We start from the raw sequence: 72,089 nt of genomic DNA, 5'->3' as shown, positions 1-72,089 counted from the left end.
TCAAAAATTACTTCCTTTTATCCAAAACTATATCGCGATTTAGTATTTTTCGTATATGTACATTAGTACGAATTTCCAAAACTTCCTCTCTATCTCCACTCTAAACGTCAACTGCTATACTAATACCGAATTTCACAATTTCAGCTCTACCCCTTTAGACAATAACAATATGGACCAAATTCTGTGCCATTTAGTAATACACTTATTGTACGTATATCCACAACCACATCTATATCTCAACCCTACACACCAAAAGCGGCAATAATACAAAATTTCCGAATTCCACCTCTATTCATAATACCATTAATACTTTTCATACGAAAGCACGAATTTCAATAACTATCCTCAACAGTAATTGCGAGTTTCAGGATTCCACCTCTATCCGTCCACCCAAATCTAAATTGTACCAAATTTAGTACCATTTATTACTTTTCGTACCCATAAGTACGAATTTCCAAAACTTCCTCAATCCCATACTCCAACAGTAACCTTAATTCGAAATTTCAGGATTCCAGCTCTATTCGTTCACCCAAATATAAATTGTACCAAATTTAGTACCATTTAGTACTTTCCGTACACATAAGTACGAAGTTCCAAAATTACCTCAATGCTACACTCCATAAGTAATCTTAATTATAAATTACAGGATTCCAGCTCTATCTGTTTACCCAAATCCAAAATGTACCAAACTTAGTACCATTTAGTACTTTCCGTACCCATAAGTACGAGTTTTCGAAACTACCTCAATCCTACACTCTATAAGTAATATTAATTCCAAATTTCGGGATTCCAGCTCTACCCGTCCACCTAAATTTAAATTGTACCAAATTTAGTACTTTCCGTACCCATAAGTACGAATTTCCAAGACTATGTCAATCTTACAGTCCAACAGTAATCTTAATTCCGAATTTCAGGATCCCAGCTCTATTCGTTCCCCAAAATCCAAATTGTACTAAATTTAGTACTTATCGTACCCATAAGTACGAATTTCCAAAACTTCCTCAATCCTACACTCCAACAGTAACCTTAATTGGAAATTTCAGTATTCCAACTCTATCCGTTCACCCAAATATAAATTGTACCAAATTTAGTATCATTTAGTACTTTCCGTACCCATAAGTACGAATTTCCAAAACTACATCAATCCTACACTCCATAAGTAATCTTAATTATAAATTTCAGGATTCCAGCTCTATCTATTCACCCAAATCCAAAATGTACCAAACTTAGTACCATTTAGTACTTTCCGTTCCCATAAGTAAGAATTTCCAAAACTACCTCAATCCTTCACTCCATCTGTAATCTTAATTCCAAATTTCAGGTTTCCATGTCTATCTAAATCCAAATTGTACCAAATTTGGTACCATTTAGTACTTTTCGTAGACATACGTATGCATTTCCAAAACTACGCCCATATCTCAATCGTACACTTCAACGGTAATCTAAATTCCAAATTTCAGGTTTTCAGCTCTATCCGTCCAGCTAAATTTAAATTGTACAGTCAAAATTTCAACTTTCTAGCTTCAGCGGTTTCGTCTGGGCGATGATATGTCAGTCACTCACTCACTCACTAAGCTCTTTTATATACATATATAGATTTCTATTTCGATGTACATTAGGGACATATATTTTTTGAGAAAAAAAATATATCATTCGGAAAAAACCATTTCCCAGAAAGACTTCTTCATATCAATGTTATGTAACCTCCTCCAAGTTCGAACGATAAGCCGCGCAGTAAATCCCCGCTTGTAGAGGCGATACAACGTTTGTTAATATGTGAGGTATTTTGTTAAAATTTAAAAAATAAAGCCCTAATAAACATGTGCTTCTTTGATTTCTAAAACAAAACATTGAAACAGCTTCTCCTTTTTCTATGAATTTTCCAGCGACCCCAAACTTTTCTGCAAGAATTCTACTTTCTGCGAGAATTTATGCATTTAGTGGAATGATGTGGATACATAAAAATTGAAAATGTAACGAATTTTAATTCATGTTTTCCAAAATATTGAACCAAATGTGAAAAATTATTAGTTTTTTAAATTCCAATAATTTATAGACATTTCCTTGTTTTGTTTACAAATACAACTGGCAGTAACGTTACAAACAAAAACAAATTCCTTTGTGGTTGTACCCAGCAAACCAAATGTCGGATGTCCGACATATCGGAACAATTTCGGAAGCAAAATCGTTCAGATTTCGTATCGATTTCTATACGATTTTTCGTAGAGGAATTTGTTAAGATTTCGTTCCGATTTCGGAGAAAATGTCGGAAGTAAATTTGCCTCCGAATATGCTAATGTTTTTCTTCCGATTTCGTTACGAATTCGGATCGATATGTCGGAAACAAATTTCTCTTCCACAACAGCCACCTTTTGTATATATCTAACAAGCATCATTTTAGTTTGTTGTCGAAAAACAAAATGGTTGGTTATAAAATTCGCATATACATTTTTTAAATATTTTAAATATAAATGCAACATATAATAATTCAAGCTAGTGCTGATAGACTCAACATATTCGTACACAAAGTTTGCATTGTTCTACTATAACTACAAAATGATAACAACAGTGAAAATCATTAGATATCTTTGAAATTATAATCTTCCAATAAAAAACATAACAAAGAAAATTTATCAATAAAAAAAGAGGCATTAGAGAAAAATTTTTTCCTTCGATAATCACACGAAATTATTCCAAAATCGTTCAGAAATCTTTACGAAAGTTCGGAAGGTACCTCAGATTTTCATACGACATCATACCGAAATCGTTCAGAAATCTGTACGAAAATTCGGAGGAAAAAATTCGAATTTCGAATATCCCAAGGATTTTCTTCCGATTTCGTTGCGAATTCTGATCGAAATCGATCCGATTTCGCTCCGACATTTCGTTCCGAAATTATGTCAACCACTTCATACAACTTTCGTTAAGATATCGTTACGATTTCGGATCAGATATCGGACCTAACGTCCGAATTTTGTTCCGATTTCGTTACGATATCGGTACGATTGGTTTGCTGGGTAGTTCGAGTTGTATTTGTTGTAGTATTTACTTTACCTTAGTCTTATGCCAGACTATGAAAATTTTCATGTACGTGAAAATGAGTTTATAGGCAAGAGGTGTGAAGGGGGTGAAACTCAAATACCAAAATGTTCATATATGTGTGGATGTCAATGAAAATTTAGAAGAAAATGACAAAGAGTTTTCAATGAAAATGTTCATAGTCTGGCATAAGACTTATGGGTCTATCTTGTATTGCCACTAAACTTGAGTTGCGTTGTCAATTGTCTGCGCGTCTGAGACGAAATGTTGTACCATTAATTGGTCTGTTCCTTTACTTTTGAAAATGGTAAAACCGGCAAAAGTAGTAAAAGTTGTAAACTGCACCCATATGAATTGTATGGTCTCTGAAGTAAAGGAACGCATTTCGAGTAAAAAGTGGTAAAACTTGAAGATTCTTGCACTTAAAGGAACAAGGCTATAATGTTCGCATAATTCGCAGAACTTAAAAGCTTAAATCAAGGGTGTGCAACTTCGATAAACATGTTACCGATCAGTGTTTTTTCAAACTTGTGACCTCTATTCGCAAAAAAAAACATTTTAAAAATAGTTGCGCTTTGAATAACTCTTTTGTGTATTCTGGACAATATTTTAATATTTTGGCTGAGTTTTCGAGCAAATTTGGAAAACAACCCAAGATTGGAATATAACCTGCCCATTGAATCTTCGGATCGTCAAGTTTTACAAAAAATGATAAGTTCGGTGGAATTATGAAGAAAATGTACAGGACATTGCATCTATTAGAAGAAATTTGAGGGACAAGTCGAATCCATTGGAATTGCCATCTGCACTGTAAGCTGATGATCATGTGGAAAGATCTGCATAATCAGTAAATTATTTCAGGTTTAAGGCGTATTTTCGATTGCCAAAGCATGCCGTAGTTTACATTGTGGAAACGTTAAAGGATGACTTCAAAGTAAGTTACAGATCAAGAGCAATACCCCCACTTTTAAAGGTGTGCGCAGCGTTGCGATTCTTTGAGGACGGAAGTTTCCAAAAGTCCCATGGCAATGATTTCAACAATTGCATGGCTCAGTCTACATTGTCGAGAGTATTGAAGGAAGTTGTACACTTGATAGAGGACAAGTTGTGTGTTTCGAAGTTTACAGAGGAGGAAAAAAAGCAAAATAAAAACCATTTTTATTTAAAAACGAAATTCCCTGGTGTAATTAGGAGGATGTTCGTCATTTGTACTTAAACTGAACCTACTGTATTTGTCACCAAATTCATTTGAAAAAGATTTGCTGCTGTCCGCTCCAATGGCGATAAATTCACTTACTGGCGTTGAAGTTTCTTTTATTTTGAGGCATTTTCTTTTTCAACTTTGTTTTAAAGTGAATCCAGACTCTGCCACTCTTCAGGTGTTCGTGTTGGAGGTTCATGGCTGTTTAAACTGTCCGAAATGGGCCTCCACGCTTCATCCGCTGTGGCATTGGTTTCACCAAAACTCCCGAACTCCTTGGGCTAAGTTTCGATTTTCACTCAGTTTGTCAATTAATATTTCGAACTGTTGCTTTGTCGTTATTTTCACCATATTGATACACAAAATTAATGATGCAAAGAATCAATAATTGTTAACAAAATGTTTATTTTTCCTTCTATTTTACTTCTTGTTTCTTCGAAAATGTTCACTGCAACTGAAAATTGGTGGTTGCTGAAAAACAGCCGCTTCGTCAACTGAGATTCGCAACTTCAGTTGAGAGTTGCCATACGTGGATCAATTTTGACAACTGGCAACGCCACTCAACGATAATTGTTATCGATGATCGACCCCTTATATTTGTTCTACCATGCATGGAACACAAGAGTGTCTAAAATTATAAAAATTTGTTTAAAAAAATAAAGAAATACAAACTAAAGATACGAACATTGGTGTAAGTGGAGTTAGAGTTTTTTTTTGGAAATCTGAACTGGAGTTGGAGGAAAAATGAAAAACCATTTGGATGATGAAGCAATATCAGTTTCGGTGTCACAGAAAGCAGAGCAGAAGAAGTAAACTCAGTTAAGTGGAGTACACACTATCATTCAAAACTGACAGTCAACGTAGTTCTAGGACAATTTTCCGGCAAATAACAAATTTTATTTAGCTAAAAATGTTTGAACTACATTATATATAGCATTATTTAGCGATTACAAAAGAAAATTTTCAGTTAGGCTTTAATATTCACGAAATATACCTCGATGACTGTCAGTTTTGCTTGTCAATGTGTACTATATTTTGTCCCAATTTACATTAGGCGAATTTACTTGCGGCAATTGTCAGTTTGTTGGTGAGAGAGGGGGCTGAGAGGCAAAGGGTTACCATATGCCTCACCTCTCTCTCCATCAAACTGACAATTGCCGCAAGTAAACTCGCCTAATGTAAATTGGGACTTTATGATCAAATTTAATGGAGAGTTTTTATAATATGTATTAGTGTAATAAAGTTAATATTCTTGTTTACTCGAATAAGCAATGTATTTTATTTATTTTGGGATATTTGCAATGGCTTGCATTTTATAGCATCTTTAGACTGCATTCAATCCAAAACACTACATCAAAGGCTGTGATTTGGATCGAAAATGGAGTGCATCCTAGCTGTGTGCCGTGGAAGCAAAATGGAATGCATCCTAGCTGCGCGCTCTCTTGTAAAATTCATTGGAACGAGTACTCCATCGGCAATTGTTCTAGTGATTTAACTGCATCCGCGGATGCAAACTTTTTACTGGGTTCTTGCAGGTTCTGGAACAGAGCAATATTGTTAAATAACAGGTTATTATCGATCTTTTTCCGCAATACAATACAGTTTATTAAATGCGAATAGGAGCTTTACTCCTGTGTGAAAAAAAATTACACCAAAATTATTATAATTAGGTGTCAAGGAAAAACGCTATCCTAGAAAAGTGAAAACCTGTTATATTTAATTATAGAAACGGCAAAAATAAACAGAAATGTTGCTTATTTATGAATATTTAGTTGAATACAGTTGAAAAAGTCACGAAAATATAGGAATAATAGTAGATAAGTACAATTCAATTAAATTCCTTTCTTCAACATTTGAACCAAGGCATGGCAGAACTACCAGGTAGTGGTATCACACCAGCTGATCGAATATGAAAAGTCAAATCCCTTTATAAAAAAATATTTTTGTTGTAATTTCCCCAACAACATAAAGTAAAGTTTTGACATAACATATTCAAAATTTTACGATGTCACTACCTGGGTAATTGTGCCATGAACCAAGGCGAATTTAACAAGGTGATCCAATAGTTGACGTTAGATTGTAGTCTTCATTTGCTGTCAAATTTTTTTTTGCGCGAAATATCCACAAAAATTAGAAGAAAACGTTAAAATATTATTCGCGAAGCTTAAATAAAGATGTTGTACACAGATATTTTTTATAGAGGCGAAATATTTGTTATTTATTTTTGATTGAAATATGTTTTGACAGCAAATGAAGACATAGGTTGCTATTATTGTATCACCTTCTTTCTTACACCATGATTTGAACCAATTTCATAATGCTATCTTTCTTTTTGTAATGTTTTTATTTATAATATTTTTATATTTTACTTCATGAATTTAATCCTTCCTATTTTGGTTTCTTGTTCGTGACATGCCAAAGCGTTAGTAATGCCTTGCCAAATTGTTGGTTAAGACACCATTCCACTGGTTTATTGAAGTTGGCATCCAAAATGATTTGAATGGGCAAAGGCGGTTAAAAAGTGACATATCAACTGCACTCATGCTTGAATAGCATCTTTGGTACTTACGATATGTCACTTATAATCTTGAGTTGCCGCAAAGTTTGTAAGTACCTACATACATATGGTAATATTCAAAAATGTTTTACAATCGTTGAAGTTGAGGTTTACCATTTAATAAGTCGCAAACTATCAATATATTTTATATATTATGAATATATTTATATTAATTGAAGTGTTTTAGCCGGGGTCTCATAATAAATATATTATGTGGAAGCTGTGTTGGTGGTAACATAAAAAAATTGGTAAAATGTGTTGAAGTTAGCAAGTTTTTTTGTGTTTTTTCTTGATTTCTGGTCAAACCAGGGAAAATTCAGACCTGATCTCAAAAAAAGAATTGAAGAATACCCCTTGGGCAACATGGTCCTAATGTATGACTTCTCGATATATACAGTGCATCCCCCTTAAATCGATGCTGACATTTTGAAGTTTTGAAATCGGGGTTTTTGAATTTTTCTTATAATTAGAGGGCGCAACCAGATAATGACCTAAACTATTTATTTTATTGTAGAACGCGTTCTTTCATGTCGTTTGATGTATATCTCATGAGTGTGCTCCGTACAGCTCCCCAGTAATGGGAGTCCAAAGTCGAATTTTTGGTGCGTAAATTTTCTTTAAAAACCTATTTTTTGGCTTCAAAATTTACAACTGTGACTCAGGTACCCTTGAACCCCGCGTGATTTTAATTTTTTTCCGCGCCGGATTTAATGAGCCCTACCGCGATCGAATCCATCCACTAAAACCGCTTATATAGATACCCTGATAATAGGAAAATAAGCAAAATTTTATTTTGACTAATCCGCATACTAAACCACGATTTCCCTAAAAAATTTTATGTAAATGGAATCCTTTATACGCGATTATAATATTTGTCAAAGAGGTGTGTCATAAATTACAGAGATTCGGGAGTAGTATTCGTATTTAACCATAAATAGAATCAGGTAGCACATCCGCGGTTCTTGACGAATCTGTATAAAATGTGTCTTATTGACGTATTTTTAACAGGCGGTCACTGAAATCGGATGCGCCTTATAATCATATGAAGATCGCGTTATTTATACCCACATGAAGCATTTTGGTGTAGTAAGATGCAACTGGTGGCACACTTTGGTCACTGAATGAAACATGGAAAAATGCAAACGTATTGACAGAGATGCACTCGCTCTATGCGAAAAGCACATGCGCCTCAACTGATTTTAACGATTTCGCGCGTTATACGGTTTTTAACTTTTATGTTTTTTCTTTGATTGTAATATCTATATCACTCTTTATTTCCTAATTCTATTGCTTATCACACTAAGCAAATATACTTTCACGATGATAAACTATTTTCTTTGAAGAGGTTTTAGCAAAATAATTCTGGTTTTGTTTGGAAACTTAGCGAAATAGTAGAATAACTCCCAAAAAATGTTCTCAAATTTTTCGTATTAAACAAAAAAAAAAAAAAAAAAAATACTTGAAATAATGTTCCAACATCAAACTTTTGTGTTTTGTTGTAGTTGCAATATTCAATTTAAAATCCTAACCTATAAAATGTTGGTCTCACAATTTTCTGGACATTGTCTAGATTCTGTACGTATTTTTAATTTATTTTATTAGAGATTTTTATGGACTCTTAGTTAGAATAAATAAAATTTACTCCAAGATTCCTTCATTATTTTTTGATTTTCCGCGAAAATGAAAATAAATTTAGCAAATATTTAGGCGTCTACGGATAGATATTAAATGTTGTTACCGATTTATATATACATTTTGGTATTACACAAATAAATACAATTAATTATCATTACAAATGCAAAATATTTGTTTTCGTCGATTTTTTTTATAAAAATTATCCATATTTACAGTTTTTGGTTCAACTCACCTTGATTTCTGTAGTGAGAGAAAATTGCCTCACATTCTCATTTTTTTGAAATTTATGATAGCTACTTTTCTCACGAACGTTAGTTTTGTTTTCCCTTATGATGTTTATAATAACTTATTCAGCCCTATTCTGAACATTCCCATGGGAACTGTTTCCCATGGGAACGAAATTTCCCATTCCCATGTTTTCCATATTCTCAACGACGTGGGAACAACAAACGATGGGAGCTGAAATTTCGAAATTCGAAATCAGTTACACCAACTTATTATAGCATACTTTTGGGGGGCTGTAATTTTGTTTTGTAATACAAAATGCCTATTTGCTTTGAATTCGCGGTTTTTGAATTAGATTAGCAAATCACAACTCACTTAATTCAACAACCGTGCATTGATTTATGGATTTTTTAAGTGAATGGAGTCAACGATGTGTGGTGTTGTTCTAATAAGTACATTTTCTTCAGAATTTGCGAATTGGTGTAAGCATTTTTTTTAATTAGTAGGCAAACATAAGTTTTGTGTATAAAGTAATAGGAACTTTTTAAGTTTGCAACGAATTTAAAAATTGTATGTTGATTCTGAATAATTTTAGTTAGGGTTTTAACGCGTATATCGCTAGTTTTACTTATTCCTAATGATCTTTAGAACTCGTATTTTGCATATTTTTAAAAAAAAAAATCAAAAAGATAAATTCGGATATTTTTCTCGATTATTACATATTTCAGAAGACGTATCTAAAAAAAAAATAAATAAAATACGTTTTTAATTGAATCTAAAACTAAAACACATGCCCTTGCAATATTTCAAGCTTCTACGTTCAAAAATAACGATCCTATTCAAGAAAAGGTTTTCGGAAAACGAAATAGCATTGCAATAATTTAGCATATATGTATGTACGTTTGTGTGATCGTTGTAGTGTCGTTGAGGAGACGAACACGTTTTCAATAGAACATTAGTCGTCTGATTTAAAAAAACCCGAAAATGAATAAAAGTTGTGAAGATTGTATATATTATGGCTATTTTCCAATATATTTTAATAATTATTGCCAAAAATTTTGGAATTGATTTGTTTTTACTTGCTGTGCTGCATTAATAGAATCAACCATGACTCTTTTTCTCGTATTTCAATACATATGGTCTGTTCCAGAACTGCAAAAATCTACTAATGTTTACTACTTTTTTTTTGTTTTGTTCGATAACATAAAGGAAATTTTTTTATCGGTGTAAAACATGTAATGCCATGTTCATACTAGAATTTGAATCACGTAGTTCGTTCTCATAATTACGTACACGAATTAACCCGTTCATACGACATGGTACACAATTCATAGCAACATGATTCATATTTTCATACTTTTTATTTTCTAATTTTAAAGAAAGTTTCGTCCATAAAGCGAATAAAATTAATTGATATGAACTGAAAAACTATTTGTCCTTCTTTCAGATATCTATTTAATATTTAATTACATTATTTTCATTCATCTTTTCTATTTTTTCTCACAATTTTGGTGTTTTCAGCAAATAAAAATATTTTTCTATTTTCAAAATTAACGAGAGAGAGACCTGCCAAAATAACTTTTTGGTATACAGACTTTCTGGCCGGCATTTGATTTTTGTTTTTAAATTTGTACGCGAATTTGAAACGATGGAAAAGAAATGCAACTGCAATAAACGAAAATAGAAAATTTGCTATGATTTGAATGTTTATTAGTCCTTAAACCGTTTACTTTTCATTCAGGTTTTGCAGTTTTACTAAAAAATTGTGGGTTTTTAATAAATTTTAAATTTTATATTTTTGTTGTCATAATTAATTTATTTCGATAAATTCTCTCATTTGTTAGAGATGGGACATATTTTATCGTCGTTCTGAGAGTAATTTAAATTGAACAAAGTACACAAATCGTTGTTCGTTCTCAAAATTTTGTATGGGAAATGAAGTAATTATATCGTAATTTGGGGTCGAACAACGAATAGAGAACGAATTACCGTCAGTCTGAACAAGGCATTAGATTCTTGCAGGTTTTTGTATCATATAAGAATATGCAAAATCCGAAGTCGTCTAATGACATATTTTACAGTACATTTAGTATGCTTTTTATTAAGCAAACACATGGCGATTATAAATATTTGCAATAATTTTGTCGTGTAGATGTCTTAAAATATGAAATTTCTTGAATTTTTTTTCAAACTCCCACACTGTTTGCTGGGGAGATTTTTCCCACAAAATGACACAAAATTCTCCCACAATTCAAGATAGAGAATGTATACTTTTTTCCCATGGGAAGAAATTCCCAATTCGAACTTCATTCAGAATGAGGGGAGATGGGAAATGGGAAAAAAACTCCCACAAAATTTTATTCAGAATACGAAAATGTGGGAATGGGAAAAAATTCCCAACTCCCATGCGTTCAGAATAGGGCTGATTATTAATAAGGGAGGAGGCGAGAGTGAGAAAACTCACGGTGAGATGATGTTTATGATTGGACTGGATAACATTGCTTGAACGTTTTCGATCGAGTCTTGTCATGCCGTTTTTTATCGTGTCGAAAACTTATTCACGAGCAAATTCTCGATCGAATCGAATGTCGTAATTAGGCAACTGTTTCACTATGTCGAACGAAAATTAAAACGAAAGAAAAACAGCTATACTCATGGATGATTTTGAAATTTTGTGGTTGTTTTAAGCATACACAAAGCCAATATTGGCATGAAAATCAAAGTTTAGGTGTTTTTCGTTCGCAATCATTTTCTTTCGACATAGTGAAACAGGCCCTAAGTAGGACAATTTGCAATTGATAAAATATTCCAAATAAAACAACTGATTCATTTTCTTTATTAGTAATTGACATAAAAACAATTTTATATTTGTTTTTCGCATTCGGCTTTTTGTTTTGTGTCTCATCTTTTTTGTATATTTTACAAATATCAGTTTGTTTTTTTTTTATAATAGTGTGTGTGTGGTGTGTCGTGTTTCACGATAACAATTCTCTTTTTTTATTAATTTTCAAAATTTCAAATGTTCTTAATTTAAAGATTTGTTTTAATGCTATTTGTTACTAGAAATAGCATTACTAAAAGTTACTTATTGACTTTTAGAGTATGTTAATTTTCACAATACTAAATCTTAAAGTGAAAAGAAAAAATATAACAATATTAATAAAAAATAATAATAACTGTTTACTTCAATTAATATAATAAATAACCAATGTATGTATTTCTCAAAACTAATCTGGGCTTAAACTTAAAGTATATATGTCTTTAGGGATAAAATATAACATAAACATAAGGATGTATTCAATAAACTTTATCTTCTCATTAGCAAAAGCGCCGCTGACGATTCTTCGATTCTCAAAAAATTATATAAAACAATACTTATGCAATTTAAACAAGAACATAAACAATATAATGTGTAAAGTCCTCCAGTGTTTCATGTGTTTGTTTTTAAGGAAAGAGACGAATGTGAAATATTATGTAAGATGGCCACAATAAACGACAAAGAACTCGATGTGATTGATATAACCTCAAGAGGACCTTACCCTTATTTTTATTTACATAAAAATAAACAACTATTTTCAATTTGTTTTTATTATTGTTCAGAACAATTATGTAAACTGGATTGCTGCATTCTGTTCATTTATTATTTTTCATTTTATTTTTTGTGTAATTTTATTACAAATTGAGTTTTTTCTTTTGAATTATTGTTTTCTTTTTTGTTTATTTCTAGATTTATCTTCTTTATTATTATATAACATACATGTACATAGTTGAGTTTTAAAAATAATAGTAGTAATTAATAATAATAACGATTACAGGGCATTGTTGTTTCAATTTTTATATATATTTTACATGAAAATAGTTTTCAACCATGGCTCGAGAAAAAAAAAACAGATTCCATCGTTTACAGTTCTTTTGTTGTGACTGTGCCGGGATAAATGAGAGAGATGACAAATGACTTATAAAAAGACAAAACTAGGTTTTGTACTTTGGTTTGTTGGTTGAAGAAAACTGTGTTATTGGAATACAACAAATTAAACAAACAATAGGTCTGATAGTTTTTTACAGCATCATCACATCATCATCATCATTCATCTCACAATCACACTTATTGTATTAGCACGGCTTACGTACAGTTCTATCTGCTTCGGGTTGGGGATGAGATGCGCAACAACAACATTTATTTTGAAAGCGTTACTAGGTGCTGCTGGAACTCACAGGCGAGACACCATTTAACGCTGAGCGACATCTTAGTTGAGCTACTGTGTGTGTGTCGTGTTGGCTGGCGTGTTTTGACAGGTGGCGCTCGATAGAACGTGGTTTGGATATAGTTTGAAAATTGTTAAATATACCATTTCAATGATATCTTTATGTACTCGAGAATCCTCTGTCGAAGGGACTTTTGACATCTGTGTGCCTGGTGGTCAGATTGAGGGTGGGTGCTGCCACAGCCGTCGATAGTTCACATACTGTTTTAATAGGTCCAGCTGGTAAGGACGGAGGTGTTGTTTGTGTTGTTGATTCTTTGGATGTTTTAGTTTCTTCTGTCGCCTCAGACACTGGTAGAACATAGGCATTGTGCAGAAGTTGTGCATCATCTGTGGTGGAAGTTTTACGCGGTTGCAAGGCATTTTTACCAGTTATTGTTGATTTATATTGTTCACGATCTAGACCACACAAGTAGAATTTGAAAAATTCATATGTGGACCAACAGATGGCGGTAGCTGGCATTGAATAAAGAACACGGGGTGTCAAACCCTTAAAGAACCCAAGTGGACCAGCCATAGTATATATCTAAAAGAAGACAAAAATACCATGTTATTTATGACGAATGAACATTGTAATAGCATGGACTAATGAATGTATAGACAGATAAATTGTAATGTGTTTGTTTTTCGTAGGGGTCGTCCTTATACTCAATATGCTGTGTGTTCACTCAATTGCGTTTTGTTTTGGGGGTAAATTGAAAGTTTTTTTTTTTTTTTTTTTTTACGAGTATGTAGATCCGGCCAAGATTACCCATATATTGTCTTTTACCATCATAAATAGTTCAAAAATGTATACTTATAGTCATTTTTAAAATGGAGTACCTCGTAAACTGAGTCAATTCTCATTGAGTGAGAGAATTTTACTGAGAGGATTTCTTGGTCTATACATTCATTATTCTATGGTAATAGTGTTCTTGAAACAGGGAATAAACATAAGAATAACATAACAACATACATACTGAGTGATTCATTATAGAATATCTAATCTTTACAAAATATTATATTCAAAATATTGTATATTTCAATCACAGAGTACTGTAAATACTTGAACGAAATTAGAATACAAAACAATTATTTTATGTATATACATACTGTTTGGCAAGTAATTGTTTTCAAACTAAGAAAACGAACACTTTTCATGCATTAATTAGTGAAAAATGACAAATAGTTGTTATAAAAATGTCGAGTTTTTGCAAAAATTAGTTGGTCGAATTGTTTAAGACCAAATTAAATGCATCTATAATAACCAAATGCACTATAATAACCAAAACTAATAATTAACATGTTATACAAGGTGGCAAAAAATGTTTTCAAAATGGATTGAAGGTTTCAAAAAACCCCATTTTTCGGTAAATACATAAAAATCATGACATTTTATGACTTTTATTCTTAATAAGGATTAACTACTAACAAGTACCAACAATATTAGGTGTATAATATCCCTACTAAGAGGGTTATCATATAGTCTAAGGGGGTACCAGATTGTTTTACGTGTAAACAATAGCGGTATTCACTCATTGTGGTAGATTTACAACTCTTGTTAATGTACTATATGTACCAGGTTTTTTTACAACGAAGTGTGAATGTCTTTTTTGTGAATATCGTAAACAAATCAAAGCATCTTAACGTCGTCGTATGTCTATCTTTTAGTTTCAGTTTTATTACACTTTTTTCATAAAAAATTGTTTTTTCTTGGCCTCCATTCTTTTATTATTTTTTTCCCATTTTTCTGCCAAAAAAACAAAACTCCGACAAAAATAAAACTCACAACAAAGTGACGACACAACAATCAGCTGTTCTACACCCTTGTAAAAGTACAATGGAATGTTTACAATACTTTTCGGTCGAGTAATTTAACAACCCTGTAGTAAATTAAACTTTCATATATTTTGTTGTTGTGGTATTGTAAACACTTGTAGATCTACAATATTGACAAGATGTACAAGATCTACAATGTCACTTAACCAACATGAGTGAATACCGCTAATGTCATATATGCCTCAAACCGGGAATATCTGAAAACTGAGACGTTTTATGGGTTTTTTTAGTTCACCAGGATGGACTCAATTATAATAAATATTGCCTACATAATAACTCGAACAGATCCACTAAAAAAGTATTAGGTCTTATTAACGTATACGGGACCACCAGGCCCACAAACAAAGCCTACAAGTGGTTTATTTAACTCAAAATAAATTAAGAAAAACAGTCGAAAATAGCACATTTGGAGACCAATATTTCTTAGGAATATGTGGGGAACAGATTTCTACGTGTACTCTGAAGTAATACTGTGGCATAATTTTCTAAGTGACGGGGAAATAATGCTACATTATTACCATAGTATACCATGAACGCAAAAAAAAAAAACTTAGAGAATTCCTCAATCTGGCTGTTAATAGTTAAAATCGGATGTCTATAACAAAGTCAGTATATATATAATGAAATAAATAAATAAAAAAATAAAATGTCATGATATTTAAGTATTTACCGAAAAAAATGGGGTATTTTGAAACCTTCATTACATTTTGAAAACATTTGTTTGCCACCTTGTATAACATGTTAAATATTAGTTTTGGTTATTATTGTTGAACTACATGGGCTAATTTTTTATTTATGCATTTCATGAAAAGTGTTTGTTTTCTTAGTTTGAAAACAATTACTTGCCAAACTGTATATATTTGTTGTAGTATAGCAGCGCTCAAAACAATGTTATGTTAATGGAAGACCCAATCCAGGGCTTTAAAGGCTATAACATTTTCTGAGGAAGCAAGCAACTGTTCTGCAGATTGTAGTTTGCAGTACTTTTGATATACCATTAGCGGTTGATGTTGCTGAAATGGTATGACCTATCATTATATCATAAATCTTTGACATATTAGTTTTTGCATCTAATTGAGAGATTTTACATTTTGTCACGGTTGTTGACGCGTTATGAATTTTTTTGATTTCTTTTTCGAAAACTACAACGATGCGTATTCATTCACACTCATATTTGAGCTACGACCTGGAATCACTTTCTCAGATATGCATCTATTGTTATAACAATTTTTTTCATTTTGAAATATAACGAACCTGTCTAATAGCTTCCATCATTCCTCTCACTAAACCAGTTTCCTGAGTATTCAACAACGTTTTAACAACATCCAATGGTGTGGTAATTGCCGCCGCACATGCTCCAGCCGCACCACCTGCCACTACATGAACTGGTGGATTGTATTTCCGTTCATGATTTAGCTATGCATTAAAATTTTAAAGAAAATATGAGTAAACCCTTTGAATATGATTTGTACAATACAACTCACCCTATTTTGGAAAAATTCATATGTGGTAAAGTGTATTGTCTGATTTGGTATATTCATTACCAATTGAGTTGAATAGGAGCGGTAGAAAGCTTTGATTCCTTCGTTTTGGTATACGCCACGCAAACAGGCCACAACCGATTTATATGGTGAATTATACATTTGCATGCGTTGCTTAATAACTTCGGCTGGATTGGAGACAGCATCATGGATAAGCGTGGCAATAACACCGCTAGCCACTAAAAAATTAGCAAGTGTAAAGGACACGGATTAATTCTTCTAATATTAACGGTCTAATTCTATGGCATTTTATACATACTATAATTTATGTGATTGTGTTTGGTTATTTTGGTCATAAGTTCTTTGGACATTTCATAGGAACCAAAATATAAAGCATGAGCAGGTCCGGCTCCGGCCACCACAGCTGTAACGCCTCTTATGGGTCTGCAAACATTGAATTACATTGAAAACATGTTAAAAATTAATTTTTGGCAAATATTAAAATAATTACCTAAATATACCCTCTTTTCTGATCATGTTCTGGAAAGTTGCTGTGATGTTTAATTTTGATGTGGCCGGTGATAAGCTCTGCATACGTGTCTGTTAAAGAATAATAAAATAAAAAATAATAAATTAAAACTTTAGAATAATTTAACATTACAATAATGAAAATATTTCTAATTTGTCAAACTATAAGTGGGAAACTGGAAATTGTAAGCGAAAAACAACAATTTCGCCTGCTATATTCAGCTGCAAACCTTTAAGAAAGCACATACTACTTAAGTCCATAAAATTTCGATAATAGGGCTTTCCGAACTGGTACGTAAAGTTTGAAGTCAAATGAGAATGAGAGGAGTGGATAAAGCAAGACCGGAATTTAGAGAGGCAATAACAGACATATGGAATAAAACTATGGCGTAAAAAGAATATTGCGCAATATATTCGCCTTATATCTAAATTAGTATATAACTAATTGCACGTTGGCATAACTAAATAAAAAAAACCGCAAAGAACAGATACAGAACTTTAACGATAATCAGATACAAGACAAAAAAAAAACCACAGCATTGTTATAAAAGTTCAAGGCTGCACAATTTCAGTTAAGTACAGCGAGAACAAAACAGATATAAAAATAAAGTACAAGTTCACAAATACATTTCACTCTTTTACAAAATACTTTTGGGGGCAAGAAAAAAAATCATTTTAGGACTTTGCGTGTCCGTCTAAGTCCGTTTTGGGAAAATCAATAACGAATCGTTTCAGTAAAGTATCAAGGAATCTCAACATAGTGTTGTACAATTACACAACCAGAGTGTGCATTTTGTCTATGTATTTGACGTGAAAACAAGTTGACATACGTTGCACATATATGTTCGTATGTATGTACAATATCTGTACAATAATATAGCGTTTTGTGTTTTGAAGCGGGTGGAATAGTATTTAGAATATTTAAAGGGACGCCAATTCCAACAATTATATTACCCATTGTTGGTATATAATTGGTTGAACATGAACATGCATTCAAATAACAATACTGATTTTTACAGATTCAATGCAACCATTTCAAAGAATAAAAAACCCAAACCGCAAAATGTTTCTGGCTACGCAGATACTTTCCATATATGTATATTTGGATAATATAGTAGCAGTTTTGCTACATTATATATCGATTACAGTTTATATGCATACATTTTCTATACGTACATATGTGTACCGACTATATGTAAGTGTAGCCAATGTACTCGCGTCTCTGTGAGCGTATATGTATCTACAAAACTAAATATGTAAGTACATGCCACAAATAAACCAGATAATTGTGTGATATAACACGTTCGTTCGAAATACAATATAAATATTACTCAAATGATCTTTTCCCCTTAGCTCGGCTAAATAAGTAAATTGCTAATAATTGATAATTCGGCAATTAGTAAAAGTCGTAAATTGATAGAAGTAAGAAAACAATAATTAAAATAAAATTAAACTTGCCATAATTTTCCCATGAGGCACTTACGAAATGAACTGATATATTTTTCTCCTAATTTTACGCCTACAAGGGAATTTTGATTTATCCCTCCTAATCTCATTCAACTTCATTCCAAGAAAATAAGTGGATATTTATTAATTCAAGACAAACTTTTCGGCAACTTTGCATTTAAACTTTTTGAACACACACATGTTTATTGTTATTACAATTCCTTCAAAATTTTAAAAATTGTCAAATCAACACAATTGAACCACAGACAACGACTATCACATTGTTTCCTAAATGTCTGCGGAATGCTGGCATCGAAATAAATGCTCCCCTTCATTTTTCTTATCGACTTGGATTTCAGTTTATGACGTAGTTGGGCCCTCTTTTTTAAAGTGCATATTTATATTATTTTAATATGCAAGTGAATCGAATTCCATTCCCGTATAAAGAATTTTCTCTCATTGATTAATGACTCACTAATATTTGTAGTGCAAATTAAAATGGGAAAATAAATTACGTAAACCTTCTCATTAGAATATTAATGATGTAAACTTCCATTATAGGTATATAAATATAAATTGTCAGATTATCCGTGGTGGTTGACGGCGAAGATGTAGAATAACAAGTGAATAAAAACTTTAATAAAACGGCAGAGGGTTTAGCTTTATGTTTTATCCCTGAAAATTGTTCACGATATGGAGAGGGGCATACTTCCCGAGATAACGGGATCAGTTTTGGATATGACAATTGGTCGAAATCAAACATTTTTGAAGACCTGTCTGAAATCTGAATTGGAAGTTGGACTCCAAACCATGATGCGTAGTAATGAGAATGGTAATTCCATCTGGTATTTCTCACAAAAGCTTCTCAAAGGAGGTTGGTGAATTGTAATGAATTTTTTGATTTATTCAAAGGAAAAATACAACATTTTCTGGAAACAAAAGAAAGAACAAATTAAAAAATCGTCCTACATATATTAATAACCTATAATAATTTCCAAATATTAGGCTTTTTATGCCATGTTAGTAATCAGAATGGTGGAATAAGAGGTTCCCTATCGTTTTCAGTAGATCTGTCATTTATTCCTAATGTTCCTGACGTAATTTTGGCATGATTGTAATTAATGTCCCTTAGAAGACAATTTGGCTAGAAATTTCTAGTTTTTGAAACATGGTCAGACATTGTTAACAATATTACTAAAAACTATTTTCCAAGAAAAGTGCAAAAAATGTTGTTCTATGCCCTCTATCAGGGCAACGCCGCACATACGAGTAATATAGGCCAAAAGTTGATCAAAACTCAACATATAAAAATCGCGTTTTTAAAAACAAACTATTGGTAAACAGTCACCTGACCCTTTTCCCCATTCGCTATGACCATCCGCAACTATCTGCGGTTAACCAATCCAAAGCAGCAGCCGATTGAACTCAGCTATAATGAAAGCAAAAAAGTACATTCTCAAATATTATAAAATGAAGTGAACATTGAAATAAAAATATTTTTTATTTTAAATTTATAATTTTCAAGGTTTTTTGTTTTTGTATATTCTCCGTACAAGATAAGCTTATAAAAGTTCCAATTTGTTTTTGCAGCTTTACTCTTTAATAATGGTGGTACGTCTCTTCCTTCATGCATATTTTTTATGAAAATTTTTAAGATACCTCAAATTTCAAAAGCGAAAAAGTGCATGACGCGAACGTTTGCGGACCATAATTACTTTTGGTGATGCATGCACTGAAGTCTCCTACAGTAGATCCAATCATAATATATTGCGCATTTTTGCGCCATTCTGAAAAAATCTCATTTTTATCAACTAAAACCATTGAATTATTTAAATATGGAAGTATTTAAGAAAAACATTTACAAAATAGAAATATGTTTTGGTTCCAGCGTTCGCCAAATCTACACTCATGTGTATTACAGCTCATAAAAATCGCCAAAGATAATTGTTTTTGCATCTTCACTATTAGTTTGTTGTGATACATCCCGTCATTCATAGATATCTTTTATGATAACTCAAATTTCAATGGTGAAATACTACATGATGCTAACGTTTGCGGACCATAGTTACTTTTGATGTTTTATGCAAGATTCTGCAGATCATGCTGATTCAAAGATAATACGCTACGCATAGTTGCGCCAATCTGAAATAATCATATTTTTCTCCACTGCAATCATGAAAACCTTTAAATTTGTTTCTGCAGTTAAACTGGAAAAATTTATGTAAAACAATAAAAAAAAAAAAAAATAAAAAAATATTTTGGCATCGTATCGCCGGGGCTCTTATTTATCAGACTAAATCAAAACTTTTGATAAATGTTTGCGCCATTCGGAAAAATCACTGGTTTTTCTGAAGTAAAATTTAAATAATTTATGTAAAACAATTTTAAAAAAATTACAAAAATATTTTGGCAAAGTTTGCCAACACTAATTTTTGATCTGTCTTATAGCCGGGGCTCTTATTTATCAGACTAAATCAAAACTTTTGATAAATGTTTGCGCCATTCGGAAAAATCACGGGTTTTTCTGAAGTAAAATATGGGTAAGACAACAAGTGCGCACTAGGGTTATAACTTTTTGCACTTTTTTTTGCAAATATCAAAAATACCACCACATAGCCGTGTAGAAATAAGGTAGGTAGGTTTGTACCAATTTTCAGCTTGATCGGACCTATACTACGCTTTTAGTGCATTATTTACCTCATATCCGATGCTAATATATATGGGAGCTATATCCAAATCTGGACCGATTTTCATTATTTTCTACAAAAATAGTCCTTTGACCAAAGATATGATTTGTGCAAAATATTATATCAATCGGATTATAAATGAGGTTTTTAGGAGTTTTAATCAATTTTTAACTTACATTACTCCTATGTGCGCCGTTAGATACTAGTATAATATAGGGCAACCCAGGACTTTCCATTAGATTATTTGTACGTACTGTGGACATAACTCTTAATTAATTTTTATAGTCATTTATTGGAAAATAACTTCAAAAACTAAAAGTTTCTAGCCAAATTGCCTACAAAGGAACATTAATTACAATTATGCCAAAATTACGTCAGGAACATCATTTTTATACCCTGCCTTTAGGCTAAAGAGCCAAAAATACGACCAAAAATGTGCCTCATCGAAATAATGGTTTTAGACCCCATATATGTTTGTACGATATCCGTTTCAGACAATTTTGAGTAGATCTAGCAATGTCCGTCCGTCTGTCTGGCTGGTGCGCACGATAACTCTCGAACGGATCAATCGATTCGGTTCAAATTTTGGGTATCGAAATATTCGATTTAAGTTCGAAGATGGGCCATATAGGTCCAGTCCTTCAGGTACCTCCCCCACAAATGTTCAAAAATTGTCGCAAAACTTGTGCGCACGATAACTCTTGTAGCGAATAACCGATTTGGTCCATACTTTGCACATCGTTTAATTTCTACCAAAGTTAGATGGGGTTCCAATATGGACTCAATCGGTCCACTCCTTCGGGTACCTCCCACACAAAATTTCGGAAAAGTTCAGTTTAGGACCTGCTCTCGAATCGCATTGATTTTTGTTGCAACAATTTGTATTCACTTTCCCCCATACGACGGTACAAGTTTCATCAGGGGCAAGTCCATACTTCCTGAGAAAATGGCCAGAAAGGTGCAAAAAGCCCCTATGACACCGTGTGTAGTGGTTGGAGCGCAAGATAACTCTCGAACGGATCTGTCGATTCTGTAAAAAATTTGGCCTTTGTAATATTTTATCAAAACATAGTTTAAATTCGAAGATGGGCTATATAGGTCCACTCATTCAGGTACCTCCCCCACAAAAGTTCAAAAATGTTCGCAAAAATTTTGCGCACGATAACTCTTGAAGGGAGTGACCGATGTAATCTATATTTTGCACATCCTAATATATCTACCAGATATAGATCAGGTTCGAATATGAACTATATTTGTATACACCTTCGGGTACCTCTCACACAAAATTTTGTTCACTTTAGGACCTGTCTCGAATCAATTTGATTTTTGTTGAAGCGATTTGCATTCGCTTACGACGGTAAAAGTTTTTTCAGGGGCAAGTCCATATTTCTTGGGAAAACAGACCGAAAGGTGTAAAAAACCCTTATTTCACCATATGTGGCGGTCGAACTGTTCAACCGATTTGGTCCAACATTTGGTCTTCGTCATATTATATCCAAACATAGTTTCATGGGCAATAGCGGTCCACAACTTATCCCCAATATTTAAAAAAATGTCACTAAAATGCTAGGATGATATCACTTGAATGGAGCAACTAATTTGGTCCAAACGTTGGATCTCCTAATATTTTATCAAAATTTAGTTTAAATTCAAAAATGGCCCAAAACGGTCCTCCCTAAGGGTACCTGCCCTACAAAAGTTCAACATTTGTATCTTAGTGCAGTTAATTCCTAAGTTCAAATGTCCAAAAAGGGCCACAAAATTCTGAAGAGACCTTAAATACTTTCGATCTGTCCGGAGGTGAAAGTTTCGCTTCACATTGGCTGAGGGTATATATCTGTCGGCAAAGCCGACTGACACTTTTTTACTTGTTTCTATTGGAATCAATGACAAACGATAGGGAACTTATTATTCCATCATTTCGATTACTAACATGGCATAAAAAGCTCAATATTTGGAAATTATTAATCGATTATTGTGGTGCATCATTTTCAATGATCAATTTAAAAATGACCATTTTTTTTGTTTTTCGGTAAAATTTTAGTATAGCGGTACTATAAACGGAAAAAAAATGTCAACTCGATTCCAAGTTATTAGTTTACATTTTTTATTTCAGGTTGCATCATTTTTAGTGACAGTCACTGTATATACAAATCATTGATCAATTTCTAACAACATGAATCACTATCAAACGTTTTACAATCAATAATTGATTGAGTTCGAATACGTGAGATAAAAAATATTATTCGTAGTGATTATCAAATATAATGCATACATAAGTCAAGTCATGCTATATTTTCTGAAGGAGAAATAAAATGCTTTAAAATCTACGGCTTTTTTTCGTTACGATCCAAATTGAAATAATTATTTATAAAGCTATGGGTCTTTATCACATTTTAAATTACAAAGTAAAAGTAAGTAAAGTAAAGTAAACTTATAATAATGGGGGTAAAAGTTAATGCTAAGCAGATCCTCCTTGAAATTTAACTGAAACGGTAAAAAATCAGTTTGAAAATTCATTCAATAATAAAAGAAGATTTGTAATAATGGGGCTATGCACCATATTGTTATTATTTTATGGTCGCAAATTTAATATAAATTTTTACATTGTAATTAAATGTTAAATAACCATTATGTGTGATTGTTTAAGCCTGGAGCAAGATATATTTACCAGGTCACGTAAGTAGCAAAACAACAACTCATTTTTGCTGAAAATTCTTCAATATGTCGAAATGTTTGTTTACGTTTTCATAAAATTGATTCACAATAACAAAAAAAATTGACAGATTGAAACCACGAGGCTGCACAAAGGGACCAAATTAAAAAAACGGCGCTTTATTGAAAAGTCAAAACATATTTTTTCATAATCTGTCTTGACTGGGTTTAATTATATAAAATTGTGATATTTGGTATGGATATATTAAATAGAGGTAGTTCTCAATATTTAAGAATAAAATTGTTTTAGCAAACGTGTTATAGAAATCCGTTTTAAAAAATCGTCAAAATGTGTCCAGATTTGACATAATATTGAAATGTATTGGAGTATAACAAAAAATAGTATGGAGATGGTCGTTAGAATTGTTTTTTTTTTTTTGTATTTTTCTCTTAATTTTTTCTTTGATATTGCGCAAACAAAACTTGCGTCTTGCTTGCACATTTTGAGTTATGCCAAAAATGGTGGAAATAGCCTTGGGTCAAATTTGTACATTTTGGGTTTTTTGTCTTCATTTTCTCGGTTATTGTTGTACAGTAACCCAGATAAAGCCACTGGTCGTTTAAACGCCACAAAAAATGGTTGCAAAAATTGACGTAAAACTCTGATTTTTTCGAAGATTTTTTTTGGGTTTTTTGCATTGTTATAGTATTGTCTGTAATCTGTCATTTCACGCTTATAATGCTTCATTTGACCTACGCATTTCCACGCAATTGGCCTAAAACCCAAGCTACTCAAAAAATCGACTTTTTTGTAATTTTCGACTTTTGATGAAAAAATTAAATATGCGATAAAAATGTAATCATAAATATTAGAATCATATAAAGTCAGGGATTTGTTAGGAATATAGTAAGAGTATTTTCTCAATCAAAACCCAAGGGATTGGCATGTACGGATACACCAATATTACCCTCCAAAGTTTTTGGCACTTTTAAAAGAAGGCCCGATTGCAGGAAAACTATACGTTTTAGAGAGAAAAGTTATTTATTAAAAAATGCTTAAAAGTCTCATAGATATAATTTTCATAGACAATTTTAAGTTTTCTCGCAAAAATAATTCTCGGCGCTAAGTGGGGTAATATCTGTGTTCACCCTACATACAACAATGTGTGCACGTCTACCATTATGTTATAGGTACTACATATATATAATAATTTATATGAAATGATGGCGATGCACTAGGAGTGAAATTGCAAAAAATTAATTAAAAAAAATAAATTCGGTTTTTGGTATAACTGTCGTTACATGGTATTATGGTACAAAATTCGAAGTCTTTAACCAAAATGTCAAGATCATATACTGTTTACTCTACAGTTACACTGTGTTAAAGCTAAAGAATTTTTAATAATTTGAAGAGCACCATTAAAAACTTAAATTTTTTGGTGTATAAAGTGTAATATTTCTTACGCATCAAAAGTGGCCATTTTAGAATGGAATCGTCAACTTCAGGCAATTATCAGAATCTTAGAAAAATATATTTATGGCAAAAGAAGTTAGAAGCACATTAAAAATTAATTTAAAATGTATCCATTTTTCCCAATTTTTGAAAAGTATTTAGAGTTAAAAAAAAGTAGCGGAATATTTTTTATGGATAAAAATATTTTCAATCCCTTCAAAATGCACAATTCACAATATGTGCCAGTTTAGTTGCAATATATGCCGAAAACAGCAAATTTGACTGCTGCTATGGGGGCTAAAACATTAACCTATATTGACAAATTCTCGCACGTTGAATTCTTAGGCATTCAGAACTATATATCCTAATTTACAGATAAATATACTAAAAAATGTGGTCAAGACCCTCGAAATACAAAAAATCGGAAATATAGGCAAAACCGTAAAACACTTCATAGTTTTTATGGTACCCATTTATGAGGACTTGAATATACCTCTCCAATCTCTTAATTTGCGCCAAAAATGTGTTCCGTTATATTGATTGAAGTGTAAACATTGTTATTTTTAATAACAAATACTACAAAATGTGTATAATCAAATGTCACGATTACTAAGCACATTTTTAATTTTTTTTTATTATATTTTTACTCCCACTAATTAATTACTTGAGGTGTTGGTGAGGGTCGTAAACAACACAACATTTTATTCAATTAAAGCCTACGCCATAGTTTTTCTCAAAGAATATTTAGAATAAAATATTGAAATATAGATTTTCCTTTAGCTGGGGTACGTACATTGAAAGAATTTGCATGGGTATGTCGAAGCGAATTTACATTTCGTTTAATCATCAGAACTGAGTGCCATTTAGCGTCAAGCAGCGGTAATAGTTGCCATGAATTATTTCATTTCGTGCTTTCTTAGAAATCTATACATCGTCGTACAACAATAAATAACTGCTAGTGGCTGACAAATAACATACATGACGGTAAACTCATGAAGATACGAGAAACGTGATTCGATAAGATTGGGGAGATGTTTCTCGACTATATGGCACTCAGGAACTAAGTGGAGATGAAAAGTATGATAAGATTGTCGTCCCAAGAAGCAATATTTGTAAATTCAAATGTATGCATATCGTAAATCAAAGCGTTATAAGCTTTTCATAATGCGAAAATTGTTATTTGAAAAAAGTCCATTTAGGCGTAACAAACATCTTAGGAGTAGGAAATTATGTTGTAGGTAATGAAGAAAATGTTCTGAAGAGGACAAGCTTTTTATACGAATTTCATACTTTTTGGCCGAATGGATAGAAAATAAATTGTTATCTCAAATTAGATTTTATGTACATGACGTAGTTTAAGCACTTTTTTAAATTAGTTTATAACATTTTTTAATCATGTGCTTATTTGTATATTCGATAGGTATGTTGTTTGCAATGCACGATAGAAGCTAATTTATATACAGTTATGATAACATTGTGACGTTACCACAAGGTGATTTTGGGGAGCCTCCGCTTTGCTTCTTCCTCAACAAACTCAGTGAGTTCTACGCAGAGAAAACCATAAGAATTTGGCAAGACGTACCAGGTTGTAAGGTATCGAAGTAAATTTGGCCGGCAATCTCAGGGGTATGACAAGCAAGTGGGAAGACAACAACATTGATTATTGAAGCCTATGTGAGGGTGTGGAAGAGACTTAATATTTTTAAGCTACTATATTTAAGTCATAAAATTTGTTATTTTAACATAAAATGTGGTATACAGCCCTAAGGTTGTAAGACTGGGCAATAAAATTGAAAATAAATTGAAATTGAATTGAAATAATCGAGAACTTTCTCTGCCGGCGTCGTAGACTGTCAGTCAAAAAATATAGGCTGTTTGGTTTGCATCTCTCTCTTATTTTTCTTCTATCTATTGACCCTCTTAACCTACACAGGAACCTTCAGTAGGACGGGTCATAATAGACTATGAAAGTTCTACTAACTACTTCTTCCACACATTTATGAATATATCTGCTCTCCATTTCCTCTTTCCTGTATTTCTCATTTCATCTCCTACCTCTCTTTCTTATCTAATTTCAGGATTAACACAATGGACCGCTGGTATCCGAGTGAAGAGGCTGACAACAATTAACGGATCAATCAACAGATCGTAAAAATTAAAAGTGAAAACTAAGTTAAAAGGATGATCATCATACCTTATACTTTTAAAGACCACAAACGTGATTTTTTCTGGGTTAAAACCCACACCATAATAATAGCTGACTATTATTTAACATATAGAAATACAATTATTAGAATAATAACCCCTTGAATAGCAAATTTCATTTTTTTTTTTTTTTTGGCAAAAAATGGTACTTTATAATTAGTTCTTAAATTTGCATTTATCATTGGAAATTATTCTTTTCGATGTAGCAGGTATGTTGGCAAAATATATAAAATCGATCATGTCATTAATATTTAACACCAAAAGAAAGCAGCAAAGCTTTTCAGGGACAGAAAGGCCGATGAGGAAAGGGTAAAGTAGAATGTTCGAAACAAAAGGTAAATGAAACTTCGCCGATAACGCCAACCTTGTTTATAGATAAGTTTATCATATTTTTAAATGTATATTTGGAAAAATAACATTTCAAGCACATGGCTTTGAAGATATTAGAAGTAAACATTTGTGTGTCGTACGGAAATGTGTGGATTTTTTTTTAAATATCGCAATGATTTGTACATTTTTGCAAAAAAGGAAGTTATGAAAACAATATATGCGGCTGAATGAGTGACAGGCACGCGATAATTGATAAGATTTGACTAATATAATCAAGCAGGAATACAAATCACAAACTATTAACTTGGCTCTATTTGAGTGAAATATGTTCAACAATTGCAGCAATATTTTACTTATGGAAATTGTATTGCTCATTAATTTATAGTGTGTTGATATGTTTCCAATGTTTTAATTTATGTCGCAAATTATATCATGTCAATGAAATGCTTAAATTGCCATTCTCGTCTATTCTGAACGAGTGTATATCTGCTTGTGAACGTTTTTTTATCTGGAAATAAGAAAATATCAGACTTTACAAATGCGGTTAATGAGCGTTTTGTGATTTAGACATTTTAATTTCTTGTACACATGTTCTTAGACATTTATATAGGATCCATTGTTTTCTTGAGCGTTCATGTAGTGTTATCACGCTCACTTCATACGGTAAACAACCTTCCCTTAGACCTAAAGACATATAGCTGGGGGAAAAATAATAGACCACTATTCGTATCTCTAGTCGACGTACTCTATTCTTATTAAATGTAACGCTTGAGTGAATTTTGAAAAAGTACAACCTGCATAATTTCATATTGATGTAAATGTGGGGGCATTAACATTATTTGGTCAAGGAACACATGCATTATAAATACGCTTTTTTGTCCATAAAGGGCAAATGGAAACTTGCTTAAACGTGGCATAATGATCAAAATACATAAACTTTTGGGATGCAAATCGCTATATATTATTAGAGGTAACAGAAGGTTAAACAACTCTAATCTCCAACAATTTTGTCTATAAAATCGATTGAACTACTGCCCAATAACTGCAGTTGGGATGTCAACAATGTTAAATAAATACAAAATAGGCCAATATGGAGGAGTCTAACCTTGTTCATTTGATCATTCCATTGGTTTGTATGAGCACTCACTCCTATTGTTTCGAACACAGCTTCAATTTGTATTGATATAAATGTATATTGATTTCAATGGAACGTTAATAAATAAATTCTAGATCTTAAAATTTCAAATTAAACGTAATTATTTAACAATAACAGCTGAATTAGACTATGCAACACTGAAAATGCAAACAACTTCTGTTATGCATTTTTTGGGAGTTAAACCAAGTAACCTTTTGAAAAAATCTTCCAATAAATTTGTCTACAAATTTGCTTCAGGGGTCAGAAAAGATTCGCATTGGTTTCAACTGAAATATTCAGGAAATGTCGCCTATGCTACTGAGGGGTTTTGTGCCAACGTTGAAAATTTGATGTTGCCTGGCCGAACACACGTCCTTCAGCGTGCAAGGTGGGTGTGCATACCACTGCACATTGGTGGCACCCAATTACTTTATTCATAAACTATATAAAATTTAAAAGTAATATTGAGGAATACTCCAAACTAATCCGATATTTCTAATATAATTTTTTGACTATTATTCTTTCTCCTTTTATGCCAAGATCAGCTAAATACCCGGTACTAAAAAATATAATTTAAAGACAAACACAAATGAACACTCACTCTGTGCAATTTTGGTAAATACCGCGCATAGGAAAGTATTGTGTTGCAATTACGAAGAGCTATCAAAAAATAATAATACATAATAGTAAAGAGAGGAAATAAGAAAGGAAGAAATTAAAAATGTGTAAGTATAAATTTAGTTGTGCTTGTTTTGTTCTTTTTATTTCTTGAGCATTTGGTATAATTGGGTAGATAAATATGCTACTATTTTACATTTTTAATTTTTGAAAAAGTAATCTTCCATTTTAAGATGCTCTTTAGAGTGTTTTTTGCGTAGCTTTAGTCCTTGTTACGAAATGAAAAAAATTAAATTAAAATTTCATGAAGTCAACACTATAGTTTTCCACAGAAGTCGTTAAAATGTAATGATAATGTAGAAAAATTTTACATGGCTGAAAAATAGTAAGGAAATGTATGCTAACATTACGCTGATGAATTTTTGGGACCGTTAAGGGGTGCAGGGTAGGCATGCTAAACAGGGCTCACAATTTGCCTTTCTAACAGTTTTTGACATTATCTCTGAACCAATCGATACAGCGGTGGTTAGCCTATTCTTGAGCAATTTGTATAAATTTCAAATACTCAAAATGTCTGTCAGAAAATTATTTGTTTTGCATGCGTAAAAATGTTTCTTCAAAATGTGTATAATATGTATTACAATAAACGCTTCGAACTCTTATTACAGATTGTTACGAAGCCTTATACCCTAAAATAAAATAAACCGCAAACCTTTCTTACGAAAATTTCATTGACAAGATAAGTCAAACTTTTTGAAAATGTACGAAACCGTACCAAATGCATCTTAGTACAACTAGTACAACTGTCATACAATCTTAGTACAATTCCATTTAACCTCGTAAATTTTAAAACCAATCCAGGATTCATTTCCATTTCGTTGGAAATGCCAAGTGATAAGTGAAGATATAACTTGATGTTGTAAATTGTTGAAACAACGACTACTATAGGCAGTATAAAATAGTTGTAGTAATTAGAAAACAGAAGATATTCTCAACTTGTTGACAATAGGGATACATACATTTTTTATTTTCAGCTTTCGATAATCTAAGGGTCATTATTATATGTTTTCTTCTTATATTGGATGGATTTAGAATCTCAATATCAAGGCGCATTTATATACTGTATATGCATGAATTTCAACAACAAACAAATTTACAAAAACAAACACACAATGGGGAAATCTCCAAAGGGTCCAAAATAAAGCATTTCGCATCGCAACTGGATGCCACTCCAAGGCCCCTGAAAATCACTTACACCAAAGCAAAGCTTCTCCCGGTGCAAACTCACTGTACCCTCCTCACAAGGCAACATGCGATAAAATGCACTAAACGGGATCACCCAAACCACACAAGCATCTCCAGACCTCCCAATGAAAGAGATGAACCAATTATACTTGACTTCCGCAATGAACTTCCTACCCTTCCCGAAATCTCCTCAGACCCAACAAACGATGACATTCATACAGCACTGAGACAGGCCCACACAAAAGTAGTCGAGGACCAAATATCATCCTACCCATGCAGTGCAGTGTTAGGTGGGCGACCCCCACCAGTCCATGAAGATGAGAGGACACTACCTAGGGAGACCAGATCGATACTATCCCAACTTCGATCTGGAATCTCTAGGTACCTCAACAGTTATCTCTCCGTCCTGAATCCTGAGATAACAGATACATGCCCTAAATTGTAAATTTTTTACAATTAGCCGGCCTTAAGCCCTAAACTCATCTAGCGTTTGAGTAAAGTTGGTCGCCATTTAAATGAATAAAAAAATCGAAATATGCTGCCCTTGTTAGTTTATTCTTTAATCAGAAACTACCAAAGAGCCCGTAACTTCGTATGCGGAAAGGTTATATAAAAAAACAAACAATATTTTAAATGGAAATGTTGAATACTGAACATTTTGTTGTACCAATTTTATTTAATATATATAATACTAATTTTTATTTAAGTACTGTTAGTACCGCTTCAGTTCGATTTTCAAAAAATCAGCCCTATCTTAACGCTACGCATCAGCGAGCCACATTTTTCGGGGCATTGGAATTACATTAATAATTTAAATTCTTGTAAAAAATACACCCAAGCCCAAGTTTAGTACCACTTAGTACTTTTTCGTAGCTTTATAGTAGGATTTTCCAATACGATATCAGCCCTCAGAGACCTTTAACCACACATCTCAAACCTACACTGACATTAATACCAAATAATAACAGTAATCTTAATTCCAATACCAAATTGTACCAACGTAGTACCATTTAGTACTTTTCGTACCCATAAGTACGAATTTCCAAACTTTTTCAATCCTACACTCCAACAGTAATCTTCATTCGAAATTTCAGAATTTCAGCGCTATCCGTTCACCCAAATCCAGATTGTACCAAATTTAGTACCGTTTAGTAATCTTCGTTCTCATAAGTACGAATTTCCAAAACCACCTCAGTCCTACACTCCAACAGTAATCTTTATTCCAAATTTCAGGATTTTTGCTCAATCCGTTCTTCCAAATCCAAATTTAGTACCGTTTAGTTCTTTTCGTACCCGAAAGTACGAATTTAGAAAACCACCTCAGTCCTACACTCTAACAGTAATCTTTATTCCACTTTCAGGATTCCACCTCCATCCATTTCCTGAAATCCTAATTGTACCAAATTTAGTACCATTTAGTATTCCTAGTACCCATAAGGACGGATTTCCAAAACTACCTCATTCCTACTCTCCAACAGTAATCTTATTTCCAAATTTCATCATTCCAGCTCTTTCTGTTCGCTCAAATCCAAATTGTACAAAATTTAGTACTTTTCACACCCATAAGTACGAACTTTCAAACTTATCTCTATCTCACACTCCAACGGTAATCTTAATTTCAAATCCAATTTGTACCAAATTTAATACTTTTCGTACCCATAAGTACAAATTTCCAAAACTACCGCAATCCTACACACCACCAGTATCTCAATTCCAAATTTCGAGATTCCAGCTCTATGCGTTCACCCAAATCCCCATTGTACCAAATTTAGTACCATTAAGTACTTTTCATATACATAAGTACGTATTTCCAAAACTACCTCCATATCTCAATCCTACGTTCCCACAGAGATCCTAATTCCAAATTTCAGGATTCCAACCCGTTAGCCCAAATCCAAATTGTACCAAATTTAGTACCATTCAGTACTTTTCGTACAAATGAGTACACATTTCCAAAGCCATCTCCTTGTATGAACCCAACTTCTCAACCTTGAATCAAATTCCAAATTTCTAGCTTCTAGCTCTATCCGAATGTTACGAAATTTAATACATTTTAGTACTTTTCGTACAATTGTAGTTCGAATTTTTCAGAATTCTAACTCTACCGGTTCGCCAAATACAAAAATCATACCATATTTAGTACCTTTTAGGACTTTTCGTACCCTTCTCGTTCGAATTTCCAAAAACCCAGCTTTATCTGACACCTTCGGACCAAGAGTGAGAGTGACACTCACCCAACATTTCAAAATTCTAGCTTTAGCCGTTAATCCTGGGCGTTATCAGTCAGTCAGTAGTCAGTGACCATTACTGAACTCTTTTATAATATTAGATGACGTCCAACTTTTCTCAAACGATGGATGTGTTTAGGGCTTAAGGCCGGTAATTTAAGACTTTCTCGTGGGCAAATTTCGGGCACGGGAACAATTCAATTTCTTGATCTTCAGAAGTTAACATCTGGGGAAATATAGAGTTCCCGACAGTTGCCTTAAGTGAATAAATCTCAAGATCTGATTATTGAACAACTAAAATTCGTTAATATTCTATTACAATTGTTACATCTATCCAACAACAAATTAAACAATCAGCTGATTTTTATTCACTCTTGTTTTGTTGTAGCATGCACAAGTTATTTTCGATAGTCCAAAAACAAAAACCCAAAAATATCTGAAATAACAAACCCACATAAACACACAAACACTAAACTCTCAATCAATCTCTAGGAATGTTGATTGCGCGCGGTGGTTGTAGGTGATGAAGGTGGTGGTCGGTTGGTCATGCTGTATTTAACACTGTACAGTGCGGGAGGGGAGGTGGAGCACTAGAAGAACGCGGTATAAAAACAAAAATCAAGAAGAACACATTCACCATTCGCAAAACTACTACTCTCGTCTCCTCCACCGTTCCAGACCAACGTTAAGGAGGGCCAGTGAGAGATTGAGTACGAAAACCAAATAAGGGAGAGTAATTAGTGAGCGTACATTTATCCGTATTTGTAGCACCGTACATAGTAGAAACTGAAAAAAGGTGAATTACATCACTAAACGCACTATAAAAAAGCTGACCAAATGTTAGGTTAGGTAATTGCCATCTTTACGATTTCAATAAAATGAAAATAATTGTGCCACCACTTATCGGCACGACTGCTCTTGTTGTTGCTCGACAAATGTTTCGATCAAATCTTACCTTTACTGAATCCATGGGATACATGACAATATGCTCCAACACACCGGCAATTGCTCCAGCTGTCATATTAATAGCCACACTTGTCGTGGGCAAAGATTCATAATCATCTGGATTCATTGTGTTTGTGAAAATTGGCTATTTACTTGGAGTTGTATTGAATTTTGATTAACAGCTGATGGATGTAACACTTCTCTTCAGAGCACACAAATTTAGCTTAGTTTTTTTCCCGTTTTATTATTCCATAAACGTATCAAAGCAACTTTCTTTTGTGGGTTTTTGTCATTCCTTGATTTTCGTGCTGTTGACAATTTGTTGGAGGTTTTCTTTTGTAACACTCTTTCCGTAGGAGCCTTCCTAGCGTTATTATTTTAGCTGTATCTAGCTAGCTGGAGTGGAGGCAGCTCAAGTTTAATTGAGAGATGTTATTAGGGCTCCTACCGCCGTGCTTTACTTTTTCTTGACTGACTAAACGATTGCAAATGTCAGTGTTTTGTTGCGTTTTTGGCTTGCTTTTTCCCCACACAACTCAGCTATTTTGTTCTCTGCTCTCACTCCCGCTCTCTCTCACTGTTGACAATTTTTTTAACTATTCTCTGAGATTTTTGTTGTCTTTTTTGTTAATATTCTTGATTTTCTTTCATTGTTCCTCTTTTTTGATAAGAAATATTGCTGAAATTTTTTATTCACAAATGATTTGATTTTGTTTACCAACGAAATTTGGAAATTACTTTGCGTCTATTTGACACATATCACATTGCTTTCATATTTTAAATTGGAAGACAACGTGGAACAGGATTTTTTTGGTTTGGAATGTTGGATGATGGTCCGTTGCTTTCGATTGTGCTTCAATTAAGAAGATAAAACATCCGTTTCATGGATTATAATTGAATAGTTTCTGTTCCGTGGTTTTGCTTTTCCAGCAAGCAAATGTGGGAATAAATTTTAGCCAAAATACTACTGATGTAAGTAATGATTTTGAAACAAATTACAAAATACTAAGCTAAAAACAGCGAAACACGTTTATAGATAGATTAGTGAAAGAACCGACTAGGGATAACTAAGTTGACTTTCGATTAATCGATTTTTTTGTTTGAAATGTCAAAAAGTCGAAGTCGACTTTCAATTACAGCCGAAAACTAATGCCTTGTTCATACTGACGGTAATCGCTCTCAATTCGTTGTTCGAGCCCAAATTATGTATTTATTACTTCATTTTTCATACAAAATTCTGAGAGCGAAGAACGACTTTTGTACGTTGTTTAATTTAAATTACTCTCCGAACGACGATAAAATATGTCCCATTCTAAAGCTGAAAACACATACAACGTTTGAGTAAAGCGGGGTACACACTAGAGATGGCAAACCATCGATATTCCCAACATTAGATATTTTCGATATAATGTTTTAAAATATCGATTGCTATCGATATTATCGTTAAGTTGTCATCGCCATTAATTTGGAGATGAAAATGGCGGAAATGTCGATGATTTTTTTGAAATTATGCAAAAGTAGTTCACAGAAATGTAAAGGAGAATTAACAAATGCTTTTATTTTATAAAAAATGTAAAAAATACACGTTGTTTACCGAAAAATGTGTACGTGTGACTACGGACTTACTTTCTTACACACACATAACCGAAAAGCAGCGAAATTTCTATTTATTTCAATGGATTTCAGGTTAAAGGCATGGTTTAATAAGAAAGGTTAGCCAAAGCTTTATGTCAATTTAAATTTTTTTCATTCGAGTATGCCTAAAACTTCAAAACAATATAAACAAACTGTGTATGTGTGTGTGGTGTTTGAATAATATGCCAAACAATTTTAAAAACAATCGAATTCAATTATTTTTAAAATTGTTTTTAGACCATTTGTATGGAAGAAATTGCTGAGATTTGCATTGAAACAATCAGTTTATCATATTCAGAACTCGACTATGTGGAGAAAACTTAACTCTTCATTCATTTTTCGCGTTTTTTATAAAATGCTCAAAAAATGCATTGTAAACAAACCCACCTGTTGCTTTTATTTTGAAGTTTTAGGAATTCAAGAAAAACAAGGGTTCTATAGATTTTTTCATTTAAATCTACCTCTTTACTTATACCATGGTTAGGGGTTTTTATTCCGATAATATCGATAGGCAAAACTATCTATCGATATTGAATTTTTAAATAACAATCGATATTATCGATAGTGTCATCGATTTTTTGGCAGCTCTAGGGTACACAGTAGAGCTAGCAAACCATCGATGTTCCCAACATTAGATATTTTCGATATAATGTTTTAAAACATCGATTGCTATCGATATTATCGTTAAGTTGGCATCGCCATTAATTTGTGTTAATTTGTGTCTTCGGACTTACTTTCTTAAGTGGGGTACACATGATCAGTTTTGACTGTCGATTTCGGAAATATCGATAAATGTCAAACTGTCCAGCAACCACAAAATATTTTGTGGTTGCCTGTAGTGCGATTCTCTAACTCATTTTTTGAGTTAACGACAATTGTCGGTAAAATTAAAATGCTTATAATTTCGGTAATTACCGATATTTTTCGATAAGTTAGCGACGTATAAAAAGCAGTCGGAAAGTTCTACCGATAGCAAATTGTTGTCAACTTTTATTTGAACTTTTCATTCATAATTTTGCGTTTTAATTTCACCGATTTTTGTCGGTAACTCAAAAATGCGTTAGAGAATCGCACTACTGATGACTGACAAAAATTAGCGGCAACACTGGCAAACAACCGATTATTTGCGCAAGACTGGCAGTCAAAACTGATCGTGTGTACCCCACTTTACATACACATAACCGAAAAGCAGCGAAATTTCTATTTATTTCAATGGATTTCATGATAGGGGTTTTTATTCCGATAATATCGATAGGCAAAACTATCTATCCATATCAGAGAAGTGCGCAAGTAGCTGATTTTGACACTCATAAGCCACATGCTGAAAAACAAGCGTATGTGCGGCTTGCTACTCTAAAAAATAAATGCAAGTGTTGCTTGTCATTCTCAAAATATGTACGAGTGTGGCTAGCCACTCAAAAAATAAGTTATTTAAAAATGAATATTTTTTGACACTTGCGTAAGCTTTGCCAAGTAGTTTTAAATACGCAATAAAAATATCTGTCTTACTTTTTTGCTCATTGCACATCAAGTATTGTTTTCAACCCTTGTAATTCAACCGATTGTCTCGTGCTCTCCGAGAGAATGAGAGCTAAGATGATTTTCTAACACTGATTTTCAAACGTTAAAAGAACATGCAAAAGCACACATAACATTCCAAGCAAATAAAGAAAAGCATACACAAACGAAACAACAAATAAAATTACAATTATTTATTTTTTGTAGTGTTGTGTGTGTGCTTCTACTTGATAAGCCAATTGACAAAGTATCTACCATTGCGATTTGTATACAGTGCAAAATACGATGGACACTTGTTTTACTTATTACGCACAAGCAACGGTCTTGATGCGTCGTAAGTATTTTTTGTGGTGGTGGAAAAAATACCGAGTGCGAGAAAACACATGAAAACAAAAGACCCAAAAAACTTGTGCGTGCTTAATTGGCTTACGGGGGCAAGTAACTCATTGATGATCTCTGATCGATATTGAATTTTTAAGTAATAATCGATATTATCGATAGTGCCATAGATTTTTTGCCAGCTCTAGTACACAAGATCAGTTTTGACTGCCGATTTTCCGGAATTATCGATTACTGTCAAACAGTCCAGTAACCACAAATGTCAATTCCATAGCGCAAACGTCAAATAAATCCTCATGCCACGGCACTGTCTGGTAATTTTCGTAGACAGAAAACATGGACATTTTTGAATAAATGAAAACAAAACTATTTCAAATAACAAAAAGACGACATGACTGGGATGAAACAAAACAAAATATGAGAACGGAAAACAAAAATAAATTCATAATTTTACAACTGTTTTTGCAGTTGTCCCGATAACTGCCTACGTCACTCAGGCAAGTTTTGGGTTTTTGACAATCAATACATTAACTCAACTGTCCTGTTATGTGTAAATGCAGGGTTAGAGTAGATCTAACTATGTCTAATGCCTTGTTAATATTAAAGCTAATTCGATCTCTATTCCCAGCAAAAAGTTTGCATCCACGGATGCAGTTAAATCACTACAAGTGTACGGTACTTTTGCCGTTGGAGTACATCTTTTCCTATGAATTCACTTATGAATTTTACAAGAGAGCGCGCAGCTAGGATGCACTCCATTTCGCTTCCACAGCAAACAGCTAGGATGCACTCCATTTTCGACCCAAATCACAGCTTTTGATGTAGTGTTTTGAATTGAATTTAAAGGCACTCTTCGGATTGCATTTTTAGTCAGTCTAAAGATGCAATTAAAATGCAAGCCATTGCGAAACATCCCAAAATAAATAAAATGCATCCCAGCAAAAAGTTTGCATCCGCGGATGCAGTTAAATCACTAGAACAATTGCCGCTGGAGTACATCTTTTCCTATGAATTCACCTATGAATTTTACAAGAGAGCGCGCAGCTAAGATGCACTCCATTTTGCTTCCACGGCACACAGCTAGGATGCACTCCAAATCACAGCCTTTGATGTAGTGTTTTGGATTGAATTTAAATGCAGTCTAAAGATGTTATAAAATGCAAGCCATTGCAAATATCCCAAAATAAATAAAATACATTGCTTATTCGTGTAAAACAATAATATTAACTTTATTACATTAACACAAATTATAAAAACTCTCCATTAAATTTGATCGTAACTAAGTTTACTTCCTCTAATCTGCTTTTTATGACATCGAAATTGATATTGCTTTATCATCCAAATGGTTTTTCATTTTTCCTCCTACTTCAGTTCAGATTTCCAAAAAACTTCAACTCCACTTCAAAAATAATTTGCGTCTCGTGTATTACAGCAATGTTCATAACTTTAGTTTGTATTTCTTTATTTTTTATAAAACAAATTCTCAGGATCTTTAAGCGAGTGCTTCCAAAATGTATCGAGCGCAGTGCATTTTCATAACTCCGTGTGGACTGCATCGAAAGATGTATTGAAATCATAACTCTGCATTGCACTACTTCCAAACTTTTTTGCTGGGATTTATTATTTGTGTAAACAAGAACACAAAGAACTTTATTATATAAACACAAATTAAAAAAAGTTTCCATTAAATTCAATCACATTTGAGCTTACTTCCTCCGTTCTCGATTTAATCCAAGTGCATCCGATTTTCTTTCATCATCCTAAAGTTTTTTATGTTGCCTTTCCATCATTGGTTCAGCTTTCGACATGGACACCAACTCCTCTCCATTAAAAAATTTCCGTCTCGTGAATTACCGCAAAAATGTTCGCAACTTAAGTTGTATACACTTTGGTTTATCTTTTGAAGAAATGTGTAGGGATCAACCAACTGTTTTTTTCTGTAGGGATCTCTACAGCAACTGCTTATAAAATGTATCGAACGGAGTGCATTTTTCATAACTCTGTTGGACTACATCGAAACATGTAGTGAAATCATAACTTCAATTGCACAACTTCCAAAATTTTTTGCTAGGTTCGTTCGAACCCGATATAATCACTTCATTTCCCATACAAAATGTTGAGAACGAACAACGAGTTTTGTAGATTGTTCAATTCAAATTACTCTCTGAACGACGATACAATTTGTCCCATTTCTAACAAATGAGAGAATTTATCAATGACAGGAAAAATACAAAATTTAAAAACTTCTAAACATGTTTAGAAAAAACTGCAAAACTTGAATGAAAAGTAAACTGTTTAACGACTAGTGTACACTCAAATTATAGCAAATTTACATTTACATTTCTTATCCATCGTTTCAAACATGGTACAAATACACAGGTAGCCGCATCGGCAATTGTTGGTAACATAAGATGTCAAAATTTGACATCAGTTCAATGCAATTGACACATTATATTACCATCAGCTGGCTTTATAATGCTACCTGTATGATTGTACCATGGTTTCAAATTAGCTTACAAATCTAAAAACAAAAATCACATGCCTGCCAGAAAGTCTGTATACCAAATAGATATTTTGACAGGCCTCTCTCGTTATTTTTTAAAATAGAAAAATTTAAAAAAATGCGCTGAAAACTCCAAAATTGTGAGAAAAAATAGAATACATGAATGAAAATAAAATAATTAAATATAATAGTACGTTTATATATAACCGGATTTAACAAACCCACTGGGTTTTAAATGTCAATTCCATTGCTTATATTTCAAATAAATTCTCAAAAAGAAGGTTAACCCTGCAAAAGGGCTATAATATAAACATGGCCTTAAATAGATATCTGAAAGAAGGACAAATATTTTTAGTTCATATCACTTAATTTTACTCGACTTTGGTTGAAACTTTCTATAAAATCAGTAAATAAAAAGTATGAAAATATGAATCATGTTTGTATGAATTGTGTACAATGTCGTATGAACGGGATATACCCCGGCTACACTTAACCGGATTATCCCAGTGGGTTTGGAATTAAAATGTCAATTCCATAGCGCAAGCGTCAAATAAATCCTCTCGAAGTGGGTTAACCCGGCAAAAAACTGTAGTGTAACCGTACTATTAATTCGTGTATGTAATTATGAGAGCGAACAACGTGATTCTAATGCTGGTATGAACATGGCATAATTGAACGCAATTTGTTTAACGAAACCTCTCTAATGCCCCGTTTGCACTTAACCGGATTAACCCAGTGGGTTTGGGTTTGAAATGTCAATTCCATAGCATAAACGTCCAAGGTTAACCCGGCAAAAAGCTATAGTGCAAACGCCGTTTAACACTAACGCTTGGTTTACATTTACGAAATCCACTTGATTTCAACTGTCAATTCCTTTGCGTATACGTCAAATGAAAACTCATCTTAAATCCATCTGATTTCATTTGACGTTTAATTAATGGTGGGTGAAACTTACCAGCAGACAGACGTGTGAATATAAGCTCTGTAATTACCGCAAAAAACAGCAGAAATACGCAAAGGTTTCCATTATTGTACACATCAAATTGAACCATACAGCTGATATTACCACACACACAAGAAATAATTCATGGTAATTTTCTCGGTGAGCTGTACCATTTCATTTATTTTTACAAAATTTTACAAATATTATCACTCAAATTGCAAACCAGCGAGTAAATAAACAAACACTGTGAAATCAAAATAAACATAAACACCATCAGCTGGCCTTATCCAACCAAGTTTATGGATGGCAAATATTCGATAAAGTAAACGAGGGTTATCGATAAGTAACATCTGCTACCAACAGCGTTGCCATTCATGATAACTTCCAGGGTTCGAAAATATGCAAAGTGATTTCCAAACAACCAAACGCAAACATAAAGAAGTGTCATCACCAGAAAATCTGAATAAGACGTCATCAAATATGGATCCTAACGATCTAGTCAAACTAATAAAAGAAACCATAAACTCCAATTTAGATGAGAAACTCAAATCTCTGCCTACTAAAGATGATGTAGAAGATATAAAAACCAAAATCACTAATATTGGTTCAGATATAAGTGCACTAAAATTAGAAAATCAGATGCTGCAGGAAGAATTGGCCAAAGTGCAGAAAGAAAACGCACAATTACCTTGAATTGATTAGTACATTGGTGTTACTGGTATCTAGGACAATTATTGTCAGTAATTATTGATTTATTATTGTATGGTGGGGGCCATATTTAAGGTATACTCATTTAATTTTCTGAATTTCATGAAATTGTTTATTTTTTAACGTAATGTTACTTTGCACTCAGATGTTTTTATATAATAATGTAATATTTTTGGCCTTGTAGGCTTTTTGTTACATAAATGAAATAAATAAATAAATAAATAAAATTCAAAAAAGACATTAATTGGCTTCAAAGCCAAATTAAAGCGAATAAGCTATTCATAAAATGTATCCCAAGCAACAAAAACGTAATGGAAGAAGTGCTAAAGCTGTTTAAAGACAAGCTATTGATTACTGTAACCATAAAAAACGCGCATAAGGTATTTGACCGTAAAGGCACAATGGCAGTAATAGTGGAGCTAGAAAACGAGCAGACAATACAAGATGTTTTTCGAAATATACAAAAATTATCGGGGTCAAACATATCAATAGAGAGAGATATGATTCCAAATAGGCAAGAACGCAAAAAAGCTTTGCTTACGCTAAAGAAAAAAATCCTTTCCGTAACCAAACAACATAAAATCATGGTGAGGGAAGACAAAATAAAAGTAAAAGATGTCTGGTTTAGATGGAATACGAACAACAAACTTGTATCTGGCAATACCGATGGCGAGGAAGAACTCGTAAAACTGTATGGAGATGTCATAAAGTCGATCAATTTGAATTTCGATGAACTGATTAAAGATTTTTATCCAAAAAACTAAGACATGAAAATACTGTAAAAGATTCTTATAAATTATCTATCTTATCCTATAATATAAATGGTCTCGAAAATAAATATCTTTACCCAACGTTCTTTCAATATGTAACACAATTCGATATATTTGTGTTATTGGAAACACACTTAGAAAATGATAAAATTGAAAGAGCTAAAACCTATTTTATTGGATTTCATCTATTTTTCGAACCAGCAGTGCGAGTTCATAGATTTGGGAGAGCAAGTGGTGGTATTATAATAGGTATAAAAAAAGAACTACATGATATTGGTGTTTCCTATGAAGTTACTCATACAGCAGAAAAACTCTTCATAAAAATCCAGACGAAAGAGATTCTATATACACTAATACCTCAATACTTGAGACCTTCTAATTGGGATAGCGACTTTAGAAAACTGGTCCAAATTTTACAAGCCGAAGACATTTTGAATCCTATAGTTATAGGAGATCTCAATGTTAGAATTGGGGAAGTAAATCAGAACGTCGGAGAAATATACAGAGAGAAATTCTATTCATGATATGACATACGGAAATCTAGAGACAAAACTATAAATCAAAAAGGTATGAACTTTATACAATTATGTGATGATTACAATATGATGATTTTAAACGGAATAACGAGAGGTGACCCGGAAGGAAACCTAACATACGTAACAACATTGGGTGAGTCCGTAAATGACTTATGTGCGGTATCTAAAGAAGTTCTGGAAAAAATTGAAGAATTTAGGGTTGATGAAAAGATATGGTCCGATCACTTTCCTATTTTAGCAAGGATAAATGTAAGATCTGGTACACAAACTGGAGAAAAGATGTCATTGTTGCCCAAACTTATTTGGAATGAAAAGGATAAGACTAACTATCAGCGAAGAATAAACATGAATCTAAACGTAATTGCAGAGACACAGCAGATAACTCTTAAGGACATTTGCAATGTGATAATAAAATCTTCATCAAAACAATATATACATAAACCAGCTTTTGAACAAAAACAAAGATGGTACGATAACAACTGCAATAAAGCTCGTATTAAAAGTTTCAATCTGCTCAAAATATATAGAAGAACGAATGATGTGGAAGACAGAAGAAGATACTTATCTGCACAAAAAAAATACAAGATCATATGTGAATCTAGTAAATCGAAATACTACAAAACCATCAGTAATAACCTAAACTGCATAAGAAACTCCGGAGAATGGTGGAAAATGGCAAGGGAACTACGGAATCATCAAAGTCTCATAGGTTCAAATATAACATCAGATATCTTTAAGTCCTACTATATAGATTTGCTAAATAATGCGAATAAAACAACACCCATTTACTATGCACCACAATATCAGGAGGATATGGATCTAGACAGACCGATAACGATGCTCGAATTGGAGGAAATGTTGGCAAGTTTAAAACGAAATAAAGCTCCTGGAGAGGATAGAATTCCATACGAATTTTATATATATGGTACAGAAGAATTGCACAACCAACTACTGGGTATATACAATACCATTCTTGCGAGTGGAGAAATTGACCCTTTATTCACAAAAACTGTAATCTTCCCCATACATAAAAAAGGGGACCTCAACGAACCTTCAAACTATAGAGGGATCTCGTTCATGAACTGTGCGGCAAAGATATTTATGGGTCTAATAAATGAGAGACTATACAATTGGATTGAAAAACATAACATCCTTAATGAATACCAAGCTGGTTTTCGAAGGAATTATTCCACAATTGATAATATATACAACTTAGCGTCGATTGTCAACCTCAAATTATCAGAAAAGAAAAAGGTATACTCATTTTTCATCGACTTTAAGGCGGCATTTGATAATATATCAAGGCAAGCTCTGATTTATAAATTATTCCAAATGGGAATTTCATATAAAATCGTAACGCTGATAGAAAGAATATACAGTAACACCCAATCGGCAGTATGGAACGGGAAAGAGCTTTCAGGATTCTTTGAAACTACGAAAGGTGTAAAACAAGGTTGTCTCCTTTCTCCGTTATTGTTCGCCCTTTATGTTAATGATCTCCATGAGCACGTTGAAGGTGGACTGTTTGTGGACAATATTAACATCAGACTCCTTTTATATGCTGATGATATTGTTCTTCTGGCTGATGATGTTAAAATACTTCAAAAAATGATACATAAAGTTGAAACATACTGCAAAATATGGAGCTTGGAAGTTAATTTGTCCAAATCAGAGATAATGGTTTTTAGAAATGGAGGAAAATTAAGCAAACACGAAAAATGGTTCTATGATGGTAAAGCAATTAAAATAACAAACGAATTCAAATATTTAGGCGTTACATTCACCCCGAAAATGAAATTTCTGAAGCATGTTCAATATAGGAATAATGAGGCAAAAAACGCAATAAACTCAACATGGAAACAATTAATTGGTAGACCAGATATAAGTATGAACACAAAATGGAAATTATTTTTAGCAGTTTGTAGATCCATACAGACATATGCGGCCCAGGTATGGGGTTTTGCCTATTTCGAAGAAGTAAATGCAGTATTGAGATTCTTTTTGAAACGTATACTGAAAGTTCCCAGTTTCACACCAAATCATGTATTGATGTTGGAAACAGAAGTGGAAGATACGCAAATATATACCCTGGAGCTACATCTTAACTATATAGGTAAAACTCTTTTTCAATACTCACAAAACAGGCTTCCACAGCAGCTCACTCAACTCATACATCGTAAAAACATATTCTGGGCAAACGAAATAGAATCATTGTCTCAAAAATTTAATCTGGATTGGTCACAGGCAATGATTTCCGCAAATGATTGGACGATTTTCTGCCAGGATATTATAAAGAACATAAAGCACGAAATTTATGAAAAAAGGATTTGGAAAAAAGAAAATAGTCATAACCAAAGAATTTATAGACATCTAAACCCAAACAGAGGAAAATTTTACTTAAATGAAAGGTACTCTCACGAGAAAATTACATGGATCTTCAAAGCGCGTAGTGGAATGATCCCTTTGGAGTATAACAAGTTCGGCTCTGGAGACGTAAACAGAGAATGCAAACTTTGTAATACGCAGGAGATAGAAACAATGGAGCATTTTCTAGGAACTTGCCCGATATTTCGAGAATTTAGAATCGCGACATTCCAAAAGCCAATACTTAATGAAGTCGAAATAATCAGAATACTTAACGGAGAAGATGAAAACGACTGGGATAATTTATCAAATTATATTGAAGTCAGCTTCAAATACCGGAAACTACTTTTAAATGAATTCAACTAAATATATTTCATAAACCAAATATTCACACTAAATTATGCGACAGACGTATTTATTAACATTGTCGCAATTTTATTACAACTTCTCAAATCTTATGAATGTAAATTAATTGTATTATGAAAATATTTACTAAATAAAGAAGTTTATACTACTACTACTACTAATGGAATTGATAGTTGAAATAAGCTGTGTTCCTTTACTTACCTAAGGTTACCATTTTAACAATTTGTTACCATTTTTAACCTGCAAAGCGTTCCTTAACCCCGAAAAGTGGCAAAACTGGAAGCAATTTTTAAGAGAGTGAGAGTGGAGAGAGAGCGAAAATGGCTTTCTCTTCTACCACAGGCCATGGTACAATTACATAGGTAGAAACATCGGCGAATTGCTACAACAAAGCAACTTTTTGTAATGTAAACTGTCAAAAATTTCGCCAAATGGTTTCTTGTTGTCTCTTTTTATCGATTGTGTTTGTACAGTGAAGTGAACACATGCTATCTCTTACTTACCGAATCATATGGTTTTTTGGTTTTATTTTTAATAGCGAATTGACGTTTTAGATTCGATCAGCTGGGCTGAGGCATCTACCTAAGTAATTGTACCATCCCAGCAAACCAATCTTACCGACATCGTAACGAAATCGAAACAAAATTCGGACAATACGTCCGATATCTGATCCGAAATCGTAACGATATCTTAACGAAAGTTGTATGAAGTGGTTGACATAATTTCGGAACGAAATGTCGGAGCGACATCGGATCGATTTCGGTCCGATTTCGTAACGAAATCTGAAGAAAATCCTTGGGAAATTCGGAAAGGAAATTTATTTCCGACATTCGTTCCGAAATCGGAAAGAAATCGGTACAAAATCTGAACTTTTTCCTCTACGAAAAATCGTTTAGAAATCGGAACGAAATCTGAACGACTTTGCTTCCGAAATTGTTCAGACTTGTCGGACATCAGACATTTGGTTTGCTGGGATGCCACAGGCTACCAACAAAATTTCTGCAGGTAGAAAATGGCAGAACTGATTTTTCGACTTTTGTTTGACGATTATTTCACAAAATGGACGAAAAACCGAAGAAAAAATCGAACACTGACAACACTAAATTAAAAACTGCGAAATAAAAGAAGAAAATTGTTTTTTTATGTTTTTTTTTTCTGACATTGCTGCCGGATCTACCATTTTCCGTTCCTTTACTTTTCTGGTAAAAATGTTCATGAGAGAGCAGTTTTGAACAATTTTGACACTTTTCTCTTTTACCACTCTTACCATTAAAAAAAGTAAAGGAACAAAGCTATAGAGTGGATTTCGTAAATGTAAGCTACTATAATGCTTGGTTTTTAAGTCCCGGTCCACACTAGTATGAATTTCATTAAAAAATTTCATGAAATTAGGCGTTCTTAGCTCGAATTCCCCACTACAGCATTTTTATGATTTCACTCTACAACGGTACTCGATTTAGAGACGCATAATTTCGTGTCAAAATTTCAGTGAAATTACTGTAGTGTGGCCCGGGACTAAGCAAACACAAAGTCAATATTGCCATGAGAACCAAAGCTTAGGTGTTTTTCGTTCGCAATCATTTTCTTTCGACATAGTGAAACAGGCCCTAAATCTGTATATGGTAACATGGGGCGGCTACGCCAGCGCCAGTTTTCTTCCAAACTACGAATGCTAGAAAAAAAGGAAGATTTTTGTCATTTACAGTCAGGGACAAAAGTTTACATACACCCCATAAATCTCGGGTTTTAGGACAAGTAATGACTTTTACGAAATTCCAAGTATGCAGTTTTATTTCTTCTCACTAATTAACAATATTTGAAACAACAACAGTATAATCCATAATACAAATAACGGTAAACTTTACAAAAACCAAAAAATGTTGGGGACAAAAGTTTACATACACCCCAAGGAAATTGTGTATTACTGTAGAATTTATGGAATTAGCGGCAAATTTTATACATTTTATTGTTTCAGGGAACGTCTCTGGGTGTTCAAGATATATTTTAGAGAAACAAAAATAATTTTTGGGGCTTAAATGCCGTTATTTAAGGTCAGAATTCTTGTATTCCTCATCAATGCTGACCCTTGCTTAATTCTTTGCGTTTTAAAGCTGAAAACAGATACAACGTTTGATTAAAGTTTTGCGTTGGGCGTCGAGAAAAAAACAACAACAACAGGGCGACGACGACACCAAAGTCCAGCGTTTATCTGTTTGTCGGCATATATTTCAAATGAATTTGAATTTTTCGGCATCATGCCCAACAGTGTAAAAACGGCCAAAACGACACAAAACTTTACCCAAACGATGTATGTGTTTCCAGCTTAAGGTATTGTACTTTATAAAAAGCATAAAATTAGTGTCAGATGGCAAATTTTGAGACTCTAGAAAGCTTTGAAGTTGTTCTTGCTCATAATATACCTTCCTGGACGTCGATAAGGCACGTTTTCCCTGAGATTTCGCTGGAAGTTAATAGATTCCGCCGAATTCTTTGCGCAAATCGCATACCGAAGGCCTTGAATTGCCTTGTAATATGGTCTGATACAATCCTTGGACATCAGTTGAACCAGAAATGTGAAATATTCTGTTACAAACCTGCTCCCAAAGCTTCTATAGCATCAAAATATAAACACTACCAAAAAAGCATGAAATTTGTACCGTGAACAATGTCGTTTTTGTATTATGATAATTACAGTCACTATAGGGGCGAAAAGTTTCGGATAATTGTACATTTCAGAGTCAATTGATGTCTAAGGATTGTATCAGACCATATTACAAGGCACTTCAAAGCCTTCTGGATGTAATTTGCGCAAAGAATTCTTCAGAATCTATTAACTTCAAGCAAAATCTGAGAAAAAACGTGCATTATCGACTTCCAGGAAGGTATATTATGAGCAGGAACAACTTCAAAGCTTTCTAGGGTCTCAAGATTTGCCATCTGACACTAATTTTATACTTTTTATAAAGTACAATACCTTAAAACGCAAGGAATTAAGCAAGGGTCAGCTTTGATGAGGAATACAAGAATTCTGACCTTAAATAACGACATTTAACCCCCAAAAATTATTTTTGTTTCTCTAAAATATATTTTGGACACCCAGAGTCGTTCGCTGAAACAATAAAATGTAGAAATTTTGCCGCTAATTCCATAAATTCTACGGCAATACACAATTTCCATGGGGTGTATGTAAACTTTTGTCCCCACCATTTTTTGGTTTTTGTAAAATTTACCGTTACTTGTATTATGGATTATACTTTTGTTGTTTCAAATATTGTTTATTAGTGAGAAGAAATAAAACTGCATACTTGGAATTTCGTAAAAATCATCACTTGTCCTAAAACCTGAGATTTATGGGGTGTATGTAAACTTTTGTCCCTGACTGTATATCTGAATAGAAAAGGATGTTTTAGTTTAAACGTTTTGTTGGCAAGTACGTTGTCAATTTCTACTTCATTTTGAGGTCTTTCATTTTCTACTACAGCAGAATATCCAATTTCACTGTTATTATCCTCCCATGTCCCTTCAATTCCGTAGATCGCACCTGCAGGATTTGAAACCATATTAATTTGCAGTAAGTCTCCGCTTGCTCCATGGACGACAAAGATATTTCTTGTGATGGTGCACCTCCTGTAGCTGTAATGTTCTTCTTATTTTGAGACATTTTTTTCTTTAGTTTGGATTTAAAATGAGTCCACACTCTGTGCCATTCATCAGGTGTACGGGTTGGTGGATTAATTGCTCCGCAACATCCTTCCACACCTCATCAAAAATGGCCTCAGTTTCGCCAAAAAGTCTGACTCCACAAGCTACGTTAGGGTGGGCTTCCATTTTTTCAACCAACATTTCAAATTGCTATTTTCAAGTAATTTTTTACCATTATAAGTACTGTAACACCAAGAAACGTATATAATATTAAACAAATTCACTTAAAATAAATGAAAATGTTACTTACGTTTAAATTTTTCGTTTTAATTCACTTGAAAAAATGCACGGCGACAGCTAATTTGTTGTCGCCGGAAAATGAACTTTATGGCGACAGAATTTGACGTCGTCGGGCGAAAATTTGCAAGAGGGCTAACACGGCAAAAAGATATACTATAAAGAGTCTATTAAGCAAAATTTGAACTTTAGTGAGGGATGTACTCGAAGGAGTTGTCTAATATAGACCCTGTTAGAACTTGACTTGATGAAACTTTGAGAGATATATTTCGAGCGGTGGTAAAAATATTTGTCGTAAAAGGGATGAAAAAAATACATATACCGTTAATGCTTAGTTTATATTCGGCGTCGTTTCGTGATTTCGAAGGCGTTTCGTGATTTCGCGCGGAATCAAGCAAAATTTATCATGATTTCGCATACAAAAATGAAATCATCTGATTTCGTGATTTCAGCGAAATCAACATCGAAATCACAGTACACATGATATGCAACCCTGATTTTGCCTAAAAAAGTACCAAAAGTTGCAACACTTTTCACGTATCACAATAAACAAGGTAGATGGTCAATTGCTGCAACAAAAAATTTTAGTATCAAAACTTTTAAAAAATTTGTAAAAAAATATTAAATTATTTTGTTACAATGCTATTTTTCATTGTGTTCACGTACTTTTTAATGGTAATGTTAGAAAAAAGAGCGAATTGTCAAAAAATGGTTCCCGATACAAATTTCTTAAAAAATACAGAAAGTGACGGAAATTGCAAAAAATTCCAGCAGAAATGTCAAAATCAACGAATCAGCTATCGTATTTAGATGCCAAAGAACATGCTGCTAGTTTCTACTAGGCAACAATTGTATTGCAGAAAACAGGAGAAAGGGCGTCATTCGGCGCTATTTTTGTTAAAAGAGAAGTGCAAGTCTTGCTAGAATTCGGAGTACGTGAACGTATTTTTAGCACTAAACGGAAAAACTACTGCAAGTAGTAATATTTTGCAGGTTCCGAACACAGCTTTTATCTATCAAAATTTATTATTTGGTGTCTCAACGATAAAATATTTTTTTTTCATTTGTTAGTACTAGACACAATTAATACGATATATAGATAATTCTACGATAATTTTCGAAATAAAGTTGTAAAGTTCTATATTGTCGTATATTTTTGATGACTAATTCAATTTACAACAACTTGTTTTGAAAATTCATGTTCGATCAGCTGCGCATATGCATCTACCTTGATTGTTGTGATATGTTTGAAATCAACAAAAAATAAGTTGGTCTGTTCCTTTACTTTTGAAAGTGGTAAAACCGGCAAAAGTAGCAAAAGTTGTAATCTGCTTCCATATGAATTGTATGGTGTCTGTAGTAAAGGAACGCTTTTCGAGTAAAAAGTTGTAAAACTTGAAGATTCTTGCACGTAAAGGAACAGAGCTAGTGTAAACACCGGGGTGTATTTCAGGATTTCGTGAAATCCAGTGGATCTTGGAGCATAAGTATAATCTTGGCATAGTCCCGGTCCACACTAGAGTGATTTCATTGAAAAAATTGCATGAAATTATGCGTCTCTAGATCGACTTCCATAGTAGAGTAAAATCATAAAATTGCTGTAGTGGGGAGTTCGATTTAAGAACACCTAATTTCATGAAATTTTTTAATGAAATTCACGCTTGTGTGGACTGGGACATAAGAAAACATGAAATATATGTTCTGTTCCAGAACTGCAAGTATCTACTAATTTTTACTATTTTTGTCGATAACATAAAGGAAAAATTGTTATCGTAGTAACAATTTTTAGATTCTTGCAGGTTCTGGAACAGGCATTTACATTTTAGACTTTCAGAATGTTTTGAAGAATTTCTGAGCAAGATATATGGACGATTTTTGCATAAGGTTACTTGGTTCGACTTCCAATAGTTTTGCAGCTACTGACCAGAATTCTAGAAATTATTGGATTACTAGTGGGAATGTGCAATTCGTTCGAAATTGGTTGCCTTTTTTTGTTTAATTTTATCCCGTTTTTCAAAATGATGAAAAAATTAACTGATTGCATTTGATATAATTCGCTGTGAACAATGACGAATGAATGTGTTTTGATTTGTAGAAATCGATGAAGATTAAAAAAAAAAACAGCATTTTTAAAGAAGAACACAGCAAACAAGTCCATTTTGTTTATTCATAACATAATATTTAAACATAACATAATATTTAAAAAAGAGAGAAAATACAATGAATAATGATAACATATTCTATTAAAGAATCAAAATGTCATTTATTTCTTTCTGTTTCATTAATTTCAAATGAGACAGATGGCAAAAATTAGGTCTGTTCCAGAACTGCAAGAATCTACTAATTTTTACTATTTTTCCCGATAAAATAAACGAAAAAATGTTATCGTAGTAAAAAATAGTAGCTTCTTGCAGGTTCTGGAACAGAGCAATACTTTCTGCAATCAAAGTAAAATCTATTATTCTGATCACAGCTGTAATATGTTGATGTACATACACACATATATTCATACATACGTAAAGTGAGTAGTTGTAAATAAGTTATTGAGGTATTTCATTATATATTTTAAAAGCTAAATAGATGCATGTTTTAATTGAAATAACAAAACAAATATTCATATAAATATACATACATAAATATTCGTAATAAAACTACATAGAATTGAACACTGATTGAAATAAATGCAATATAAATTGGAATATGATAAACATTATTAACATTATTAGAAATACACAACTATATGGAAAACACTCAAATGTGGGTTTTTGCTTTTCTTTTTGCTTATGGACAAACATTGGCAACTAAACTAGGAGTAATGAACTTAATCGTAATAATTATTGATTGTTTTTTATACTCATTAACGATTCTTTGCTGTAGTTGTTACTGCAAATTATTGTCAAACACATTTATTTGTAACAAAATAATTAAAAGTGTTCCTATTTTTGTTCAAATTTTCTAAGCTCTTTTTCCCATTTTTTAGAGTAGAAGCCACACAGATGCTGTGACCGCTCTCACATTTTTTTATGATGTGACAGGTGGTTTACAAACCCTTATTAAACCATACTTCAGTCATAGTGGGATTCTTCTTTTTAATTTCTTCCTTAACCTCAGGTTCCAAACTGTCAACCTAGAATTGCAGAGTTGTAAGTGGAAATTAGATTTCAAAATTACATTAAAGATGAAAAGGGGAAACTTACATTGATGGCAGCCCTTTGGCTAAAGAAAGCACAACCTAATGGAGTGGCGAAGATCAATACAAAGCCACAGAACAGTGTTTGAATGGGTGCACTAGCCTTGGGGAAACGTTTGAGGAAACCACCCTTTTCCAATTTGTTAATCAGTAAAGGTGTGAGTACTGAAAACAAAAAGAACAAAATAAGTTACAAATTACACGAAATTTTTCTTAAGTCTGCTATTCACGAGGTGTATTCACGTATATAAATCCTTGTGGAGCAGCCAATTACCACCTCAAATGTGTTCAGGTGAAAATCGCATTATGCATTTTCTTATTCTAAAACATACAGCATCTTGAGATCTTAAATTTTGAGCACTTCAAAATACTGTATATATTTAGAAAAAAATAATAGTAATATATCGGACCTGCTCAACAAAAATCAAAATTTTCTATTTTTCAGTAGAGACAAAAACTGTTGATACATGAAGAGTGATATAACGGTATTTTTTGACGAAAGATTAGACAAAATAATGCGAGGTTTTTACAGTGGGTGGAGTTGACCATTGTCTATAATTTTTTAACAAAAAGTGAAAATTTAAAAATTTTGAGTTGTTGAACAGGCGCGATATAAGTTTTGATCAATTCAACTAACTTACCCATGCCAGGCGTTGCCATAGCAATTCTACTCGCAACAACAGCGGTAATTCCAACAGCGGCTGCCTTCTTAGAAATACCCATTTCATTGTTTTGTTCATCCAGAAGAGTAACACCATTCTTCAATTCTCTACAAAAACAATGTTATAAACATATTAATATTTTCGATTTGAAATAAAATCGGATATCTTTACTTACTGTAAACGCATCATAGGTACATTGATGCAATTAGCAGCTGCAACAGCAGCCAAAGGTACAAGGCGTCCAATCAATGGATTTAAGTTCTGCAATCAAAACAAGAATATCCCAATATAAATGATCAAATGTTTCAAGAAACGATTGTTTTCGCTGCTTCTAAGCTCACCTTAACTAATCTGTTCAAGGACAAAGCAGTTGTCAGAGCACCACCAGTAGCCAAAATGTAGGACGTCACCAATTGCCTATTTCACACACAAAAATTGAAATAATAAATTAATTTAGACAACAACATTTAAGGGCCGATTTTGAATACTCACTCTTTTGAGATTGGTGTTGAGCCGGAACGATTTGTGTAGTTAACGACAGCGTTAAATGTTTGATTGACCCATTGCCAGAAGACTACAGCTGGTGTGGTTTTGTAGAATGAAAGCATGCCTGTGAGGAAGCAGTAAAAAAACAAATGTTATAGTAAACATAGAATGGACATGGGCGAAGCGAAGCGAACGGTGCACTGTGGTCCCCAATATTTTTGTCGTTCTTTCCCATACAAGCTAAACCACAGTGCACTACGCAACTCAAATACAAACATTTTTATTTTAATTGAATTATTCAATCTTGTTTAGAAGAAAAACGAATGTCAAGCGTGCGTTAAAAATATCAATTGCTTCCACACTTTTGTATGTGTGTGTGAAATTTCATTCGTACATTGAACCCGCTGAGATAAACTTGAAAATTGTCAATTCAATTTACGGCACACATTTCGAATTGTTACATAATTTTTTTTTCTTTTTCAAAAAAGCACTTTACTTACATCCAGTAATCAATGTGTTCATCGGTACTTGGGCTGACATGCGACCAATAATCAATGATTTCTCTCCAGTTTCGGGATGAAAAGCTGAATCGTACAAATATTTGGCTCTCCACAAATCTTCAACATTCTTGACTTCAGGTACAGGTTTTCCAGCACGATAATCGGTCACAATACGTTTGGCGCGTTCCAATTCAGCATTTGAGGCCAACAAATTGAGGGGATTTGTCAGGAGGAAGAAATGTTTGGCACGATTCATATAAGTGCTTTGATCATATTTAGGCTGATCGATATCGATTCTGGCAATGTCGGACATTTTTAGTAGTTTCTTAGTTTGTTTCTATGGCCAAATAACAAATCAAACTGAAACGAGTTAAAGAAGATGGTAAAGTAAAATTAAGTAAAAGTGTATAATATACATATATAATATGTGGATATTTTTTATATTTTCATTTTTAATATGCATATACATTTGTACATATTAACTAAATCTTGGAAATACATAATTTCTTTAAAAATTTTGATTTTGGCTCATTCTGGAACCAAAAGGATAAATGCCAAAAGTAGAAAATATTCGAAGTGACACATTCTGATCACAGGTGTGACACATTTGAGGGCATATGTTGGATATCGTGCCTGTCTGCGCAACTGCATGCGTGTTGAATGCTAAAACTCTAACTCATATGTAAGGGATACCTTTGTTGGACATCTGACTAACTATCGAATCATCATCAATGATCTAGTGCAAGATAAGACTGGACGTATTGAAATTCGTTTCACCCCAAAACCGCTGTATGGAAGAAATGTTATGCAACACCTGGAACTCTGTAGCCTGAATGGTCAGAATGCTGCGTGGAATAACTGCTTCTACGTGAAAACTTCTTCCAAATGTCCCCGTGTTACGAGAGGAAGGCTGGTGGGGCCACTTTTCTGATTTCTTTTTGCTACCGAATCGCAATGCGCCCTATGCTCTAGTGGGAGTTAAAGGAATAAAATAATAATAAATATTTCAAATTTAATGTTGCTATTATGTGATGCTGTACAAGTAAGATGATTCGATTAGTATACTTTTAGGCGAATATTTGATAAGACTGTCAAAACGAACAAATAACTGTTTGGACGAAATACGATATTAAATATGATTCAAAAGTTATCGACTACAGGTGTGTTCGTTTACTCAACAATTTGTACAAGTTCAGTAACTTCTTCTAATCGGCTAAAGCTGGGTACACATTGTCAGTTTTGAATGACAGCTTTGTTGGTGCTTGCTAGTGTGGCCGTTCATTTTTGTCATTCATCATGCAACCACAAAATGTTTCGTGGTTGCTGGTCAGTTTGACAGTTATCGATAATTGCGAAATATCGACATTCAAAACTGACAATGTGTACTGCACTTAAGTGGGGTACACACGATTAGTTTTGACTGTCAGTTTTGCTCAAATAATCGGTTGCTTGTCAGTGTGGCCGTTCACTTTTGTCAGTCATCAGGCAACCACAAAATATTTTGTGGTTGCTGGACGGTTGGACAGTTATCGATAATTCCGAAAAATCGACAGTCAAAACTGATCGTGTGTACCCCGCTTTAAGGTCTTTTGCATTATACTGTAGAGTAAACGAACAACATCCACTAACAATTTGTACAAATTTTGGGTAAACGAACACACACTATATTCCAAAAGAAAGTCAATCAGTAAATAGCATGACGGGCTAGGAATAGCATTTCCGCCGTCCTGGTAGGTAGTAATTATATTATTTAACGGAACGGCGGCTTAAACCTATTTAGCAAAAGTGAAGAGTTACGGACTGCAGAGAAGGAACGAACATTCTTGGAGAATGTTATTGTAAGGAACAATCCTTCAGTGTTTAGGTATAATACCTCAGCTCCTCTACGTACAAGAATCTTGAAGCTTTGCAACATTTTGTTCGAACAGGCTATTATTTATTTATTTCATACGGTTAATTTTTACAAACTATATATAAGAAATTAAAGAAATAATTTTATTGAAAATAAAGTGTCTCCTTTATATCATAACTACTCATCATATGTATATTATCAACATATAAAATAGATAAGAATTAATAAAGAATTTTCAAAAATATCATCGGTATAGCCAAGATTTCTTTCCTTATGCCATAGCTATCCCACCCACAAAGAAGAAAAAAACAGTGTAATTTGAATAAGAGCAGGTCACTAATTTTGGAACTTATACAATTAAAAAAGTGAAGGATTATACCGAATACCTATGAAATAACTTGCATTTAAAGTAATTGTGGTTTATTTACAGCATTCGATGTTCGTACCATACTGGTCAGAAGATGTTCTATGAAAAATTATTGAGGACCGCACTTTAAATAACTCACATGACAGTTCTTTCTTCATTTATTTTCCAAAATTACATTTCCCAATAGATGCATTCACTGAAGGACGCGCCGCTGCTGCTGCTTCATAATAAAAACCATTCATGTTAAAAAAGAAACATATAACTCCGTGTGTAGTGGTTGGAGCGCAAGTTAACTCTCGAACGGATCTGCCAATTTGGTCCAAAATTTGACTTTCGTAATATTTTGTCCAAACTTAGCTTAAATTCGAAGATAAGCCATATCGGTATACTCCTTCAGGTATAAAAGTTCAAAAATGTTCGGAAAAAATGTGCGCACGATAAGTCTTGAAGGGAGTGACCGATGTGGTCCATACATTACACACCCTAATATATCTACCAGATGTATATCAGTTTTGAATGCGGATTATATTTGTCCACTCCTTTTCGTACCTCCCACACAAAATTTCGGATAAGTTCACTTTAAGACCGGCTCTCGAATCACTTTTATTTCCGTTGAAGCAACATGCATTCTCTGCCTCAATTACGACGTTGAACGTTTTATCAGAGGCAAGTCCATTCTTCTAGAGAAAACTGCCCGAAAGGTGTAAAAACCCCATAGCACCATATGTAGTCGCTGGAGAGCACTATAACTCTCGAAGTGATCAACCGATTTGGTCCAAAATTTGGCTTTCGTCATATTTTGTCCAAATTTAGTCTCAGTTCGAAGATGGGCAACAACATCAGGTACTTCCCCCTCAATATTTAAAAAATTTCACTAAAAATGCAAAATGGAAAGCACGATGTCTCTTGAACGGGGCAACCAATTTGTTCAAAACTTTGGATATCCTAATATGTTGTCTGATTTAGTTTAACTTCCAAAATGACCGATATCGATTTTCTGGTCCAAAATTATGCGATGACGCACTGAAATTGCTAGTGTGCGCGATATCTATCAAAAATAAGATCAACTTTCGTAATGGACTATGCCGGTCCATTCCTTTAAATGCCTCCCCCGCAACACTTTTGAATTTCCACAAAATTCTGAAAAGACCCTAAATACATTCGATCTGCCCGTAGATGATAGTTTAAATCAGTGATGGAGACCAACAACAACTTTCCTATGCCCGCGGGCATACGACACACACGTACACTGTAAACACATTCGTTTGGTTAATGCGTTCCCTGCAAACCAAATGTCTGATGTCCGACACGTCTGAACAATTTCGGAAGCAAAGTCGTTCAGATTTCGTTCCGATTTCTAAACGATTTTCCGGATAGGAAATAGTTCAGATTTTGTACCGATTTCGGAATGAATGTCGGAAAGAAATATCCTATCCGAATTTCTCAACGATTTTCTTCAGATTTCGTAACGAAATCGGACCGAAGTCGATCCGATGCCGCTAAGACATTTCGTTCCGAAATTATGTCAACCACTTCATACAACTTTCGTTAAGATATCGTTACGATTTCGGATCAGATATCGAACGTATCGTCCGAATTTTGTTCCGATTTCGTTACGATGTCGGTAGGATTGGTTTGCTGGGTTGTTTACGTTTCCACTCACACTAGTGTGTTTTTGGCCATCACTGGTTTAAATTCAGATAGGCTGAGGGTATATCTCTGTCGGCAAAAATCTAAAATTCAAACTTAAAGTTTTAGCGGCAAGTAGAAAAATATCTAACCAGCTTAATATGTACATATGTATGTTCGGTTGAACTATCAGCAAAAGCATCATTAATTGTCACAGGGCATGCTGTTTTCTTCTTCCTTCTTTTACTGGTCACTCACATTTATCTTCAAGATGTAGTTCATTGACTTGGATGGATAATGAAAACTAAGACCACAACAACAAACTAAATTGTCGTCGGCAAATATTTCATTACTTAACTATAATCATATATGTATGTATGTATGTATATTGTTTTAGCGACTGTTGTTTATCAGTTGTTAGTGTTTATATTTTGATTCCGACAAGTTCGAATATTTATAACACATCAATCTAATTCTAATAATATTAGACTCCCTATCTTAATGAGTACCACAATTAAGAGTGGTAATCAAAGTATGTACAAATAAATGTATGTACCCTATGTATGTCATTGAGCGTGTGTTTGTTTCAAATGTTTCTAAATTAGATTAGTGTCATTAATTGAAAAACAATTTCTTAAATAATTGAATATAACATGGCAACAAAATGACTTTCTAACTGGGAATCATATCAATAGGGGAACTGTTTTTAAAATTCTGTTGACTGTTACATATATTAAAAAACAGAGGATGAGGGTTAATTAAGATACAATAATTTAAAGCAGTAATAAATAAAATAAGGAAGTCTATTTCCCCATAATCGCATCTATAATGCGGATGGCCTCTGCAGCCAATGCTTTTCTTTTCTCCTATATTAATATTATATTCACTATGATATTAATATAAATAAATAAATAAATAAATGCGGAAGGAAACTAGTCCTAATCTACAAAGAACTGTCACCACAGATCATTATTTAACAAAAAACTGTAGGTGTTATTAAAGTAAAATTAAAAAAAAAAAAAAAAAAAACAATACAAGTTGTTGCAACAAAAATCAAAGCGATCCTAAACTGAACTTTTCCAATTGATCCTAAACTGAACTTCGTAATTGAGGCAGCGAATGCAAGTCGCTTCAACAAAAATCAAATTGATTCGAGAGCAGGTCTTAAAGTGAACTTATCCGAAATTTTGGATGGGAGGTATCCGAAGGAGTGGACCGATTGAGTCCATATTGGAACCTCATCTAAGTCTGATAGAAATTTCACGATGTGCATAGTATACACCAAATCGATTACTCCCTTCAAGAGTAATCGTGCGCACAAATTTTCCGAACATTTTCGAACTTTTGTGGGGGAGGTACCGGAAGGTGTGGACCGATATAACCCAACTTCGAACTAAGTTTGGACAAAATATTACGACCAAATTATGGTCCGAATCGGTTGATCCGTTCGAGAATTATCGTGCGCTCCAGCAAGCCAGACTGACGGGCATGGCTTAATTAGCTCCAAATTGTATGAAACGGATTTCGTTCAAACATACCTGGGGTCTAAAACATTATTTCGATGAGACATATTTTGTCCGTATGAAAGTGTATATACCCTCGTTAGCATAAATGCTGAGGGTATAACTAGAAACGTTTTAAATACTTTTTCGCATCGCGAGAACGCTGCTTAAGATATTAAGGTAATTAATTAATTAATTGATGGGCAATTTCAATGTTTTTTATTCCACTTAAGCTCTATTGGAAAAGGTTATCTCGGATAGTCGAGTCATAATTAACATAGACGTGTTTGTATGTATTTTGGATATGAGGTGGAATTATAAAATACTTTAGGTTGCAATTTTTTCATTTCTTTTTGCTGATGATTCGAGGTTAAAGGAACGTTTATTTTATAGTTTATCATATCGACCCAATTCTACCAAGTGTTAACAATACACATAATAAGTACAGAAAAATATACATATAAACAATATACATACATATATGTATTTGTATGTACATATTTTTTGTTTGTTGATCACTCTAGGCTAATTCACACTTAATATTTTGCTGTTATGGTGTGGATGTTGTTTGGCAATTGTCTGACTATGATTTAAAAAAAAATCAATGTGTTTCGCGATAAACTATGATCCCTAAAACCCAGATTACAACAAATACCAAAAGGGTACAACTTTTGATTTGTTTTTAGATTAGCAAAATATTTTTGGACTATATTCAAATATGCCAAATATGTTGAAAAAAGTGACAACCCAGTTAACATCTATTTTAGAGTTCTTACCGAATCTCTGCACACGTTGCTGAAATCTTTCCGAATCGGAAAGTTTTGTTGAGAAGTCGTTAAATTTTCTAACTAAACGTCAGAAAATCTCGAAAAAACTGACATCAGAGCCGAGCCTACGGCTAATGCCATGTTTATATTATAGCGTTTTGCAGGGTTAACCTTCTTAATGAGGATTTATTTGACGTATACGCATAGGAATTGACATTAGAAACCCAGTGGGTTTGTTAAATCCGGTCATATATAAACGTACTATAAAATTGTTTTCTTTGCCTACTTATAAGAATAAAAGAGCAAAGGCAATGCAGATCAAATTTTTCTTTATTCTTTTAACAGAAATGGCGCCCAACTTCACTGAAACCTTGGATGGGGTTTCGGCTTTACGTTGTCGATGTTGACACCGGATAAAATAATGGTGCAGTCATCTGCATACGACACCACCGAAATATCTGGTGTAGGTGGGTGGTTAACAAGGTAGATATTAAATAAAATAATGGACAGTACTCCACTTGGGGGTATTCCAATTTTGATCTTGCGGAACTTGGAGTTTTGGCTTCAGAATTCAACGAAGATTTGGCAGTTGCTTATCCAACGTTTGACATCATTAGGAATGGTGGAATACATGATGTCGGAAAACAGCATGGAATAGTCGGCCGTGTCGCACGCGTTGGACAGATCAAGTGCTGGCACAATGGTACGTTCGTGTGGTCGTAGCTGTCTTTACGATTCGCCATCTTCGTGGTATATCTTGCAAAGCCGTGATGTAGAGCAAGATGTTTCAGGAATGGAAGCAGTAGGGATTATAAAACATTTGCTACAGATCAAAGAAGGGAGATCGGGTAGTACAATTCTTCACTGGTTACAGACTTTATAATTATGCGAGCCACCTTAAAAATGTCCGGAATTACCAATTGGGAAACTGATAGTTCCAAGACCTGCACGATATTTTTATTACATAAATACAATTCGGAGAAACATTCGAAATACTTAAGAAAAATTTGATAGATTAACTATGGAAATTAATTCCCGAATTTTGGACGAAAATAGCTACTAGCAGTCCTTCTGCAACAATATTCGAGGTCTCATATGCAAATAAATGATGCTAGCGTTTGGAAATGGAACTAAACTAAATCCGGGCAAGGGTAATATGAAGATATTTTCGGTTCCTACTTCGTAAAAATCGAAAGTTTCGTTGTATATTTGGTCTAAAATGTATTGTAATTTTAGAAAACAGTTTTGGAAATCTTGTTATGTCAAGACATATTGGAAATAACGAGGAATAACAGATAATTAAGAACGAAAATTTCCTCGAAAATAATGCATTTCTTCAATAGGTTACCCCACGTGTATACCTGGGCAATTTACTACATTTCATTAAAATTTATGTACTAATTTTGAACCATTCGGTAAAGAAATAATATTCCCTAGAAGTAAAAACTGTTATTTTGCAATTTTGTAAGCCATATCTCACGTTCATAGTAAGCGTAGAATTTCAGTCGTACGCAGACAGTATGAAGACTTGTATAGCTTAATTGTTGCTCATAATTTTTCACAGTTTTCGACATAAAATGATTTACGAAACCGTATTCTAAAACTTCATTACATTTTTTGGCAAATATAAAACGGAACATGTGATTTTTACGGCGTTAAAACAAAAAATGTATATTACCCTAGCCCGTATGAGAGACCTCGAATGTTGTTCCAGAAGGACTACTATTAGCTATTTTCGTCAAAAATTCGGGAATAAATTGCCAAAGTTAATCATATCTATACATTTTTTTAAGTATTTCGAATGTTCGTCCGACCTTTTATTCATGCACAATTTTAAATAAAAATATCGTTATTTTTAAATTTTCCACTAGACGATATGAACAAAAATTAGTGGTACTTTGCGTAAAAAATTCTTAAATACCACAAACAAGTGGTGCTTCTAGGAGTACGAATACGAACTTTGCCATCCACATAGGCGACATCTATACCTAAATGACGGAATAAATTAAACATTGGTTTTGCTATTTTTAAATCTTCCCTCTTCATAGTAATTCCCATCAATTGTTTCATATTTGCGATTTTATCCAGTATTGGGGGGTCTTTGTTCTTTCCAAGCATTTGCAATTGTTACATACTTCTTATCAGATTGTCGCCATTAGTACGTCGTCCACTCTTTATGTAAAAAAGCATTTCAGAAATGAAAATTTGCAAACAACGTTCCCAGAATTATCAATCTTACCAACGATTTACCTTATTTATGGTCGCTTGGTTTAGGTAACAGCCGACAATAATTTCTAGGAGTACATATTTCCCACAATATGGTCAACATTATACAATGTTTGCTATAATTCTTATATGATACATTGTGCATTATGTTTAATGTTTTGTTGTTTTTTATTTCATTTATGTGTTTACTGTTTTTTATCTGCCTTCATAAAATGCTACAGCAACAACAACAACAACATAATTTCCATATCACAGATAACGATTTTTTCACTAAAAAATTTTAACGAAAACAACAACAAGAACTCATATTGATTAACAGAAAATAGTTCACATTTCAAGAGCAATGTCACCGAAGTTCAAAGCACACACCATCCATGAACATCATAGACCTGTAGCAAACAAGCAATTCGATGCTTTTTTCTAAGCAGTAAATATGCTGAGAACGAACGCAAACAACCACTGCTACGACATAATTTCTTGTTGTGCCGCGAGTGTGTATGTATGTTGAGACGATTAATTTTTTTTTCACTTTTTGCTATAACAAAAGATTAGAACTTGGAAAGAAGCAAATAACGCGTGTACTTTGTATTGATATTGGATGCGACAGACAAATATTCTGTGGGGGCCCCGGAATTGCTGATACCCATCATTTGACTTCTCTTATCGCATTACTTTTTTGACATGGAACAATTGCGGCGACGACAAGTACATAATAAATAACAAATAACTCACTTGTTGTTACATAATGAACAAAAAAACTCATAATCGAGAAATCCTGAAATCATTAGATCAGATTTCAGGGCCGTACCGGATTTTCTTTTCACTGGATAATCGAGAACGGGAACAAATCACTTTCGTATTACGTTGTGATTGCGTAGATTTAGAGCCTTCCTTAACGCCACCTTATAGAGTGGAGTAAAGCCAGCTGTTGTTGAATCATTATTATCCCCCGTTCCGCCCATTCGTCTAAGCAAAACCAGCGAGCAAAGGTATACACACCCCTCTTTGGGCCAAAAATAAAAACATTTCGTTTTGCATTTAATTTCTTTGTTGGTGTTTTACCTTTTCAAAATTCCACTTAGCTAACGTGAAACGAAGAACAAACAACGCGTTTCCTCCCGACTTTCGACCGGTGACTTTGGCAGTAGATTGAAAACTGTTTTTTGCAATTTTAACTATGCCACTTTTACTCGCGTTTCTTGCTTGGTATCTGTTTGTCCGTGGGGAGCAAAGCTAAGGCAACTAAGGCAAGCAGCTGACGTTGGGTAAAAAAGCTTCCTACTACTACGTTTTGGAGTATTCTTCTCGCCTCCCCATGTTCTTTCTCTCTTAGCTCAGATACAAACACGCGCATACTTCACTCTCATTATTAATGATTTGTTTTTTATTCTTTCATTTTGTTTTGGAGAATTCGGTCGTCAAATAGCTAAGCAGCTGATACTGGACGACAGTGTTTTAAAATAATGTTCCATAATATTAGAAAAAGTGACAGTGTCGGCTTTTTTGAATAGCTCAGTTTTTAGTATTGACCAGGCCAAACTTTTTATACACCTTCGCATTTTTGCATATTTTTAAAAAATGTAATGCAAATAATTCTTTTATTAAACAATAGAAGCTGGAGCTTTGTTCGTATTATCGATTATTTTCAATTGTTTGAAATTTCAAAAGTATGCAAAGAGTTTTACCATATTTACTCAACTCAAATTTTCTTTATTTTCAGTAGAGACACAACACTGTTGATACATAAGTATCATTAACCTCAATAGCAAAGAACTTAGATGTTTTCACAATTTTTTAAAATTGAATTGCAAAAAAAAATTATGTTTTTACCATATATGTATAAATAACGGCGAAAATTGTTTGGAGCTACTGTACATGCTATTGATTTTGTTGTCCGCATTTTCAAGAGTATCAAGAAGTGGCAGTGGTTGATGTTTTATCAGTAATATGAGAGTAAACCAGACATAGCAATGCAAAGAGGCATTTCAAAAAATGTGAGAAATGGGAACTTGTTAATAAAACTGGTTTGACTACTCAGTAGTTCACTATCGTCAATAAATTTGAGTTATATGTACAGTATGCAAAACTCATATTCGAACACCCATCAAAAAAGAGTAAAGTCGTTATTTATAGCAGGTATGGCAAAAACGAGTGCATTAATTCATTGGAACGAGAATATTTAAGAATAAATTACATGAAACATAAATATATTTTAACTAGTTCCATCATTTAGGGCTAGATGGCGTTCAGAGTCGAGGCAAAATTTATATTCGAACACCTAAAGGCACTACATTTTTACTTTTTTTGAAGGATTTTTTAGGTAAAGTGTGACTTATTTGCACTTTAATTTCCTGGCGGAGGCCTCTTATGTCCGGACACATAAAATTTAGTAAAGTTAATGTTTGACATATTTTAAACATTGAATTGATGAAAAAACATGAGCTGACAGCATTTATTTTTAATAAGGACCACGTATTTTTGTTTCATATAAATTATTCTTAAATATTCTCTATCCAATAAATGAATGCACTTGTTATAACCTCAGCATTTATGCTAACGAGGGTATATACACTTTCATACCGGCAAAATGTGCCTCATCGAAATAATGGTTTTAGACCCCAAGTATGTTTGGACGAAATGTGTTTCAGACAATTTGGAGTCGATTTAGCAATGTCCGTCCGTCTGTCTGTCTGTCCGTCTGTCTGGCTGGCTGGTGCGCACGATAACTCTCGAATGGATGAACCGATTTGGTCCAAAATTTGGCCTTCGTAATATTTTGTCCAAACTTAGTTTAGGTTCGAAGATGGGTTATATCGGTCCACTCCTTCCGGTACCTCCCCCACAAAAATTCGGAACTGTTCGGAAAATTTGTGCGCACTATAACTCTTGAAGGTAGTAATAGATTTGGTCCATACTTTGCACATGGCGAAATTTGTACTAGACTTAGATGAGGTTCCAATGTGGACTCAATCGGTCCACCCCTTCGGGAACCCCCACACAAATTTTGGGATAAGTTCAGTTTAGGAGTTGTTCTCGAATCGCTTTGATTTTTGTTGTAGCAGCTTGTATTTACTACACTCCATACGACGGTACATTTTTCACCAGGGGCAAGTCCATACTTTCTGAGAAAATAGGCTGAAAGGTACAAAAAAACTGTGTGTAGTGGTTGCAGCGCAAGATAACTCTAAAAGTGGTCTGCCGATTGGTCCAAAATATGGCCTTCGTAATATATTGTGCAAACTTAGTTAAAGTTCAAAGATAGGCCACTCCTTCAGGTACCTCCCCACAAAAGTTCAAAAATGTTCTGACAAATTGTCCACAGCTTGGGGTACCTCCCACACAAAATTTTGGATAAATTCACTTTAAGACCAGCTCTTGAATCACTTTGATTTTTGTTGAAGCAACTTGCATTCGCTGCCTCAATTAAGACAGTAAAAGTTTTTCAGGGGCAAGTCCATACTTCTTTAGAAAACAGCCCGAAAGGTTTAAACATTTTAAACCCCTATGTCACCATATGTTGTGACTGGAGAGCTCGAACCGAATACTGCGTTCGCCAACACTTTGGATATTGCAATATTCCTTCGAATATTAGTTGATATTCGAAGGTGGTGCTCATAGGTCCAGTTCTTCCGGTACCTCCCTCACAAAATATCGAAAATATTCCCGGAAATGGTACGCGCGATTTCTCATAGACGTAGCAACCGATTTGGTCCAAACTTTGGATCTCTATATATTGTCGAAACTTAGTTTATGATCAAATTTGGGCCCTATCTGTCCAATCCTTGTGTTATCAACCACACAAACGTTCAACATTTTTGTATGGTTAGGGTCTGTTCGAGGATCCTTTGGACTTTTTGACCGAAAGTTTTCCTAGTGGCCCTGTTTACAGCGATATTGTGTTTTTTGTAGGCTAGTGTGATAAAAAAGCTCTATCTATCGATATTTCCTCAAATTTTTGAGCTTTAATCCTATCCATACTTTTGTCGGTTCATAGTCTCAAAATTTTTAAAACCCTCCTAAAAACATAAGTTTTTTTTTTGGGAAAAATGTATTTCAATCCACACAGGCTGAGGGTATATCTCTGTCGGCAAAGCCGACTGATACTTTTTTACTTGTTTTAAATATATAAATAACAATTTTACTCATGTATGTACACTGGAAAAATATGTGTGCTAGCCTTTAGGTCAGGGATGCGTTTTTTGCGAAGACAGTATACTCAGCGAGTTGTCTTCGCATTTGCTTTTCTCCCTCACTCGCATCGCGATACATTATATCGAAAATAATAAATGAATAAATTAATTAATAAAAAATAAATAAAATAAATAGCTTATGAATACTCACTAATTCTTCTGTATATACATATAACCAGATTTTGACCCCGCAGCTTCATATATGACACAAAAATAAGAAGACACGTGTCCCTTTCACTATCACTTTAACTTTCTCGGTTATGGGCCCCTAAACGCCTGAGGCTTTGAAAAGGGGTCGTTTTGTCAGGCAAATATCTTCTAAACCGCTTGGAATTTGGGATTATTCGTGGAGGCAAGGTTGTAGCTCTCGTCCTTAAAAATGATAACTGTAAACACATAAAATCAATTCGACCTCATCTTCAAGGTCAAAATCGTCAAGGTAAAATTTCCATTATATTTTTATACCATCAGCCTTTAGGCTAAAGAGGGTATTTACACTTTGATACGACCAAAAATGTGCCTCATCGAAATAATGGTTTTAGACCCCAAGTATGTTTGTACGATATCCGTTTCAGACAATTTTGAGTAGATCTACACGCAGAGAAAAAATATTTTTCGGTTTTGTTGGAACAAAAATATTTATTTTGGTTCCAAAAATGTGTTTATTTTGTACAAATATTGTAATCCAAATCCAAAAATACCATCTTTTGTTCCGAACATAGAAAACAAAAACAACTTTCGAATTTCCGCAATATTGTAAAAATCGTTAACAATACCAATTGTAGGAACAATCATAATCTAAATTTTTTACAAAACATATTGTCAGCCCTGAAAACCAGATACTAAATTTTTTGATTTGAGTGTATATACTTCTCATATACACTTTCCACACAACTTTGATGTAAATATCGCGTATAATATTACGAGCATTGATGAACGCAATACATGGTTTGCTACTTTAGTTGACAACAAAGACAAACAAAAAGCCACAAGCAGCCACCAACACATAAGGAATAATTAAACACCATAACAAACATGAAAAGGAAAGAAGAATGAAACAAAACAGAAACAAATAAAAACAAGAGTCTCACAAGTACATACACACAAAAACAAAGGTAAAGGCAGCATGTCATACAAACACACCACAACTCACCAAAATTGTTTTTTCAACACGGCATCGAATAGCGAGAGAAGAGAAACAAATTTTCGAAGAAAAGAGAGAAATATTGTTCAGTTGACACAAACTATTTTTGGATTTACAATACTACATGAGGAATCCAACAATATGTTAACAATACATATTTTGCTCTTGGAATATTGTTGGATCAAACATATTTTTTTCTCTGCGTGTAGCAATGTCCGTCCATCTGTCTGTCTGGCAGGCTGGTGCGCACGATAACTCTCGAACGGATCAATCGATTCGGTTCAAATTTTGGGTATCGAAATATTTTCTCCAGATTCGATTTAAGTTCGAAGATGGGCCATATAGGTCCACTCCTTCCGGTACCTCCCCCACAAATGTTCAAAAATTGTCGCAAAACTTGTGCGCACGATAACTCTTGTAGGGAATAACCGATTTGGTCCATACTTTGCACATCGTGTAATTTCTACCAAACTTAGATGAGGTTCCAATATGGACTTAATCGGTCCACTCCGTCGGGTACCTCCCACACAAAATTTCGGAAAAGTTCAGTTTAGGACCTGGTCTCGAATCGCTTTGATTTTTGTTTACCCAAGTTGTATTCGCTGTCTTCTTCATTAGGGGCTGTAAGTTTCATTAGGGGCAAGTCCATACTTCCTGAGAAAATACCCTGAAAGTTACAAAAAACCCTATGACACCGTGTGTAGTGGTTGGAGCGCAAGATAACTCTCGAACGGATCTGCCGATTCGGTCCAAAATTTGGCCCACTCCTTCCGGTACCTCCCCCACAAAAGTTCGAAAATGTTCGGAAAATTTGTGCGTACGATAACTCTTGAAGGGAGTAACCGATTTGGTCCATACTTTGCACATTATGAAATTTCTACCAGACTTAGATGAGGTTCCAGTATGGACTCAATCCGTAAACTCCTTCGAGTACCACACAAAATTTCGGAAAAGTTCAGTTTAGGACCTGCTCTCGAATCGCCTTGGTTTTTGTTGTAACATCTTGTATTCACTGTCCCCTATACGAAGGTACAAGTTTCCTCAAGGGCAAGTCCATACTTCCTGAAAAAATAGCCTGAAAGTTGAAAAACAAACCCTATGACACCATGTTTATGGGTGCAACCGCAAGATAATTCTCGAACGGAAATGCCGATTCCGGCCAAAATTTGGCCTTCGTAATATTGTTTCCAAACTTACTTTAAGTTCGTAGATAGGCCATATCGGTCCACTCCTTCAGGTACCTACCCCACAAAAGTTAAAAAATATTCGAAAAAATTGTGCGCACGATAACTCTTGATGGGAGTGACCAATTTGGTCCATACTTTACATATTCTCATAATATCTACCAGATATAGATCAGGTTCGAATATGGACTATATTTGGCCACTCCATCCCGTACCTTCCACACAAAATTTTGGATAAGTTCACTTTAAGACCTGCTATAGAATCACTTTGATTTTTGTTGAAGCAACTTACATTCGCTGCCTCAATTACGATGGTAAAAGTTGTTTCAGGGTCAAGTCCATACTTCTTGAGAAAACAGCCCGAAGGATGTAAAAGCCCCCTATGGCACCCCCGGGTCTTTGTCGGTCCATTCCTTTAAGTACGTTTTCCGCAAAAATTTTGAACTTTAGTCCTAATCAACATTTTTGTCGGTTCATACGACAAAATTTTTGTCCCCCCCTCCCCTAAATACATAAGTTTTTTTTACTCGTTTTCTCGGATTTTAATCTGCAGATATCAAATCGATCAAAATTGAAACAACAACCAACTAGTAAAATGTTCCTAAGATCTCAATAAATAACTTTCTAGAACATACGAACTCTGTAGAAACGGTTCTTCATGACTAGACATTCATGTCAAATTTTGGGACTGGGCATATTTTCGACTTCTGATTAAATTGCAATCGAAACCTATGCAGAATTTATGCATTTAACATATGTATTTTCTTATGCAACAAATATTTCAATAATAGGTACAAAAATTTTGTATGTACAATTTTTCTTTTTAAAATTCTTTTGAGACAAGTCAATGATATAGAAGTACCGAAAATCGGGAGGTATCATTCTATGGGGCTATATGAAGGCCTGAACCTAAACCGACAAGTTTTAGATGCAAAGTTTTTTACCGTCGAGGAAGACTTAATACCAAATTTCAGCCATTTTGGCGGGATATTGAGGCCACAACCTTCAAAATACCGGAAATCGGGAGTTACCGTTCTACAGGGGCTATATGAAGACGTGGACCTATACCGACAAATTTCAGGAAGGACAAGGAAGACTTAATACCACATTTCAGCCATTTCGGAGGGATATTGAGGCCACAACCTTCAAAATAGCAGAAATCCGGAGGTACCGTTCTATGGGGGCTATATGAAGACGTGAACCTATACCGAGAAATTTCAGGTTGAAAGTTTTATACACCCAAAGAAGACTAAATACCACATTTCAGAAGCCGTTCTATGGGGGCTATATGAAGACGTGGACCTTACTGACAAATTTCAGGTGCAAAGTTTTATATTCCCAACGAAGACTTTATACAAAATGTCAGCCATTTAAGTTTGATGTTGAGGCCACAACCTTCAAAATATCGGAAATCGGGAGGTACCGTTATATGGGGGCTATATAAAGACGTGGACCTATGCGGACAAATTTCAGGTGTAAAGTTTCATACACCTTACGAAGACTTAATAACACATTTCAGCCATTTCGGTGGGATTTTTAGACCACAAATCCTTGTATTTTTGCATATGCTCATTTTATGCAAATATGTAAAAATATGTCAAAATATGCACGATATGCAAAATATGCAAAAATTTCTGGGCCTAATTCGTTTTATTTTGTGATAAAACGAGTTTCTGTCTAATCAGATTTGCTCTATGACCATCCTAACCATATATGCATTTGCATAGGATTCCGCTGTCTATTCATGACCAAAATAGTTAAAAAATGTGATTTTTATCCTCTTTTCTTGGTTTTCGCTCCATAGATACTAAACCGTTCAAAATTCAGGAAAGCAATCAAGCACAATAATGTGGCAAGGATATCAGCAAACAACTTTCTGGAACATACGAAATGTCTATATAACAAAGTTGTTTATTGAAATCTTAGGTACATTTTTGTAGTTAACTGTATCCTTAATTTTTGGGCGGTTCGGTATCTGTCGACCAGAACAGGAGAAAAAAGTATAAAAATCTAAAATTGTCGAAAGTTGTTGGCTATTTTCGCATTTAAGAACCGTTCATAGACATTTCGTATATTCCACAAAGTTGTTTGCTGATATCCTTGCTACATTATTGTGCTTTATTGCTTTCTTGAATTTTTAACGGTTTAGTATCTATGGAGCGAAAACCAAGAAAAGAGGATAAAATTCGCATTTGTTTAGCTATTTTGGCCATGAAGAACCATTTTTACAGAGTTCGTATTTTCTAGAAAGTTATTTATTGAGATCTAAGGAACATTTTACTAGTTTGTTGTTTGCTTCAATTTTGATCGGTTTGATATCTACAGACTAAAATCCGAGAAAAAAATATAATGGAAACTTGGCCTTGACGATTTTGGCCTTGAAGATGAGGTCGAATGGATTTTATGTGTTCACAATTATTATTTTTTTAGGACGAGAGCTACAACATTGCATCCACGAGTAATTCCAAATTCCAAGCCGTTTAGAAGATATGTGCCTAACAAAATGAACCCTTTTGACATCAAAGCCTCGGGTCTCTGTGGGCCCATAACCGCGAAAGTTGAAGTGATAGTGGACACATGTCTTCTTATTTTTGGTATTCTATCACGATGTGGTGTTAGAATATGGTTAATAAACCATAACTCAAAAAATGACACACAGTGTAATCCCAAATTATGGTAATATAAATAATAGCTCGGAATCGATGATGAAACTATGTCAGTTCCATCCAAAATAGATGAATGGTGGAAACGAAATGTGCCATTCAGAATAAAATAATGTTCCGATATTTCTACCGTACAGGATCCCTCCCCGAAATGCTACACACTTTTTTTATTACTTCTTAAAATTTTTACTGTTTTAAATTTGTCGAGAAATATGAAAAGTATTGGAGGAAGTATTACAGAGTATAATTTGACTACATCTGTATACTTATTGTCCAAAATATATGATTAATTTGCAGCACAGTTGATGTCAAGTTTAAAGTCGTTTTGAAGGGTCTAATCGTAATTTGGACCGACTATAGTGTTACTGACTTCAGAACAATGTAATATTTATTAAACGTTTGTGGCATAA

The 72,089-nt window shown here is 33.7% G+C and overlaps 2 protein-coding genes across 6 annotated transcripts; both read right to left on the bottom strand.

Annotated features, from left to right (window-relative positions):
• Window positions 1-11,486: 11,486 nt before the first annotated feature.
• Window positions 11,487-34,777, bottom strand: mfrn (mitochondrial iron transporter mitoferrin). Of its 2 annotated transcripts, none has more exons than XM_073962850.1 (6): window positions 33,707-34,777; window positions 16,733-16,821; window positions 16,541-16,665; window positions 16,225-16,460; window positions 15,995-16,156; window positions 11,487-13,448 (listed from the first exon to the last, which is right to left on the bottom strand). In XM_073962850.1, the coding sequence occupies exons 1-6, from the start codon at window positions 33,821-33,823 to the stop codon at window positions 13,023-13,025; spliced, it is 1,155 nt and encodes a 384-aa protein (XP_073818951.1). In that variant the 5' UTR covers window positions 33,824-34,777; the 3' UTR covers window positions 11,487-13,022. The 2 variants fall into 2 exon arrangements, with proteins under 2 accessions (XP_073818951.1, XP_073818952.1); XM_073962851.1 differs by lacking the exon at window positions 33,707-34,777 and adding an exon at window positions 18,233-18,495.
• A 16,666-nt stretch (window positions 34,778-51,443) lies between these two features.
• Window positions 51,444-63,840, bottom strand: Sfxn1-3 (Sideroflexin-1-3). 4 transcript variants are annotated; one of them, XR_012409360.1, is made up of 9 exons: window positions 63,561-63,840; window positions 54,156-54,515; window positions 53,662-53,779; window positions 53,511-53,586; window positions 53,345-53,430; window positions 53,149-53,276; window positions 52,515-52,672; window positions 51,747-52,444; window positions 51,444-51,633 (listed from the first exon to the last, which is right to left on the bottom strand). XR_012409360.1 is itself a non-coding variant. In XM_073963402.1 (8 exons), the coding sequence occupies exons 2-8, from the start codon at window positions 54,466-54,468 to the stop codon at window positions 52,358-52,360; spliced, it is 966 nt and encodes a 321-aa protein (XP_073819503.1). In that variant the 5' UTR covers window positions 54,469-54,515; window positions 63,561-63,840; the 3' UTR covers window positions 51,444-52,357. The 4 variants fall into 4 exon arrangements, 2 of the variants coding, with proteins under 2 accessions (XP_073819503.1, XP_073819504.1); XR_012409361.1 differs by lacking the exon at window positions 63,561-63,840 and adding an exon at window positions 63,231-63,410; XM_073963402.1 differs by having other exon boundaries at window positions 51,444-52,444.
• Window positions 63,841-72,089: the final 8,249 nt, after the last annotated feature.

This window comes from Musca autumnalis, unplaced genomic scaffold, assembly GCF_047663935.1.
Source record: "Musca autumnalis isolate F117 unplaced genomic scaffold, ASM4766393v1 scaffold_1, whole genome shotgun sequence".
NCBI classification, from domain to species: domain Eukaryota; kingdom Metazoa; phylum Arthropoda; class Insecta; order Diptera; family Muscidae; genus Musca; species Musca autumnalis.
The sequence above is the reverse complement of the archived record's forward strand: the minus strand, read 5'-3'. Positions and strand labels throughout refer to the sequence as shown.

Bases quoted from the DNA above. Each gene is read 5' to 3' on its own strand.
- mfrn (XM_073962850.1), bottom strand. From the start codon at position 33,823: ATGAATCCAGATGATTATGAATCTTTGCCCACGACAAGTGTGGCTATT. The intron at 16,822-33,706 runs GTAAGATTTGAT...ATTCTTTAACAG, and splicing joins ATCCCATGGATTCAGTAAAG to ACACGTATGCAGAGCTTATC. The intron at 16,461-16,540 runs GTATGTATAAAA...CTAATTTTTTAG, and splicing joins ACACAATCACATAAATTATA to TGGCTAGCGGTGTTATTGCC.
- Sfxn1-3 (XM_073963402.1), bottom strand. From the start codon at position 54,468: ATGTCCGACATTGCCAGAATCGATATCGATCAGCCTAAATATGATCAA. The intron at 53,587-53,661 runs GTGAGTATTCAA...TGTGTGAAATAG, and splicing joins TCAACACCAATCTCAAAAGA to GCAATTGGTGACGTCCTACA. The intron at 53,277-53,344 runs GTAAGTAAAGAT...TTGTTTTTGTAG, and splicing joins GTACCTATGATGCGTTTACA to AGAATTGAAGAATGGTGTTA.